Source organism: Erpetoichthys calabaricus, chromosome 12 (assembly GCF_900747795.2).
Source record: "Erpetoichthys calabaricus chromosome 12, fErpCal1.3, whole genome shotgun sequence".
In the NCBI taxonomy this organism is placed as follows: domain Eukaryota; kingdom Metazoa; phylum Chordata; class Cladistia; order Polypteriformes; family Polypteridae; genus Erpetoichthys; species Erpetoichthys calabaricus.
Window position 1 is genome coordinate 22,175,598 of NC_041405.2, and position 72,089 is coordinate 22,247,686.

Below are 72,089 nucleotides of genomic sequence, written 5' to 3' on the forward strand. Positions count from 1 at the left end.
TAAAAAGGACCAGAAAGTTTAGCAGATTTAGAACATGATTTGGTTGCCAGAATCCTTTTGGCTACTTTTACCATTATTAAATGTTTCTGTCATTTCACATGTCAGATTTCTTCATTCTCTTCTTCTCTAATTATTTCCTGCCAAAATACCCAAATCATTTAACTCACAGAATAAAAAACAAGACACATAAGGTGAACACATATTTGTGGATATTTTTCAGACACAGATGCGAACACTCGCTCGACTCCCTCCCACTTACAACACTAAGGACATCCCAAGCTTTACATGATGACTGACAAGTTCCTACTCACACGTTCATTTTTGGGCGCAGAGGTGTTACTGGCCCTTTAAGAAGCGTGATGATGTCATGGAACTACACCCATGCGATGGCAGCTTGTAGAAACTTCTAGAAAACAACACCCACTTGCTCAAGTGTCACTTGGTATGTTACTGATTCAGTAAAACAACTGTTTAGATTTGGTCACTAACCATTTAAATATATCCACTGACACCGAATCATCGACTTTTACCCCCTGTTTTATTTTTAAGCGCGTTAAATTTCCATACTTTCAATAAAAGCTGACACATAACGTTTTCAAACCGGATCAAACCGGTTTTTCCAGACAATTTAGGTGCCTAAAAACACGCCTGTTCGATTCGCCTTTAACCTAAATCACCGATAAAGACCTTATTGCCTGACGAAACGAATGTCTCTCCTAGTGAATAATCACGCCTAAAAAACGTGTCTTTTGTTGACATATGTAGATGTTATGATGCCGCACACTCTGTGTTGACATGTTTGAAATCTAGCGGGAATCTCCCGAAGCCACGGGATGCGCCACCTTCCAGTGGGCACAGAACAGGAGCAGCGCCATCTTGAGTGTGGCAGGCTTGGCGTCACTCAGACCACGCCCACCAGTGCGAGTGCGGGCAGTGGGGCGGCAGGCTCTCCGGCGGGGACTGTCCGTCATCTGTAAAGGCTCCGATAGCACGTTCCTAAAAATTATTTAGCAAAAAAGAGGTATAGCTTAAAGTTTAGCAATGTATACTACTATAGTTACTTACAGCGTTATGGTTTATAATAAAATAAACATTTATAAAATACGACCCGTTTGTCAAATGTAAAATTAAGCGTAATAATTCAAATGAGTACAATGGGATTAGCGCTACTAGAGCGGCAAGGTGGCGCAGTGGCTAAACCCAACGTCTAAATGGATTTTATTAGGTTTTCTTACAATATCCCCAAGGATGTACACATTAGGTTATCTGATGATTCCAGCTTAGCCCATATGTGTGCCCTGTGATGGACTGGTACTCTGCATAGTGCTACTGGGATAGACCCCTACAGAAACCCCACACTGGATTAAGTAGGTTTTGGAATTGTACGATTAGAACAATTTTTATGACTCTCAGCTCCAGAGTCCTTACATTTGAATTCTTATCCAGCCACTGTGCCTTAGAAATCAGTCAAAGATCATTTATGAAAGTTATCCTGAGACAGTATATTCTGTGACAAATCTGACCTTGCTCTTTTTCTTTTTGTAACTGTTTTGCATATCTTCTGTTCTGTTTTTAATAAAGTGAATGTGTGGAAGCCACTAGTCTACCCATCTGTCTGTATGTTGGTGTTATTACCTTATTTAGTAAATATCATTATCCAAGGACACTTCCAAATCATACCATAATGTTTATAATGAATGATAAGAAAGTACACAGTAACAGAGAATGAAATTCAGATTCACAAGAATTGTAATACAGGCAGTGTGGTGTAGCAATTAAGTCTTTGGACTTCAAACCCTGCGATTGTGGGTTCAAATCCAAGTTCACTTGACCTGCCTGCACTCCAATTGGAAAAAGAAAAAGAAATGGAACCAATTGTATCATAAACGTTGTAAATTGCCTTGGATAAAGGTGTCAGCCAAAAAAGTATACCAGCTTCAGGAACCGATTCTAAACTACAACACAAGGAAAATCACAGATGCTTCATGATTGATGAGGTTGGTACAGAGAGTCTAAGCGATGCTCGACATAGGCTGGGGATTTTAGGTATGGCACCTCATTGTAATGTATTTTATGATAGTCCAGTTGATTGATAATAGATACAATTATAATTTTTGTACTTTCTAATACATCCATCCATCCATTATCCAACCCGCTATATCCTAACTACAGGGTCACGGGGGTCTGCTGGAGCTAATCCCAGCCAACACAGGGCGCAAGGCAGGAAACAAACCCCGGGTAGGGCACCAGCCACCACAGGGCACACATACACTAGGCCAATTTATGATCGCCAATGCACCTAACCTGCATGTCTTTGGACTGTGGGAGGAAACCGGAGCACCCGGAGGAAACCCACGCAGACACAGGGAGAACATGCAAACTCCACACAGGGAGGATCCGGGAAGCGAACCCAAGTCTCCTAACTGCAAGGCAGCAGCGCTACCCATCGTGCCGACCCTTTCTAATAAAGTGCATGAAAAATTGTCAATGACTATTATTGACCTTAATTTGCTATGCATTGTGACACAGTGTTTAAGGCTTTGGATATGGGTTCATATCCTGCTACTGACACTGTGTGACCGCGGGCAAATCACTTTGCCTGTCTGTGTGCCAACTGGAAAAACAAAAGAATTGCAACAAATTGTATCTCAATTGTTGCAAATCGCCTTGGATAAAATTCTCAGTCAAATAATAAATATTTGGCAGGTGATTTTAGATAGATAGATAGATAGATAGATAGATAGATAGATAGATAGATAGATAGATAGATAGATAGATAGATAGATAGATAGATAGATAGATACTTTATTAATCCCAATGGGAAATTCACATTCTTCAGCAGCAGCATAATGATACAATAAATAATATTAAATTAAAGAATGATAATAATGCAGGTGAAAAACAGACAATAACTATGTATAATGTTGAATGTTAACGTTTACCCCCCCGGGTGGAATTAAAGAGTCACATAGTTTGGGGGAGAAACGATCTCCTCAATCTGTCAGTGGAGCAGGACAGTGACAGCAGTCTGTTGCTGAAGCTGCTCTTCTGTCTGGAGATGATACTATTAAGTGGATGCAGTGGATTCTCCATAATTGATAGGAGCCTGCTGAGCGCCCTTCGCTCTGCCACAGATGTTAAACTGTCTAGCTCCATGCCAACAATAGAGCTTGCCTTCCTCACCAGTTTGTCCAGACGTGAGGCGTCTTTCTTCTTAATGCTGCCTCCCCAGCACACCACCGGGTAGAAGAGGGCGCTCGCCACAACTGTCTGATAGAACATCTGCAGCATCTTATTGCAGATGTTGAAGGTCGCCAGCCTTCTAAGGTAGTATAACCGGCTCTGTCCTTTCTTGCACAGCACATCAGTATTGGCAGTCCAGTCTAATTTATCATCCAGCTGCACTCCCAGATATTTATAGGTCTGCACCATCTGCACACAGTCACCTTTGATGATCACTGGGTCTATGAGGGGTCTGGGCCTCCTAAAATCCACCACCAGCTCTTTGGTTTTGCTGGTGTTCAGGTGTAGGTGGTTTGAGTCGCACCATTTAACATTTTACTCAAGATAATTTATCGAATCAGGAAGCACACAACATGTTATGTATTTTCAGTGCATACCCGTGTTTAATTGCTGCGTATATATTAATATTGATAGCTATAATTATGATTATTAACATTAACAAAAAGCTGAAATAGAAAATGAAGTCTGGATTTGGAGTCTAATAACAAAATGATAGGAATGAAAAACAGAAGATCATAACACTTCTTAAGATCAGAGCTCAGATGCCTTTAAATCTTTACTTTACACTGTATCTAATGTTGACACTTTCTTTAAGTTATTTTATTATTACATCTTGCCTGAAGAAGGGGCCTGAGTTGCCTCGAAAGCTTGCATATTGTAATCTTTTTAGTTAGCCAATAAAAGGTGTCATTTTGCTTGGCTTTTCACTACAAAGTAATTTAAATTCAAATATCAAGTAAACAATGTTTTGAACTAGAAATTGCACGGTACATCTGGAAGTGCCCTGAAAGCAAATTAAGTACTGATGAACTAAACAGACATATATAACACCTTTTATGAATTTTTGTAAGTCAGCCTCTTAGCACAATTATGTGTTGCCAATGCCAGCCTGAAGAAATACCCTGATCTGGTTATGACAGCAGTCCATTATGGGGCACACAAACACACATATTCATTCATGCCAAAGTGATATAAACTTGCCAGTTAACCTGCTGTTCACGTCTTTTGAAAGGAAAACGTATTATCAGGAGAAAATCTACCCAAGAACAGAGAGAACAAGCACACTCCACTCAGCCAGTGAAGATGTCAGCTGTTTAATTCAAGACCCTGAAGCTGTGAGGCAGCAGCATTTGCTAAATACTGTATGTCTGAAGTTTTCATTTTGAATTTGTATCTCAAGGCTTGTATTTCCTGATACTGAGAAATGTTATTCATTCCGACCAGGATCATAAACAGAGGGACATTCTGACTTTTATCTTCTTTGTTAATCTCTCTCTCTGTGTATATATATACTGTATATACAAACACTAGGGGGCTTCGCTCGCCAACCCCCTGGCCTGCACTACGCACCAGCCATTTCACGTCACTACCGCTCATGTATGTGGATATCACTTTCACCAAACAGCAAATCTTTTAATTCTCACGGATACGCCTCTCCGTTTTGAAGAAACACTACTTTTCCCTGATGGCAACATGAATTAGTACTTTCATTATCTCTAACCTGCTCTGAATGTGTATGGCGCCAACGTTTTTGAATTCTTTACGATGTTCTACTTTGTCATCTACTCTTTGTCTTTTATTTCCGCCCCATTGTGTGGTTTAAATTTCTTGGCACAAAGTCTCATCTCACATGACGTGAAAGTATCACTCTGAATAAGTCATGTCTCGTCTCAGGCTCGTCTCGTCCCAGGATTTTTTTATCATAATATATATATATATATATATATATATATATATATATATATATACTGTATATATTGTATACTAGCTGTGTGAACCCGTGGTGTGAAAAGCCCAGGGTCCTAGAAACTATTGAAATCATCAGAAAAAAAATGAAATGTGGAGATGTCAGACAATTGAAAAGAAACTACTCTGGGCATCTCTCTCCTAGGAGGATTTGATTTGCCGAAGCGCTGGCATCGCTTGTGTATCCTCGGAGGTGGAGCCATTACCCCGACTCCACCTCTCACTTCCTGGGCAGGCAGACAGACAGACAGACAGACACACTTCCATGTGTAGACGTTTATATATAAGACTAGGGGGCTTTTCCCCCTGCTCACTTTACTCAGCCACTTTCCATCTCTGCCACTCGCGTTGTGAAGAGGGGGGCTGAACGCACGCTAAGGAGATGTGGTCGCTCCTCTGAAACCCCCTCTTAAATGGTGATACAATGAAAACAAATACATTTTTTTTTACCTCCTCTTTACTCGATCAACTGCTGGCTTGCTGCTGCTGCTGCCGTGCTGCATGATCTGCAAGTCACATCTCGTCTCCTTCCAAGATTTGTTTTTATTTTTTATATATATATATAAGTGATAAGAAGTTGGAGTGTCCATGCTCTTGACCGGGCTTAATGTTGACAGTGTCCAAAAGATGGCAGCAATGTCCGATCAACAAAGGCAGTGGCAGAGGTGAGATATTAAACTGTGCCGTGCACAACTGCGTGTCATGTCGTCCGTTGTCTGCAACAGGGCTGGAAGGTTCGACAAAGAAAGGCAACATGAAGCAGACACAAAGATAGAGGAATGTAAGGCATATCTGGTGAACAGAGGTTTGTAAACTCACTATGTCATCAAAACAGACAGACTTACCATTATACCTTTAATCCCGTTTTAATAATTGGGTGTTTCGCTGTTCTAGTCCTAGACTGTCACCAAAGAGTCTGTTCCTTTTAGTTATTTGCCATTTTGTCTGACCTGATCTGCTTGTTAAGATTTTCTTATATTGATGTTAAGCTTCAGCCTAAATTCATGGAGAATGTTACGTTTTTCAGTTTTAAGATATGACTCCCTGTCTACAGTTGTTTCCCATTTTGTGTCCAGAGTGCCTAGAACAGGCATTTTTTTCCCCAGGTACTCCAGTTTTCCTGCTGTATCCTAAATAAACCTGCAGATTTGACTATCACTGATCAACTGGCCCTTTGTCAATGGTGCTAGTCTCTGTGATTAAGCAAAGGTACTGTGTATAAAGTTGGGGAAACCTGCAGTCAATTGAGACTGAGGAAGAGGCTTGGATAAGTCTCGAAATATTTCTCCCACTTAAAAAACTTTGTCCAGATGAACAGAATCAAATTTCTAGGATTTCCTTACCTGGATTATTGAGCATGCATCGAGACATGCAGATTTGACTGATTGCAGACTCTAAATTGGCCCAGTATGGGTGACTGGGTGGCACGTGTGGCCCTGAGCTTTAAAAGTGGGTTAATAATGCATGGATTTATAAAAAAAAGAAACACAGAAATTCCATTTTGCTTCTAATCCATCACATTCTTTCAAATTAAGGGTGAATCACGTACTTGAGAACACCAGTGGAAAGAAGGGGAAGCCAGGAGGCACTTCTTTATGCAATGAGTTGTGGGAGTCTGGAACAAACATCTGAGACATGGAATTGAAGAGCAACCTTTAACAAGAATCTGGATGAGAAATTGGGACAACTTAGCTATTAACTAAACAAATGTATATATGTATATATAAAACTGCAAGTGTTATTTAGAGGGCTCAGTTGACCTTCAGTTAGTCCACCCGTTATACGGCGACATCACGAAATCGCGACACATGTACCGTAGTGACCAGACCAGCATTCCAGTTTAAAATTTAGGAGACGTATGTCTGACTGATGGGCGAATCTCACCCAAACTTCCTCGCAACAAAAACAGTAAACAAGTTAAATTGAATACGCTAAATAATTTCAAGAAATGACACGCTTAAAATATGAGTAGAGGAATCGAGTAAAGTTACTGGTTTGCTCTTAAATCACCGCTCCTAACTTTAGCGCTTCTGCCTCATCCAAGATGGCCGCTGGCTAGCTACTAACAAGACCCGCCCCAAATAGGACCGGAATTTAGCTGTCTATGATAAATGCCTATCAAGTCTTCGGAGTGCCAAGCTAAGGGGGTCCTCGAATTCGCCATATTACTGTGGGATAGTGAAAGCTGTTTCACATATACCGTGTTGCACAGAAGGGGGTGTTTGGTTTAACCCGGCAAAGGTACAGCGCTGAAGTCAAAGGAAAAAAAAGAAAAGAAAAGAAAGCTAACCACAAGCGCGCACACATACATACATACAGGCAGCACAGCAGCGAGCTAAACGTCTCACTTTTCTGTCCGCGGATTGTTATTTTTTTTATTAATTTGGGAGCTGCTTTGAAGTTGGAGGTAAGCTTGAAAGGATGTGTGACTGGGATGCGTATTTCATTGTAACAGCTTTTAAAGATGTCAGAAGTAGGATTAGTTAAAATGTTTCTTGGGTTTTAGTACTTGAAACTATTTTTTCATCCCAATTAATTTAGATTCAGTGTCATTTTTAAAGGAAATGGATTGCCAGTAAGTTACCCGTAGGGCGTTCCAGTTGATTTCAGCGAAGCGTGTCGCTCTTTATTTTAAGAAAGGGCCACGGGGAGGGGAGGGTGCTAGGGGGTGTACCTGTATTTTAAGGTGCGCGTGACTTTGTGCCTGCTGTCCTACATTGAACCCCGTGCATCTCGGTAGCTTACTTCAAAACGCAGAACTTTTTCCGTTCATATTTCATGTGTCCGTTTTGCATTGGGATTGTGCAGTGAGGAGCTTACAACAGATAAAAATATTGATTTCATATACCGGCATCATAATGAAACACAAGTAGACACGTGTGTTACCTGTTGTCTATTTTATAATACAACTTTGCATCGTTCTTACCATTTTGCGGACAACAGATCAGATCTTCATAAAACAAATCGCTTTATGCGGAGACCGATTTTATACTTGGGAAATGAACGAACGAATGATGGAGTCTGTGGATCAGGGTTGTGCATCAGTGACATAGTATGTGTGAGCACGGAAAATAATTTATGTTATTACTTTTTGAACTGAGTAGTGCGCCTTTAGCGTGACACTTACTAATTTAGCTTATCGTATTCCTGTAGGGGCTGCCGTATTCTACTTAGCCGTCCTTCCATTAATTTATTGGCATAGTGGACTCCTACTGACAAACAAGGGGAGGCGTTCCTGGGATTTGCTGGACTGTACCCTGGGAGCAGAAAATTAAAAATAGGAACCAACAGTGGTCGGGACGTTAACCCATCATTAGACACACCCTGCGCCCTGGGACAGTTTAGAGTCACAATTTAAACTAACATGCCTGATTTGAGAGAGTGGGAGGGAAATCGGTGCAAACACTAGAACAAAATCTGTGGATGTGCTAGTCAGGTTGTAAAATGGTAGGGGGGGGGGGGCCCACAGAACTGTAAGGCAGCCATTCCAAATGCTGTTAAGTACTTGTGATACTACATAAGAGTAAATTAAATGTTCTAAAACCTCGCATAAATTTTAAAAAATTGGACAACACTCTTCTAGCAACATTTAATACTGTGATACATGACAGTTTTCAAATAACCGTGTCTGTTGTTTATTATGTGATCAATACTGTTTAAGAAACCAAGGCAAAGATTTTCAGTCAGTGGATTATTAAAATGTATGAAGTCTAGGAAGAATCTGCTAGTCTCCTGATAAATAAATCTGTAATCAGTGTCTTAAAAGAGCTGTCCAACAATTTCCTTTTGGATTTACAGAAGCTTTCAGTTTTGTAAATATCTATCTATCTATCTATCTATCTATCTATCTATCTATCTATCTATCTATCTATCTATGTGTTTGTGTGTGTATATGTATATGTATATATATATATATATATATATATATATATATATATATATATATATATATATATATATAGGGTTGAAATAGTTTACTGTCAAATAATGCAAAGAGTACGCGACACATGTTCGCCCTAATTCTGGGCTCATCAGGCATACACACTCGCTGCACTCTCTTTCTTGTGAACAAAGGTTCAAGGCAAACAGCAGGCAGCAGATGTAGAATAAAAAGCAATTTCTTTATTCTTGGTGGCAGAGAGACCTACTGCAGCCTCTGTCAGTTAGTGTCACTGACATTCAACCGCAATAGCCCCCTTTTTGCGGGGGGTGCGCTTGATTTTTATAATAGAGCACAGAGACAGCTTGTCATGGGATAGGGTTACACAATTCTTTGGGGGTATTTAGTAATATTACAACACATTTGTTCAAAACAACTTAAATAGAAGTGAAACCTTATTACTGTTGATTAATCAAAAATCACAGACGTTTGAACTTTAAAGAGGATTAGCAGTTTTCCTGAGTACAGACGATAAGTCAGTAGTTTGACAAAATTGTTGCAAGTTTGTTCCTTTGCACACACACTTATTAATTTAAGTAAGTCATATTAATAATCAATTAATCCATAGCCTATTAATACAATCTAGTAATATACTTATAGATAAAATGATTATACAGGTAATGGTTTCCCTCTTTTACCAATCTTAATGCATTCATATGGTCAACACAGAACTCTTATACTTGCATAATAATATAATTTCCATCCACCCAGATGCACACAGATGGTAATCATCAAGGCATTTTAGATGTGTTTATCTAAGTACAAAAATAGGTCAAAAGGTCCTCAGTCCAAGATTCTTTGCTCAGTTATTTTTATTATTCCACAATATACTGTATATAGCCTTTTTTTGCAAAATCACTGAGCTAAAAAGACTTTTACATTGGCATTCTGTGTTCTCTGGCACTGTGCATGTCCCTGGAGAGTGATGTTACAACTCCCATGTTGGACTTAAATGTCCTATAATTTCAAAAATGTGGGTAATTTGTTTTACATAGCATGCATAGGCAATTTACAAAGCAGAAAAAAATAGAATAATCTGTATAAATGTATATAGGTAATACTAGCCTGAAATAGCCTAAAAATTTGCAGTTCTATACGGAAGTAAAAATCTATAATAATGATGATGGAGTTTTTGTAATTGACACGTCTTGCAAGGAGATCTACTGTAAATCTTTTTTAGCTTAGGAAACTATCACCTCTGTTTTAAAATGACCTTCAAAAGTGGGCATTCGGCAGTCAGCCTGGAATCGGGAACAGGTATTGCTACATTTATATAACAACATTCCTTTGTGAAACATTCCTTTATTGTTCTGTATTATAAACTGTACTTGACATCTGTATATTTGTACATATTTCCATTATGTTGTTATTGTGTAAGGCAGAGACCAAGATGCTAGCTATCTGCACCCTGGCATCTAGACAGTATATTGCAGTGATTGTTGTACTCCGAGAATAAGCGGAACACAGCACAGTCCTGCAGTGCTAACAGTTAAACTGGCAGAGAGCAGCAGTGGTTAGTGATGCTGTTTCATGGCTTTTATGGTTTAATGGGGTTTGTGCTCTGCTGCTATCTGTGTGGAGTCTGCATTGTATCCCTGTGCATATGTGGATTATCTGCTTTTTTTTTCCTACATTGTGCATGTTAGGTTAAATGATAGGAATTATCTTCTTTCATCCATTATCAGGGTTTTGAAAATGAATAAATGAATGGATGAGCAACAAATCTTTTGTTACAGTGCCAAACTGGATATTTTCCACAATACCTACGGTCTCCTCTCAAAAAGTTGATTCCTGTGTTGTGCTTAGTCCTGCCAGGATAGACTTGAGGCAAGTTTGTAATACATAATGCATTTTAAAAAGTACACGGATGGAGTATTAAAGTAGTAGTTTTTACAAACTGTCAGAATAGAAGTGGAAAAGAGAAAATGTTGCATGTTATGTTTTGTATTAACCAGTATGAGCCTACTAACTTTAGCTCAGTGTGTGTTCCAAGTTGACATTTTGCTTTGCTGTGTAGTATAATAATGAACAGAAAATCTTGTTTTTATTTCTTAGGAACCTTTTTATGTGTTTGTTTTATTTTTTCTCTCTTGTAGGTTAATATTTTGTTCATTTAATCAAAAAGAGCTGCCATTAAATTAGACTATTTGTAATGGAATTAAGGGAGCTTTCACAGACCATTGAAAGCGTTTCACCCATTGTCACAATACAGTATAACTCTTGTCTCAACTTTTAACTTTGAATTATACTTATAAACCAAAATGAATCTGCTTGCATTATATTGCACAGAGCAAAGAATTTCACTTGGAAGCTGCATTGAGATATTTAAAATGAACACTCAAATTTAGATGAAACATCTTAGTTCTCACTTCTTAGCAGTGCAGTATGTGCCACAACAAAGCGGAGTGCACAATGTTGAGTTTACAAACTGAATGAACTTGATCTGCCTGATTTATGTTGTCACATTTTGGGGAATGGCTTAAGTAAAGTTTGCTGATTTATAGATCTTGGCCAAGGGGTATGTAAAGACAGTGGCCGAATGAATGCTACCTGGATCAGTGGTATTCCATCTTATCTGGATTGGTTTAGATTTACTCAGATGTATTCCTTTTTCAATTTATTCATACATTTTTGAACCTGCTTTATACATTTCAAGGTCCTAGGAAGCCTGTGTAGGTCCAGAAAGGCAGGTTAGATTGATTATTCCCTGCATGTTTATCCACAAGAGGGTTTCTTCTGTTTTTTCTTTTAATCGGTATATCTGATTTAAATGGGTTGGTCACCCAGTTTGACTACTGAAACCCAGTTAGGATACAGCCATACTCAACCAATTTTGCGATATTAACTGTCATAAATCAACAATTATAAATACTGGAAAGGGTAGCACATTGCTTGCGAAACAGAACTTATAAACATTGCATATTATTTCATTTTTTTTTTTGTTACAAGGGGGCTTTGCCCCCGCTCGCTTTGCCTGCCAACCCCTGGGTCTGTGCAGTGCGCTAGCCTCTTTGTGGTTCTGCCGCTTGCGTATGGGGATGCGGATGTACAATTTAAGCAGATTGTTATTTTCATGGGAATTGTTACATATGCATAATAGAACTATTTCTCATTACAGCGAGTAATTAACCATAGTAAAAAATAGTAAAACGTAATAATTTGAAAGTAAATTATGTTTCGTGTTGTGTTAAGAGTTATTCGTTATGTTATATGATTTCATTCTGTTTGGCTTTGAAATTAACACGTAAATACTTTTTAAACTTTTACTGTAAAACTTCAGTAAAAACAATTTTTTTTAAATTAAATTTTCATCAATATCGCATTGAATTTTGATTTTGTGTTTGGACTTTCATTGTGACAACGCAACATATAACTGCCTGTGACTGAATTTTGTTTCTTTTATTCTATTAAATAAAATGACTTTTTCGATGTCTGGCTCTGAGATTTGTTAATTGTCTTTGCAAAAGCTGTTCTAATGGGAAACTGTAAATGTTTTACTACGAATGGCATATCAAGATCTCCTTTGTTGTCTAATGTTATCCCCTGAAGATGTACTACGTTACCTTTCTTGGATACATCCTTCTTTCTACAGTAATTCGTGTGGTGGAAGACCAGACATTGTTAATGGTAGTAGATATTCTTCGGGATATTGTAAGTTGATGTTTTCATCTTCTGCACGATCACCACCAACTGTTTCAGCATAGTCTATTGATATGCATTTAACCAATTGGCTGTGTATGTACCCGATCAACATTTTTTGGCATTAATTCATTTGATTTCTTCGTTTCTCAGTGCTAGGATTGCCTGTGTACTCAATTTTACTGTTGATGACCCTTCATGATGAAATTTTTCAATTGGATTTGAACATATGTCTTCTATAATTGGGAAATTAAAGTGAGGAAAACCTTAAAATTTATAAGAGCTGAGAGAGCAGGAACTGTGTCTATCAAAAGAACTTGCATGAATGAGAGGTGAGAGGACCGTGTGCGTGGTTGAATTTGGTTGAGAGGAGGGCGTGACTTGAAAAAATCTCATGGCCAAAGGAAGGAAGGGTGGCATTTTCCCTGATATAGAAGCTTATTCTAAAATGTTATTGATTAGATCCTGCCATGTTTTTTTTTTGTTTAAAAAGGCTTTGAACAGATCCTCTACTGTGAGAATTAGATTTTTTTTCAATTTCAAATACTATAGGAAATCAGTTACCCACTGACGTTTAAAAGTGGCGCGATGGGATTCTTCCAGTTGAACAACATACATCTACGTTCTAGTAGTGAGATAAAGGAAATTAAAGTTTGTTTGTCGTCTTCTGCTTTAAACCCTTCTGGGAGTCCACCAAACACAGCTGTTAATGGGTTCCGAGGGATTGTCACACCAAAGCTGTCAGATAGACATTAAAGATTTTGATCCAGAGTGATGTTAACCCATTTATGCCTCGTGTTCCATTACTGGAACGACAGTCACGTTGGAGTAACATGTTATGTATAATGTAAGAAGTGGATTTGCCTAGCGTTCCAATTTTGGAACGCCACATAACTCAACAATGGAATGTAATACATTTTTTTTCTCTTCAAATTCTTGTTCCTTATATTTTTCTATGCAACATATGTGAATTTCATGCACAAACAAAAATTTCAACCTTCGGCATAAATGGGTTAATTTGGTGCAGGCCCAATGAGGCTGTAGCTTGATTGTAACATTCACAGGTTGGATCTTTCCCTGGAAACATTTTGGACAATTTTAAACGAGAGATGCACTCAATGTAACATTTTAATTTGAATAATTGCATTCTTTGTGCATATGGAGCATGAGTGAACTCTGTGCATGGCTGCCTTCCACTCCTTTTCTGAGACGTTGAGTTAGAGATCCTTTTCCCCCTGTACTCTGGGAAAATTTAAGATTAATAATGCCTTTGTGTATTCTCTGCATGCATATTTTGGTGTAGAACAATGCAGTCAAACTCAAGGCCTGACACCAAAGCCTTCTGATAGGCATTTAGAGATTCTGGTCCAGAATGATGTTAATTTGGTTCACTTTGGAAAAAACATGGTCCAGTGAGGCTGGAGCTCGATTGCAACGTTCACATGTTGAATCTTGGCCTGGAAACATTTTGGACAATTCTAAATGAGATAAACATGCTCGATAGAACATTTTAAGTTGAATGATTGAGTGCTTTGCACATATGGAGCTCGAGCCTTCTGCTTCTTTTCTGAAATATTATAACTGTTAATCCTCCTTCTTCTTAAGAATGCAAGTGTAATGGGTGTGTTTGTATTCGTTATAAACACACATTAGTTTGTGTTTTAAAAGTATGATAAATCTTGGGGTTTCTTGGAGGATATAGAACAGATAATAATATTAAAAGGCAGTAAAGGAGATGCAGAGAAAGAGTGGGAGGAATCACACATGGAGACGCATAATGAAGGGGTATTTTGTGCATATGTATGTCAGTAAGGGACAAACATGAAATTTTACAGTATCTGATTTTACTCATCTTTTAAGGGTAGTAAGGACAGGGTTAAGTAATAGTAAGATGGTAAGGTTAAACGAGGATATATCAAGGAGCGTGTCAAACGTACACTGGTAGTTGGAGAAACATCTGTTCAAGTGTATGGGGTAATTTGGGCTTTCCATGAGGAAGAAACGCTCTGTGTGCCTGCAATGGAATTAATTATCGGTGAGCCTCAGGATGAGGGTGGTCATGGTCAGTTGCAGATGCTCTAGGAAGGGGTTTACAGAATGTCAAAAAAGCATTGGGCAGGCTCTGTAAATGGCAACGCGTGATCAGCGCATGCTCCCAACCCTCTACCCTCTCTGTAAATGAATAGTGAGATCGGTCATGTGTTGAACAAGAGTAGGCTAGGCAGAAGTAGACACAAGTGCCAGGCCCTTGGAGTGCATCTGTTAAGGTTTTGGGGTGAGGTGGTATTCAGGCCAGCAGATGAACTGTTAATGGAACCTTAAAGCACTACTTGATGTGCCATTGGCCGGAAGTAACTGTGGAGTGGGATTTAAGAAACAATTCCCTGCCTGTAGCTAACCGAGTCAGGAGACAAAGTTAGGACAGAGAGAGAGAGCTGGCAGAAAGAAAATGAAAACCAAACTCAAGTGGCAGAATGGTGTGATTTGAATATGAAATAGTGGGGAAGCTGCCTCAGCTGACAGAAAGGGAAAGTTTGTACTGGAAGGCCTGAGGTGATATTTATTTGAGTTTGTTTTATATTTAGGTGGTTTAGTGTATCATTTTTTAATGTATTTTTAACTTATTTTTGCTAAAGTAGAGTTATATGCACGTGGCTTTACTTTGATACAGTTTTAAGCTATATTTTAGTCTCTCTGTTAACATTTGCTTCCAGATGGAAAAGTAGACATTGACAGTGAAACATCAGATAATAGTAGAATCCTTTTGTTTTACACAACCCGATTCAAAGGTAAATGCTGCTGCACGTTGCTTTAGAAAAACACAGATAGCTGTGTCACTTAGGAAAGAAGAATAATCAGAGTATGTTTCTTAAAATAAGAGGTAGTGAATCAAGTTATGTTTTAAATATTAGATGCCATCATGACAGCCAGTGCCTTTGATGTTTGCATTTCCTAGTTCAATCATCGTTTTTACCATTTCTTGGTGGCAAGTTGATTTCATAGCTTGGCTCTCTCTGCAGGTGGCGTTCATGCATAACCATGTCTGGCATTGCTTTAAGTAGACTTGCGCAGGAGAGGAAAGCTTGGAGGAAAGACCATCCTTTTGTAAGTGTAACTAAATTACTTGGCTCATTTACAGTTCCTTTACATATGAATATTAGAGCATTGATGTGTTTCCATAGTAACATCTGGCACATCTGTGCCCCAATGCAGGCAAACATCCATTAATCTTCGGTGCCAGATCATAGCACTCAGATCTGACAGAGCAAAGCCCAGAAATACTGTAAAAAGCACAAGGGAGAAAGAAGCTCAGCCTCGAACTGACACCTCAACCAACACAGTACAACTCCACTCAAGCATATTGTAGCAATCTTGAGTCAACGGCTAAACAGATCTGTGTTTTCTGAGAGAAAGCAGAAGTTCCCAGTGGAAGCGCATGGAAAATCGGGGCAATCCATAGTCGAGTGTTAAAGCTTGGGCTCCATAACTGCCACTCATTTCCTGCTTTCTCCAGTGTACTGATCAGTGTTCATGTATTGGCCACTTAAAGATCTATGCTTTTTTTTTTAGAAAAGATGTAAAGGTGACTTTGCATAATCTTGAGTATCATTGGTTCAAGCGTTTTCTGTTTTGATTTATTTATTTTTAAGTTTCTAACTGGTGGTCAATAATAACCTTTTTAAGAGATCCAAGTGCAAAATCATATTTATATATTGACCCTCTGTACATTTGGCAATATTGACCCTATGAGTCTGTAAGCATGTCTTCTCTTGGGAGCATTTTAAGCATTGGGTGGATCTTTGTTTGAATGATTCACTTAAAAGTATCTGTCTTTTCTTTTTACTTAGGGTTTTGTTGCTGTTCCAACAAAAAACCCAGATGGTACCTTGAATCTGATGAACTGGGAATGTGCCATTCCAGGGAAGAAAGGGGTAAGTAAGCGAGAACAAGAGAGGCAAATTTTCATGTGGGACATATGTTTATACACCAGTTTGAATATAGGGAGGCTAATTTTAACTTAATTAGGTGAATGAAGTTTGCTTTCCATCCACTGGATAGCGGTGATAACATTCACAAAACAAAAGGTATCATTTTACTGAATAACTATTAAGGCTTAAACAATACAGAAACTACACAAGTATATTGTTCAACTGCCTCATTTTATGTATGTATGTATTTATTTTATAATTTGCAGACACCATGGGAAGGAGGTCTGTACAAGCTGAGGATGCTGTTTAAAGATGATTATCCATCATCCCCACCTAAAAGTGAGTTAGTGTGAAAAGAACTTTTTAAATATTTATGGAAATTGTGATTTTTATTTATTTTTATTTTTTTTAAACATCTTGATTCTAATATACTCCATAAGTCTGAAATGTTTATTTTTGCTGGGCCAGGTAAATTTGAGCCACCCATATTTCATCCAAATGTGTATCCATCAGGCACTGTATGCCTGTCCATACTCGAAGAAGACAAAGACTGGAGACCAGCTATCACGATTAAACAGGTTTGTTGGTTGATTTTTTTATAATCTGAGGAAGTGGACTGTCAGGTATTTTTAATTTAGTTCTGTTTGACCATAAAAATGAAATCTCTGCATACACAGTAAATTATTAAAAAGCAGTTATGAACAAATAATTTGGATTGCTAATTATGCATCCTTTTGTCTTTCACGTCTAATTTGAAACAGTTTAAGAAGTACTCCATTGGGAAATAATTGTTTTTTTTTTTTTATCTGTTACTTACCTTGCGTTGTGTAGTGAGACCAAGAAAAATGTTAAATGTCGTGTTTTTTTAAGATCGGTGTTAACAAAATTCCCAGTACAATAGGCACGTAGAGTATTCAACATTAGTAATTTTAAATTTTTTCATGGATGTTTTAATATTGTTTGCTGCTGGTCAGCATCGGTCATTGTTAACAAAATTTCTGACACAATTTATTCTACACCAGTAACGGTGCTGCAGTGAATACACATGACTTGAGTATTCCTAGTTTTCCTCCTCTTTCTCTGTATGTTTATCATTTGTTTGCTCAGAGGTTCATGCGCTTGCTGTTTCGTGAGCAGCTCTTCTTTTCTCCACCCTAGCAGCCCGCTTCTTCTCTTCTTCTCTCGGAATCTTTTTGCGTTAAAACTGATTAAGTCAGTATTTGTGTTGCAATTACTTAGTACATTTTTCTTAATTTTTCACTGAAGCTGGCACTTAAGTCTTCAATCTGCCTCAAGAATTATTTAAGATATGAAGAGGTAGGGGAAGTGATGGTGAAGGTGGTAGGGAATGAGAACAGCACCAGTACATATGATTCTGCAATAAAATAAAAATAAAAAGAGGAATAACCTTGGAGGTCAATCATCACCACAAAAGTGGATAGTAGACGTCAGGTAGTATATGTGTACCAAAGTTCAGGTCAATAGGTCAAACGGGTTCCGAGCTACAGATGATTTAAAATCCTGGACAGACAAACGAACAGCCACGGTACTGTAATATATATAGAAAGATACGTTCATGAGGTTAACAAATTCCTTTGGCCATTACTTACCCAGTGTTGTTTGTAGTAACAGATATGGGAATATTCCACCCAAAAATGATATAAATATATTTTTAAATATTACCTCATATCCTTTGTAGTGGTGGCTGAGAAAATTTTGAATTTCATGTTTTGAATGGCGGGAAAGAAGTTTTATCACATAACAGAACTCAATGTTCATCAGTTCTTTACAACAGCAAACAATGAGAAAAGCATCATTTGAAAAAGGAAGAGAAGAAAAATCTTGTGGTACTCGTGTTAGATATTCTACTTCTTTTATTCAGTTGCTAGCTCAAAACATTTATTTAGCTACAATATTGTTAAATATTTACTTCCTGAATTATAAGCTCTTACATAAATAGGAACATAAGGACTCGTGGGATAGACTTTAATTGAAACAGGACTCTTGAACAAAGAATGGTGGGGAAAAATGGGTCTTCAAGTCAATAAGGCAATCCCATAAGCATTTGAGTTTACTGTTTATGTATTTCATGTTGAAACAGTACAATCTGAGAAGCAATAGAGGTTTGTAAATAGTGCTGTATTGTTTTATAATTTACTCTTGCCTTATATCTATAAATGTATGGAAATACATTGTGTCTTATGACAATAGTCTGCATAAAAACACTTTTTTGAATACAGTATATACTTCTATACTAGCAAACTACCGTATACAAGTACAGAGCATATTATACATTGCAAAGATTGGTAGGTAGAGATTTACATGTCTTATGTGAATTTCTCCACAAAGTAGTACAGTAAAACCTTGATAATCTGTCACTCCGTTAACTAAAATAAACATTGTGCACGCCAGTGACTGCTTATTACTGTACTACTACTGTCGTGTGTTACGCTGTAAGCTGTGCAGCACATTAAAACAACTCTCCCCTGTGCCAGCCCGTAGTGTTCTTCCCCAGCACCATGAGTCATACCGCATTTTGAAGTCACAGTGTCGGTTACATACCTTCAGTTTTAGTAGCGTTTTTTAGCTTTTCTCTTTTGCCATAATTAATTTACTATATACATTGTTATGGCCGATAAACATATGTGTGTGGTGTTGAAATTGTCTCAAAAAATTGGTATTATTAAATCTTTACAAAAAGGCGAAAGTGATTCAAGTATTGGTTCAATTTATGGTGTAGGAAAAACAGCAGTGAACGATATAAAGTGTGATGCCAACAAAATTGAAAAATGTGTCAAAAATGGAAGCCACTGTTACTCTGTATTAATGTTAATATTCTTCTGTATTTTTCTTTTAAAATTCTGTTATGTTTTGTTAATATATTGTGACATGTAGCGAGCTTGTGATGCGCTCCTGTGGGAGCAGAAAGGATAGAATGAATGGTGTAATCAGGGGTGTCGAACTCCGGGCCTGGAGGGCCGCAGTGGCTACAGGTTTTCATTCTAGCCCTTTTCCTAATCACTGACCAGTTTTCACTGCTAATTAACTTGATTTCCCTTCATTTTAATAGCCCTGTTTTTAAGGATTCAGTCCTCTGAATTGATTTGTTTCTTCATTAAATGGCAGCCAAACAGAAATGAGACATGAAACGAGCCAACAGATGACCAGCTAAACTGGGATTTCAAACTCCAACCAATTTCACTCCAAACAGTCTCTTAATATGAAGCTGATTCTTGCTGTTAATTAAGCCCATTATTTAATTCAATGGCTTGTTGCTGCTCTCATTTCCAAATTTGTTGATTTTTCTGTTTTTTCTAAGAACACTGTCAAAATGTTTTGGTGACCTGAGAGATCAACCTTACTGAGACCTTCACCTTTCTTTATTTTCAGATATTGAGTGATGAGCACAGGTGAGCTGGCCATATGGTGGCTTGTTTGATGTCTCATTATTGTTTGGCTACTAATTAAGGAAAAAGACAATTAAGGGCCCTGAGTCAAATTAATTAAAACTAAAGCAAAAGAAGTTAATTAGCAGTAAAAACGGCTCACTAATGACGAAGATGGTTAGAATGAAAACATGCAGCCACTGTGGCCCTCAAGGACCGGAGTCCGACACCTGTGGTGTAAGTGATAGGACTGGGGGAGGGGCTTCTGTTCTGTAAGGGGTGGACACGCCTCTTAGGTGATGAGTGACAGGAGAAGTCAGGAGAAAAAGGAAGGTTAGCCAGAAGGAAGTTTTGAGTAGGGAGTAGGGCAACGATAAGCAGGAGTGTTTGAGGTATAGATAAAGAGAGAATGTGAGTGGCATGAGATAAACTGATTGGTAGAGAAAGCATTCTTTTATTGTTTTGGGGGTGTGCTCTGTAACCCTGATAACGGAGTAAAAGACAGAGCACCTTTTGTTCTGGAATGAAGACCCCCAGGTAAAACGTAGAAAACTCCAGTACCTGTGAATTGTGTTTGCTTATTATGGTGGTTGTTACAGTATTTTCAATTAATTTTGTTAATACTATATCATATTTTGTTAACTCTTTCAGGGCGGATGTCGACATTTGTAAACAGGGGTTGAGGGTGGTAATCAACTGTAAATGGTGACAAAACTCGCAGTTACAATTTAGTTTGACTCTCTTTGCTAGAAGGAAAGATAGCTTTCTTGATCTGACTGAGATGCCCTGAGCTCGTGTGAGTAGTTAAGAGCGAGCAATGGCAAAAATGGCATCAACATCTGGCAACAGAGTTTAGCAAATGCACAAAGCAAAATACTCTTTGGATGACGTTCTGCATAATATCGCTGAACTGGACTCTAACTTTTCAGAGTGATCTGGAAATCGAGGTTGAAAATGAAAGTGAGATACCAGCATCAGCTGATTGATTGGCCCCAGCTGATCGATCCCTAGCTGATTGTGTTCCTGAACACGTTTTTGTGGCTGACGTGCCAACGGCAATGTTCACCTGGGAGGACTGCCACTTACATTGACAAGTGGCACAAAGTAGATTGCATTGCACTGTGAGTGCGAAGACAGCCTGGCAGCCAGTCTGCTGCCTGGGAGCGGCTCGAGCCACAAGAGACAGCAAACTGGCAGCCACAGCATGCAGCAACAGATGTTTTATGTTGATTTATGTGTGAAACCATTGCTTTGTGTGCCTTTCAGAAAACTGCTTTTTTTTTTGAAAAAGTATTTAGCCCTCAAAGAGTTAATATAGTTGTGTAAGTAAGCACAACTATTTACTAAACTACTCTACTGTATATCATTTTTAAAGTAGCTATTCTGTTATCCATCTTTTCTCTTATCCGTCATGGCCTCAGTCCCTGATGGATAATTGAACTTTTACGTACTTTCAAATATTAGAGAGAAACGCACTTTTAATCAAATTTCAAATGTCCATTTAGATTATCACCAGTTACATTGTGAATAGCAAATCCCTTTGAACATACCAGGTTGATGGTATGCTCATCTTCTTCTATAATTTGCTACCATGGCTGTTCGTTTGTCTGTCCAGGATTTTAAATCGCCTGTAGCTCGCAAACGATTTGACCCATTGACCTGAAATTTGGTACACATATATTACGTGACCTCTACTGTCCGCTTTCAGGGTAATGATTTTTATCACTCTTTTTATTTTTATTTTATTTTATTGTAGAATCAACTTTCAGCAGCGCGCAGCAGGGCGGCTATGCGGCGCATGTGTACGGGCGCCGTTTTCATGACCTCCCACCTTCGCCGTCACTTCACCTACATCTCCAATATCTTAAAGCATTCTTGAGGCAAATCGAAGACTTAAGTGCCAGCTTAAGTGAAAAATTAAGGAAAACGTACTAAGTAATTGCAACACAAACATTGACCTAATCAGTTTTAACGCAAAAAGATGCAGAGGAAAGAAGAGAAGAAGCGGGCCGCTAGGGTAGAGAAAAGAGCAGCTCAGGAAGCAGCGAGCGCATCAACCTCTGAGCAAACGAATGGTAAACGTACAGAGAAAGAGGATGAAAACTAGGAATGATCAAGTCAAGTGTATTCACTCACGTTATTGTGCAGTACGCCGTTACTGGTGATTACATAAAAGGGCTCAGGAAGGTTAGTAGACCTAACAGATTGGTTGAAAAAGGGAAAAAAAGGCATTTAATTTAGGAGCGAATTAACTGTTCATCATACATGTATTGTGTGTTAGGTTAATTGGTAATTTACAATTTAGATTGCTTTCCAAACAGTGAAAAGATTAGGTGAGCCAGTAATCCACTGAACATTTAAATTTGAAAAAGCTGAAAATGTGAATTCAGAAGAATGAAGTATGCAGAATGTTATTGTACACTATACGTGCACACAAAGTATTGTTAACTTAATGATTCATGTCATGTCATCACACATTAGGAAAGTGGGCATTTCTGTGCCCAGAAACCCTAACAAGTCTCCGAGAGTGTCACATTTACTTTAAATGCAGCTGAACACTGTATAAGAAGTTCAGTAAGTCGATACGGAGTTTAAAAGAGGCAGGTGTCTGACAGTGGGCCAGCTCTTTAGGGGTTTTCTTTGCTGTTGATGCTTTGCGTGAAAGTCCCTTATTTTTTTTTCCCCCCATTTCTTAGATACTGTTAGGAATTCAAGAACTACTTAATGAACCAAATATTCAGGACCCAGCACAGGCTGAAGCATACACCATTTACTGGTGAGTGTTTTGTTCATTTGCGACTTTTTCATTTCTTCTCCTGTCTCCTTTATGAAGCTTTTGTTTTTAGCCTGGAAGCCTATTATACAGTAGTTCATCTCTTTTTGTGCCATCATGGTTTATTATTTTTCGTTATTTTCTTAGAAAAGAGCAATTACTTTTGTTAAGACTGTATAAACTAACATCACATTAATCTGGGAGGCCGAGAACTAGCGACCTGCATCTCCACAGGACTTCTCTTTTTGCTACAGTATGCAGTTTTTTAGTGCTGTGGACAGGAGCTGATTGTCGAGGAATAAAGAGGCAAGACTAAAATACTTCGAGTTTCTAAAAGTATTTTCTTTTTTCCCCAGTGGCTGCATAAATGTAAATCATTGTTTTAAAAGTACGCCTCACAGTTTTAAACATTGTGTGCCAGCACAGCTGCAAGTGAGAGGAGGCAGGCTCCTGTCACAACAGATAGTCTGTGTAGATTAATGTGGAATGATTTGTTGGCTGAGACGCCTAAAAAGAGTGCTGCTGGCCTTAAAAATATTTGAAGCATATATCTGAGCTTTGTTATTATTTTAATTTAGTACTTTATTTCTGTTGTCAGTGGTAAGAAAGGAAACCATCTAAATGAGGGCTTAAATTATTGCATTTAAATTAGTCAGTCACCTTTAAGAGAGCAGGAGCTGTTACATTGGGTTTGTTGAGTGCAGCTTTAGGGTCTTCTCACACTAGCGCTCAAGCACGGAACAAATTACGTTTGTCCACATGAAACCTTCCCGACCCCCCGAAGTCTAGTTCGTTTGACTAGTGTGATCGCTCCATGCCGGGCCAACTGTACCATGACCTTGCCTACTTGGAAGAGGTGCGCCTGGGCATGGTTCAGTAGGGTATGATCACTACATGTGCCACAGCACAGATCACAGACATGACCTTGATGATGCAATGTCATTTCATTCGATACCATTTGAGTTAACAAACAGGTTTTTTATTGTCACCTTACAAATGAATGTGAATTGTAGTTGGCAAGAAAAGCCACAAATACCTCCGTCAACATCATTCAGCTAGTCCAGAACTGTGCTGCTCCCATCATTACTCGAACCCCGTCATATTACTCCAGTCTTGCAGCAGCTTCATTGGCTCCCGATTAAGTTTCGAATTAATTTTAAAATTCTGCTGTTAACATTTTAAGGCCATTCATAACATCGCCCCTCCATATCTGTCAGACCTTCTTCATTTTGACATTCCCTCCCGTAACCTTAGATCCTCTTCCTCCATCCACCTGACCGTCCCTCTCGCCCGTCTAACCACCACTGGGAGCTGAGCATTCAGCCATTCTGCTCCCAAGCTCTGGAACTCACTACCTACTGAGCTTAGAAATATCAAATCAATTGCACTCGGGCACAGTACAGAACAAACGGGCCTAGTGCGAGTACACACTTAGAAGACTCCTGCAGATCAAGATCAGCGGCAAGATTAGCTGCACTTGGGTTTAAGAGGGAGTTGACATTTAGTCGCAGCTCTGTAATCAGTTCATTGAATTTGAACCAGTTATGTTTGATAACATGTTAAAAACACAAGCCTGCTGGGACAGGGACTGCTTTGTTCAGTACTTCCCAGAGAATCATCTCGGCTCTAAGCTCAGTTAATGGCTGAAAGATGTGCAGAACAAAACTGGAGTTGAGCCGAATCTGTGCTTAGTGCAGTCCAAGAACACTTTACACCATTTAAAATGTCTTTTAGTGGGGAAAAAGATTAAGGGTGGAGCCCCTCATGAAAAATGATGTTTAAATAGAGTGACCAGCCATCTCATATTTTGCATTTACATTAACATTTACTTCTTTGGCTTTTTGACTTTATCCAAGGCGGCTTCACACTTGAGACACAATTGGTGACATTTGTTTTTCCAGCACAGGCAGGTCATGTGACTTGCTCCGGGTCACACGGTTTCAGTAGCGGGATTTGAACCCACAACCACTAACCACTACACCTGCATATTGGTTCTAATTTAGGTGTCTCAACTTATTCTCGGACGTTTTGCCCTGTGGTTTTATCTGTGTGACTAATTTCACATTCAAGTTCAGTTATTTGGACATGGAACAGTTCACCTATTTTAGCACACAGATCCTTGCTTGCTATACTTTGAAGCAGTGTGTTTTTTTGTTTTTTTTACTTTTATTGATTTTATTGAAATCACACAACATTCCATGCAAATATATCAATTTTACAAGAATAGGACTGAAAACAAGTCAACCCCCACCCCTGAGAAAGAGAGCATGAGCAGCGGAATACAACTTAAACCTAGTAAAAATAAGTAAATAAATAAATTAATAAGTGAATATAGATAAATGAAAAAGGAAAAAAAAGAGAATAGGGAGAGAATCTGCTTCCTCAGTGTTTTAAAAGCTTATTCTAAAATGTTATTGATCAGATCCTGCCAGGTTTTGAAAAATTTCTGCACAGATCCTTTAAGTGAGAATTTTATTTTTTCCAATTTCAAATAATATAAAACATCAATTACCCACTGACTTAAAAGGGGAGAGTTAGGATTCTTCCAGTTTAGCCAGATAAGTTTGCGTGCCAATAGTGAAGTAAAGGCAATCACAGTTTGTTTGTCCTTCTCCACTTTAAGTCCATCTGGAAGAACACCAAACACAGCTGTTAGTGGATTAGGAGGGATTGTGACACCAAGGCTGTCTGAAATGCATTAAAAATTTTGGTCCAAAATGATATTAATTTGGTGCAGTACCAAAACATGTGACCCAGTGAGGCTGGACCTTGATTGCAGTGTTCGCAGGTTGGATCTTGCCCTGGAAACATTTTGGACAACTTTAAGCAAGACAGATGTGCTCGATATATAATTTTTAGTTGAATAATTGTATGCTTTGCGCATATGGAGCTCGAGTGAATTCTCTGCATTGCTACCTTCCACTCCTTTTCTGATATGTTGACGGAGAGATCCTTTTCCCATTGTCCTCTTGGATCTTTGAAAGGGAGGGATTGTAAAATGGTTCTATATATTGCAGAGATTCTGTCTAACTCCTTGAAACTGATGAATATATTTCCCAGCATAGAGGGAGGTGGGAGGTGAGTAAAACTGAAAGTTAGGTAGAGCCATGCCACCTTCTGCCTTTGGCCTTTGTAGAGTCGCTCTTTGAATACGTGGATGTTTTGAATTCCAAATAAATGTGGTTATGGTTGAATCAAATTTCTTAGGAAAGAATGATTTATTGATGTATATCGGAATATTTTGAAATAAAAAGAGAAGCTTACGGAGGATATTCATCTTAACAATGTTAATTCTTCCAGCTAAAGTGAGGTGAAGGGTTGACCAACTATGCAAGTCTTGCTTGATTTTTTTCCATACAGACAGCGAAATTTTGTTGATAAAGAGCTTTATGTTTACTTGTGATGTTTACCCCTGGATATTTGAACTGATCTGCGATGATAAAAGGGAAGGTGTCCAATCTAATATTGTGTGCTTGAGAATTCACTGGAAAGAGCACACTTTTAGTGAAGTTAATTCTGAGACCAGAAATCTCCTGAAATTCTGTTAGTGCTATTAGGACTGCAGGCACAGTATTTTGTGGGTCTGATATATACAGTACCATATCATCTGCATATAGAGAAATTTTCTGTTCAAGTCCTTCTCTGATAATCCCCTTTATCTCATAAGCATTTCGACAGTGAACTGCCAGTGGCTCGGTGGCGATTGCAAAAAGTAGTGGTGACAAGGGGCATCCTTGTCTGGTACCACGTTCTAGTTTAAAGTAGTCTGAGTTAATGTTGTTAATACAAACTGAAGCTTCTGGATTGGTATACAGTAGTTTGATCCATGCACAAATGTTCGGGCCAAAACCAAATTTCTCCAAAGTAGTGAAAAGGTAGTTCCATTCAATCATATCAAATGCTTTTTCTGCATCCAAAGATAATAAAATCTCTGGGATGTTTGACTTTGCGGGTGAGTATATTACATTAAACAGGCATCGAAGATTGGATGCTAAATGTCGGCCTTTAATAAATCCAGTTTGATCTTGTGATATTACTGAAGGCAGCACTTTCTCCATCCTTCTAGCTAGGACTTTGGAGAGTGTATTAACATCATTATTCAGAAGTGAAATTGGTCTGTATGATGCACATTTTAATACGTCCTTACTTTGTTTAGGAAAGACGGTGATTAATGCTTGACGAAAAGTTTGAGGTAGAATTTTATTGTCTCTAGCTGAGCGGAGAACTTCTTATAAAATTCGGCAGGGTAGCCATCGGGGCCTGCTGCTTTCCCACTCTGAAGTGACTTTATAGCATCTAATAATTCTGATAGTGCCAACGGTTTATCCAATTCCTCTGCACTAAGAGTATCTATTTGTGGTATCTCTAATGCATCCAGAAATGCATTAGATCATGTCTTCTTTAAACTCAGTAGAATATAAGGATTTATAGTAGTCTCTAAATGTGTGCATTATATTTTTATGGTCAATGATTTTGTCTCCGTTTGTGTTGGTAATTGCTGGGATTGCATTGCGAACTTCTTGCTTGTGTATTTGTTAAGCAAAAAGCTTATTAGATTTCCCTCCATGTTCATAGTAATGATGTCTTAATTTAAAAATGAGTTCAGTTTCTTTCGTTGTTAAGAGGTTGAGTTCTTAATGTAGAGCCTGCATTTTCCTATGAAGAGCCTCACTTGGACACCTGGCATGTTCTTGATCTATTCTAGTAATTTCATTGGTTAGCTTTGGTACCTGCTTGGTTTCCAATTTATTTCTGTGGGAAAGATATGAGATAATCTGTCCTTTTAAGAAGGCCTTCAGGGTTTCCTAGAGTATTCCTGCAGAGACCTCTGATTAATATATTTGTCTCTAGAAAAAAACTGATTTGTTTTGATATAAATTCTGTAAAGTTCTCGTCTGCTAATAAAAGTGGGTTAAGATGCCATCTGTGAGATGAGAATGTGAGGCATAATGATTTTAGCTCCAAGATCACAGGGGCATGGTCAGAAATAACAATAGCGTCATACTTGCAGGATTTATTCGTAGGCAAGAAATGGTTATCTACAAAAAAATAATCAATTCTTGAGTAGCAATGATGCACTGGTGAGTAGAAGGAATATGTTCTTGAATTTGGGTTTGGAAATCTCCAGGGGTCTGATAAGTTGTTGTCAGTTACAAACTGTATAATTGTCTTTGCAGTGTTAGATGTCATCTCCCCTGTGACAGGAGACCTATCTAGGTCTGGATTTAAAACACAATTAAAATCCCCAGCCATTACAATTTTATGAGTGTTCACATTGGGAATGGATGCAAATACATTTTGGATGAAGTCCCTATCATCCACATTGGGTGCATAAACATTTATCAAAATCACTTTACAATTAAATAAATTACCCATAACAATCATGTGTCTCCCTTCAGGATCAGATACAACATCTGATACTACAAATGAGACTGTTCTATGGATAAGAATTCCTGCACCTCTAGTTTGAAGCAGGGTGTTTTATTCGCTAGTCCAAACATCTCTGTTCAGTACTGACATGACAGGTAGACATTCAGTGTTTGCAAAGTACATGCATGCACCAAACGTGTACGTTAACAAGTGTTGTTATTTTAATGGCACCCTGAAGGAAATGAAAAATAAAGACATTAGACAGAAATACCAGACTTCAAATTTGACTCTCAGACAGAGAATGTGACATGACCAGGCGTGGGTAAGAGCAGGATTATAATGTCAGTCCTGTGCAGCCTTCCAACAGAAAGAAGATTGGGCACCAGAAAATTGAAATTGTAATTTTTTTTTTAATAACTGGTGTGTCAGACTTCCAGTTTCCATAAGAAAATTCTTCCAAGGGAAAAACGGAAGTCCTGATTTGTGAAGTGTGAAGGAAAAAGGTGCTTGAAGTTTCTCAGGTTTTATTGTTGCTTTATATAAATCTGCATGTTTTTAATACTTAAATAATTCTTCCTCCTTTAAAACTATTTCCAGTCAGAACAGAGTGGAATATGAGAAGAGAGTCCGAGCACAGGCCAAGAGATTTGCGCCAACATAAAACATAGCCAAGGACTACCAGACAACATAATGGCTTGGGTGCAGCACTTCAGAAGAACAAAGTGAAAGAACGAGTGAGAGAAGAGAGAGATAAAGAAAGAAAAGACTGAACGGAACAAGGAGCAAGTGGGGAGCAGTGAAAGTGTGTACATATACATGTATATAAATAGAGAGATATAAAGTTGTATGTCTTTTTTTTTAATTTAGAATGTTTGTCTTTCAGTCTGAGATGACATTTGTTTGCAGTTGGATGTATAAATACAAACAAAAAGTATAAAGATATATTTAATAAAAACTAAAACTGTGTTTCGCATGTACTGGTTTATGCAGGAGCACGTTTTCTGCAACAATTCCTTGAATGCTTCATTGGGCCGACTGGTACCTCCAAACTAGACGTTTATCCATGTAAGTGCTTGCCCGTACCTTTTTATTACAGTAGGAATTCGAGGGGAGCCCACAATTATTATGGAAACAATCTGTGATCCACCATAGAAGCGTAATTAGACTACAGCTGGCTTAGTGTTGAAGTCAGAGGCCCAAAGTATACCAAATATAAGACCCCTGAAACGGTCCACAATACCTATATGCACAATTGATGCTGGTTAACCCTGTGAGCCAAATGGGTTCTAAAGAAATTTATTATTTTTTAACTACACAACATGGTTCAAATAATGGCACACATGTATGGTGTTGACCTCCTGTAAATGGCTGCCAGAGTACAACTGTTACGAATCTTTGGGCCTCCATATTCAGATCTAGGCTATTACTGCCAGGCCCATTATGGCTGATTATACTTAATAATAATAATAATTATTTGCATTTATATAGCGCTTTTCACACTACTCAAAGCGCTTAGCAATTGCAGGTTATGGGCTTTGCGCATATTTGGCTTATCCTTTCATCAGCAGTCACTTGAGAAGCTTTGCCAGTGTGGGCTTCAGCTCCCACCACCTTTGAAGTCAGATTGAACTCATTAAAGAAACCGCTGACTTGCTCTGTCTTATGCAACTTTGGCAGAGTTGGAACTTGTGATGTTTCAACTTCAGACATCTTTTTATTCATGTAGGTTTCCATTTGGTGGGTAATGAACGCCACCTACAAAGGGTCACCTGCTACACTTTGCCAACCTAATTAAGGTTTGGTTAAAGTCCAATAAGAAGGCCCGCCCCCTCAACATATTTGGTACAAGGCTTCCCTTAGTAATGGTCAACATGAAAACTGATTACATTTTGAATAGGTATAATGAAAAATGAATAATATTAAGACAATGCCCGTTCTACGAATTACACAAATCTACACCCGTACACATTAATATGAATCCTGTTTGACAATTTGCATATAATCATCAGGTTAAAACCGTCTAAGGCAAAACCAAAGTCCTCTTTAAAAATTCAAAATAGTGTAAGTAAAATGTGTAAGGGCTGGTGAGACAGCAACTGGCACAATGTGCGGCATAGAAAACTGATTCAGTCTCATCGGGTCTGTTGTTGCGGAGCTCCCGCGGCGCACTACACACTCCCTTAGAGTTTATTTTCCATGCTGTTCGTTCTTAATATTACTGAAGTACATCTTAGGGTCTTTTGCTCTCTTATTCTTCTTCATTATGGCAAACTGGAACATACATAATGATCCGTTAATGCCAACTACTGGATCGCTCTCTTCATGCTGCTCTCAAAGCTTTTTAATGGGCTTCCGGTGGCGCCAAAACTGGAGTCCATAGCAACCTCTAACATGCGCCACGGGAACAAATCACGCGGAAGGGCCTTCGCTAGGCTCCGCCCCATTGTCAGGACGACGAATCAAAACGACAGCACAGGTAACTGAAGACATGAATGCACAAGGTGGCAGGGCCTCAGTTGTTTTGGGAGAAACGCGGAGTCGCTGTTAGTCCGTACAAAGCTGTAATTGAAAACATCTCTCTTTCGTTAAAGGAAAAATAAAATAAAAACGCTTCAAGTGCGTGTTGCATCGCTTCCGATACAATTTGATCTCGTACCCGCTGATTCTTGCTGACCTGCTATTTACTTTTTGGTTAGCTTTGAATCCTGTTATTGTTTGGATATTGGTTAAAAAGATAATAAGAAAAATAAAAACACTGCGAATTCTGTATCTTAATAAATACGTCAGTACAAATTAATACAGATAGAGTAATGGATTACTAATAGTAGAAGTGGCTATAATAAAATAGCTGCATCCGCTGTTACCCCAGATAGGAGGCTGAAACCCACGCCTTAGTCATTAATCTTATTATCTTGCCACGGCTTCATTCAATTTGATATAAAATGTCAACTGTTATTCTATTGGGAAAGGAAATTGTTTTTCAAAACTGGAAGGAAACTGGCCCCGTCACGAGCACACTTGCATTTATGCCGAGTTAAATAAAGGTGGCGTCAGTCAGCCAGTCATACAGCACAAGTCAGGAACAAACCCTGGACGGGGCGCCAGTCCATCGCGTGAGCTGAGGCCAATTTAGGATCGCCAGTTCACCAAACTCGTATGTCTTTGGACTGTGGGAGGAAACTCCCGCAGACAAGTGGAGAACATGCAACCCCCATGCAGGGAGGACCTGGGACGTGAACCCTGGACTCCTTACTGCAAGGCAGCAGCGCTACCACTGTGTAAATTTTTATGATAAAAGAATATTTTAAGAGAGAAAGACAGGTGTGAAGAAATGTCTATTTATGTATCTGTTTATTTATTTATGTACTTATTTATGGCATATAACTGAAAAAATATTTAATAAATTTCATTCCTAACACACTACTTACTACTATTAAAATATATATACTTTTGCCTATTGACATATAACCAATTAAGTATATCTTTCATTATAATTAACCATCTTAATCTCAATAATAAAGAACCAGACGTAAGTTACGTTAAAGACAGGACAAGTTAACAAACAACAATGACGTGAAAGTTATAAAACACTATAAATTATGCAGGGTTAAAGGAACCGTATTCCCTCATTAAATTCACCTTTCAGTAGTTCTTTTCTTCATATACTTTAATGAAGAAAAATAGTTCTTCAATAAATTTTGAAAAATTTAGGTCAAATCCAATTAAAATGTCATATAATTATTATACAGACAGTCCAATGTGTCTTGAAATGCTTAGCTGCAAAACTCCGGGACTGTGTATTAAGTAGAAAAAAAAACCACTATAAAATAATTAGGCACAACTTTATCAATATCATTAGCAACAGTACGCATTACATTAAAATTATAAAAATATGTAATTAATAAATCCATTTTCCAACCCGCTGAATCCGAACACAGGGTCACGGGGGTCTGCTGGAGCCAATCCCAGCCAACACAGGGCACAAGGCAGGGAACCAATCCCGGGCAGGGTGCCAACCCACCACAGGACACCCACAAACACCAAGCACACGCCAATTTAGAATCACCAATCCACCTAACCTGCATGTCTTTGGACTGTGGGACGAAACCGGAGCGCCCGGAGGAAACCCACGCAGAGAACATGCAAACTCCACGCAGGGTGGACCCGGGAAGCGAACCCGGGTCTCCTAACTGCGAGGCAGCAGCGCTGCCACCGTGCCGCCCCTAATTAATAAATACATAAATAATAACTTCTAGACACTGTTCTTATTTAAAATGAGTAATTTTAAGATCCTTACATTTATTAATAAAAAATGTTCCTAAAATAATGAGAACATTAACTAAAAAAAAGGGTCATCTTTTTTATTCTGTAACATAAAACTAAAAACAGTAGAGAACCTGTCAAGGTTGAATATTTTTGGTGTGACCATTTATGCGCATCATATCAGAACGTGGAATAAGTACAAATGAAAACTAAATGGTCAGTTGATTTAATATCATTGCAGAATTGACAGGTGTTACAATCAAAACCAAATCACTGCCTTAAAAGTTCAGTCGAAGGGTAAATATCGTTTAGATTTTAAAGATAAACTTCTTTAAATTTTATAGGAACAGGAGACTTGAATTATTAAGCTCTTAAATGACGCACAATGTTCTCTGGCTAACACTGTGAAATGAAATTCTTATTTGAACAAGTTGGATTTGAAGGGTTGTTAAAAGAACGACGTTAAAAAAAACACTATTGTTAAAATCAAGTTCTTACAATGAAGGAAAAAGAGGAATTACTGCAACCATACTTGAAAAAGTACGATTCTTTGAACTATAGATGGCATAGCCTTAACAAGCAAATTATATTCTTTTTCACTAAGGTTTAATCATATTTAGAACAGAAAATCTTTTTTAAAAAGCATAAGTTTTACGCTTTAAGTCACTACAGATAGAATTCCCTGTTACATCCATATGCTCTTATACAGCGATTTGCTTCGGAATAAAACGTATCTATTATTCCAAACTGGAGTATTGCGTGGTTTAAAATTGTGAACATTCAAATTTATTAAAAACAATTAAAACACGCGCGGCTATAGTGGGGCGGTTCAGAAAAAGCCGACGAGTAATGAGGAGCGTCCATCAGTGTTTATCTGGGAAACCAATCAACAGCGAGGTGTGTTATCAAATAACCAATCAGCTGCGGGTATTAACCTGTCAATCTTTTTTTGTTGATACAATCAGCGTCTACAGTTTTGGGTTATTTTAAGGTCGTTTGCTCTTTGCCGCTTGCTTCCGCTTTAGAAGGTGAGAGTTAATTTAAGGTGGCACCCTCCCTATGCTACAAAACATTTTATAAAATTTGTCGTTCTTTGAATTAATGCGTTTTCAAAAATAAACGCACCGGATGTTTTATCATCCATGGAAACGCTTTAGTTCATGTTTATGGTAAATCCTTCTCTGCGACTTGTAGTCCGTAACCCTCATTGAATTAGCCTCATTTTAATATTTCCATGACAACAGGACGCTTTCGTGCAGTGCGTTTCAGGGAGCTTCTGCATTAAGCGCCCCGTGGTGGTAAGATAATTGTTTATTTCCTTTTACTGTTTTATTTTAAACTATAGTAATGCTTGCTTAATAAAACTACATCACTCGGCTGTCATTTATTTTTGCCTCATCTATATAAATTTTAAACTTTCATTATTTCAGCTTCGTTATAATGTAGCGGGGAGTCTCAGTGTATCTTTGCAGAAGAGCAGATGTATGGCAGGCACATTAATGAGCACAACTCCTGTCACTTTAATGAAGCCATTTAATCTGACATGAGCATGTTTGAGATGTGATAGAAAACTAATGAAAAAAAAGGGATCCAGTCCGTCACAGAACAAACTGTTAATAACCTGCATGAAGCTGGAATGTGATTAGACAGAGTACCAGAAAATAAAGCACACTGGCACACTGGGAGAACGTGCAAACTCTGCACAGGCAGCCCTTTGACTCCAGAGCTGTCCTTCAGCCTCTCTGAGCAATGACCAGGAATGTTAAAAACAAATTTCTAGATGACTTTATGAAGGGGAGAGCTCAGAGACTCTTGATGATGTTAATCTATCTATTTAAGAAGACGGATAATGTTCAAGACAAAGCAGGAAATTAAAACCAAAGGGTGCAATTTTTGGTACGTATGAGCACCCTAATTAGACTTCTCATGTTGACAATGCCTATTACCCTGTGGATCTTAGGCAGTGCAGGATTTACGTATAAGCTACACAAGCTATAGCTTAGGGCCCCCGCCTTCTTGGGGGCCCCCAAAACAAATTGTCCGAGTGAGCAATTGTCATATATACTTAAATATACTACAGTATTATTTGTCCCAATCAGGCCTGGCCTTAGGCATAGGCGAAGTAGGCGACCGCCTAGGGCCCCGGCGTCCGGGGGGCCCCGGATCGACTCCTTGGTCTAATTTTCACGCATTTCACAGCGTTTCCAGGGGGGCTCCGCCCCCCTCAGGGGGCCCCTGGACCCCCCTTTCGCCTAGGGCCCCATAATACCTAAGACCGGGCCTGGTCTTAGGACATTATCCGTCTTGGAAGTGTGGCACATGCATGGCAGAAACCAACAAGCACAATGCTGGGATTATAATTCAGTAGGTCAGGGGTTTTCATAATTTTTAATTCATTTTTACCAAGTTGAAATCAGGGCACTGCCTTGGCGGTGTCTGCATGTTCTCCTGTGTCTGTAGCCCATCCCTTGTTCCTAAGATATTTTTGCCTCCTGTTTTTAGCGGATCACCGTCATGCATCATGTGCTGATATGTCAAAGAAACTTACAACTGTTTTGAAGGAATTGTCTATTACATTCTTCTCATTTCTAGGAAACAGATCTCATCTCATGTTCAATTTACTGGGAAATGAAAATGAATGAAGCAGAGGTGAACGATGGTAGAGGGGCATCAAGCAGGAGTCACAGGTCCCATGAAACACCTGCGGGTACCCCTGTTTCAAGGCAAAGCAGCCAAGATTTAAATCCTAAGATGCCAAGTCACAATGAGCAGTGTCCCGGGACCACCATTACTGACCTCATTCCTGCCAACATCTTGCACAAGTTCGGGACTGCAAATGTGAAGAAGCTGGTGACAGAAGTAGAAGTAAATTGTCTACTCGATTGATGTGTGTGTATTGTGTGTACAGTATGTGTGCCACCCCCGTGCATTATAAAAGGTGCAGTTGGTAGCGCTGTTTTTGTTAAAAAAAAAAAGACTGATCCAAAATCCCAGGGTTTCTTTCTGCAACGCTCACTCAGCAGCCATAAGCTTCTCAGATACACAGTGGATATGGAAAGTCTACAAGCCCCTGACAAAATGGCAGGTTTGGGATGATAAGAAAATGAAACCAAGGCACCTCTTTTTGTTTTGCTTGTTACACTGGCGTAGTCGGCAGGATACACAGGTTATCAATATACTTATAAGGAGGAGAAAGAACTGATCAAAGCCAACCACTCTTTTGTACCATGTGTGCCTTTTACCTAATGGAGAGGAATAGGACAAGGAAAGCTGTCTTCTGTTTCAAGATAGTTATTCAGGGTAACTGAAGCTTTTAAGATGATAAATTTCTATCTATCTATCTATCTATCTATCTATCTATCTATCTATCTATCTATCTATCTATCTATCTATCTATCTATCTATCTATCTGTCTGTCTGTCTGTCTGTCTGTCTGTCTGTCTGTCTGTCTGTCTGTCTGTCTGTCTGTCTGTCTGTCTGTCTGTCTAACAAAAGAGCTTGAAAGGAGGAGGTACAATCATTATTGTTGCTTGATTGCAAAGTTCCTGAGACAACAAAGACATAACCACACCATCTCAGATAGAACAAGGTGAAGCACACTTTTAAATGAGAGCCTGCAGTGAATCTGCCAAAGGCCTGCTGGTGGTGTGTTTCTTTCTCTACAAAGGTGGCTGCTGACCCGGTCGAGTGTGAGTGGGGACATGAAGAACCAATCATTAGTGGTGAAAGGTAAGGAAGACAGCAGGTTCCAGTTAAGGTAGTTTTTCTCACTATTCATGGTGCCAGAGAGTGACAATGTGTTGCATGTCAATGAGCACATGCAAGTATGAATTTCATTGTACTCTGTACATGTGACAATAATGACCGAAGAGTCTCTTCCAAAGAGAACTACTCATCATCATCATCACCAGTTAAGCATTGTGTTTTCTTCTGGCCACTTGGTGCTTGTCCCCTGCTATTTTTTCCAATGGCTATTCCTTGTCATCTGATTGCCTCCCTGGGCTTAATCCCCAGGTTGTAGGAATGTCTTTTAAGGGCATTTGGAAGAAACTCATATGGATGTTGAGTTTAGAGTGAGCACCTCATTGCCTTGGCCTTCATCGTCTACAACATGGATGTAACTTGCTTTGTTAACCTGACTGATGTTTGTTGTTATTGCAGCTGAAGGCCTTCATGGAGTCTTTGGCTCAGCGCAGTCTCAAGCCCAGTCAAGCAGGCCCAGCAGCAGATGTTTCTTGTGACTTGAGCTCACCATACCAAGCACTGGGTCACTCCCTGAGAGCCAACACTTTCCCAGGTGATGCAATATGGAAAGTTTTGTTTTCATGCACATAAGGTACGAGGGGGAGTCAAGCTAAAGGTAGAACATGGGATTTATCAGAAAATGGAACGAATATTAACAAAACTGATCATGTCATTTCTCAATGTCGTCTCCACCCTTCTCAATGCACTTGTGCCACACCTGCCTGGAAGTGCCCGGATTCCAGCAGAATAAAAGGTTTTGTCTTGTCCTCATAACCACTCGTGCATCGCTTTCTTCACGTCGCCATCTGTCTTGAATTAACGACCACCCAGATGTTTTTTTAGCAGTCGATAAAGGTGGAAATCCCACAGTGCTAAATCTGGCAAATAAGGAGGATGTGGCAATACCTCAAACTTCAATTTCTCCAGACAAGCCTTGGTGTTCTTACCAGTGTGTGTCATTGTCTTACAGTAAAAGGACCCCTTGAGACAGCAGTCCCCACAGCTTGGATTGAATAGCAGGCTTCACTTTGGTCTCCAGCAAGTCACAGTAACTTGCAGCAGTGACTGTAATACCCATCGGCTTGTAGTGTTTGACAATAACTCGGGTGCACGAGTGGCTAGTGAGGACAAGACCAAACCTTTTATTCTGCTGGCACTTCTAGGCAGGGTGGCACAAGTGAATTGAGAAGGGTGGAGACTCCACTGAGAAATGACATGCAAAGCAACTCAGCAAGTCACAACATACATAGATTAGCATGGGGCCTCCGGGCAACTGCCCAGCATGCCCTTGTGTTAAGATGGCCCTGTTAAGGTGCGTTCCATTTCCTAATAAATCCCATTTTCTAACTTTAGCTTGACTCCCCGTCATACTAAAGACATTTGCTGCTGTCAGCTCTTCTAACTTGTGTTATTTTAAACTAACATATCACTCTTTAAACTGCTCAGCCCCCAATAGAACTGACTTGACAGCTTTCGATCCTCCTTACACAAGAGATAACATGATGGCTGAACGGATCTTGTTTTACTTAAAACTCTTTCCTTTTTTTGCTCACTGTCCATTTGGGTGGGTTCCTCCTAATTTCGCGGTTCTTGTTCTGAGAACTCTTAGACACCTTTGGGTGGACCCCAGTATGTAGGCAGTGTCTTTTTCAGATTTCGATCTTTCAAAATGTTTCTCATCTAAGAACGACTTTGAATTTTCTGAAAAAAGGGAAGTATTGAAAAGACCCCTTTAATTTCAAGAAGTTCCTAAATGCTAGAAGCTGTCTTACTAATGAAACACTTGATTTTTGTGAAACTAAAGTTTTTTTTTTCAATTTAGGGGCCCCTCAGCCCGGCCAGTCTCTGTTCAATGACTCCTTCACACCTGATGTGCCTGCCAAGTCTCGCAGGAACCCACAGGTCTGGTTCGGAAGAAGGACAGATGACCTAGGTATGGGAATTCACTTGTGGTCTGTTCTCAGTTTATTTTTTATTTTTTTTATTTTATGTTGCCATTTTCAGAACATGAACGTGTTAGGAAGGATGCAGTTTTTAAAGAGATCAGAAAAGATGTGCCTGTGATAAGTCACTGCAGGTTTTTCAAAACACAGAGTCGTTAAAATGTGCGTAAAGAAGAACCAAAACTGGAACAAAGTCTGAAATAAAACATATAGAAATTGATCTGTCTGAAGGGAATAGGCGGCAGCAGCAGCAGCAGGAGCTAAACAAAGCAAAATCATTGTCACAATTTTCAGACAAAACGTCAAAAGCTGTTAAGTTTCAGTTACTTATGACCTAAACCCAATGTGTAATCCAAAGTCACATTTAAGAGATGTGCTGAAGTCGAAGCCTTGCATCACCATAAACACCAATGCAACCACCACAAAAAGGGAAGTGGGCGAGCCTGACCTTTATACCCCCTCTACAGCGACATCACAAGTCGTGACTTTCAGTTACCCTGCATTGCAACGTGACTAGTAACGGCATGCAAACTACACCCTTCTTTGGGGTTCCAGTAGTTCTGCACACAAAGCAGATGTCGATCTTTGTCATCTTCCCTTTTACGCCGCCACACTCTCCATGAACCCATTTCTCACATTCTGTGCACTTGATAAGAGTCTGAACTTATGCCTCTACCACGTATGCTGTATGGCCACCTTCCGGATTCTTCTACAGTTCCCTGTTTGGCACCTATCATCACAACTTTAGTTTTGTCCAGATTTGTTTTTAATCCCATCTCACCCAATCTGTGTTTCCATTTCAGGGTCTTTTCTCTTAATTCTTCCTCACTATTGGTAGCTAAAACTAAATCATCTGGATATACTGTAGAAGTTCCATTGGTAGTTCTTGTCGTATTTCTGAGGTTACTGCTTCCATTACTTTGGCAATGTTGAGGTACTCTTAAATTCATGCTAAAGCTCCCACTGTCTCCATACACCATAAAGACTTGGCACCAATACACATGGACTCGTCCACTTTTATGAGCCATTCCTCCACTTCCATGTACTGCATCGGCCATTGTGTGACTTTGCTTGGAATGCAGTGAAATGCTTTTCTAAATCTACAAAAGTGAAAAATACTCATTTCAAGTCAAGTCAAGTGGTTGTTTTGTCATATCGTCCATACACCATATTGCAGCATACAGTGGTATGAAATAACAGGACGTATACATAAACAAGGGACAAGTGCAACACAGGTAAAGAACTATTCTGTACTATAACAGATACATAAATAATTACAAATAAATACAAGGTAAGTGAATAGATATTAATAAATACATAATTAGTAAATAATCTATATCTTTATCTATATATATATATATCTATAATAATAAAAGGCAAAGCCCTCACTGACTGACTGACTGACTGACTCACTCACTCACTGACTGACTGACTCACTCATCACTAATTCTCCAACTTCCCGTGTAGGTGGAAGGCTGAAATTTGGCAGGCTCATTCCTTACAGCTTACTTACAAAAGTTAGGCAGGTTTCATTTCGAAATTCAAAGCGTAATGGTCATAACTGGAACATATTTTTTGTCCATACACTGTAATGGAGGAGGCGGAGTCACGTATCGCGTCATCACGCCTCCTACGTAATCACGTGAACTAAAAACAAGGAAGAGATTTACAGCACGAGTCGCACGCGGGAACGAAGGTAAATGACGTTAATTTTTGACTGTCTTTTAATACTGTGTAAGCATACATATTAACACATGTGCAATTAAACGTGTGCATTTACGGGGTGATTTCTCAGGCTTAAAAGCTCACCTTTTATCAAACGCGGGAACAAAGGTAACTGACGTTGTTCACTGTCTTTTAATACTGTGTAACCATACATATTAACACATGTCCAATTAAACGTCTGCATTTACGGGGTGATTTCTCAGGCTTAAAAGCTCGCCTTTTACTAAAAAGGTAAATGCAAAACTATTTTCAATCAGTTTATTGAAACGCTCCCGTTAAGGATTGCAATAACATATTCGCGAGATAAAAGAACGAAGTAGGGGGAAATGGAGGAAGACCCGCAAACAGCGAAGAGCAAAAAATTAATTAAACAATTGAGAACGGAGCAAGTTAAGCATACAAGCATGTTCATAAGGGAAACAAAGCACGGTGTAAAACGTAAGTTTAAATTAAGTTTATAGAAACGCTCCCGCTGCGGATTGCAATAACATATTCGCGAGATAAAAGTTTAATGAGAAGACACGAGGTATAAACGAACCACACGCCGTGGCGCAACGTTAGGGGCAACAGTTTCAACCATTCTATGATCTGCTTCTCGCAACTGAAAGACGGCACATGGCGGATGTTAGCCGACTTGCTGACCGCAACGTTAGGGGCTTCAACTATGGCGCTGATGCCACATCTCAGTGCCAACACTTTGCAGACTCTACTTAAAAGACACGCCCTCCTCACTGGACAGTTAAAAACACCAATCAAACTAACGATGACATCAAGTATTACCCAATCAAAAGTAGGAAAGGAGGCATCTTCATAAAATGCGTGTGGGATGATTTGCATGAGACGCTGCTTTAAACAAAAAATGATAAAAAAAATACGGGATAAATCCCGTCCAGTATTGATTCAAAACGGGACGCGCAATTTCATTCTCAAACGCGGCACGATTCCGTATTTTAAAGGACGGGTGGCAACCCTACAGTGCCAGGTAACCACCCATACAATCAGATTGTGATTCAGACTAGGAATGCAATGAATGTAATTACCCTGATCTACATACAAGGCGAAAGTCTTGCAACATTCAAAGATGATGGTTTGGGATAAGTACACCATACAACATCAAAGGGCTTATGAAGCCTTGAACCGAAAAAAGCAAGATCTCAGAGATCGTAAAAAAAAAAATAGGAGGTAATGTCGTTTTACTCGCTGTAGATTTTAGTCAAACATTACCAGTTATTCCACGAGGGAGACCAGCAGATGAACTCAACGCGTGTTTAAAATCCATGCTTCTCCCACGCTCGGTTATATGTCGCGTGTTCTCCGGTAGGTGCACCAAAAAATGTATACATTTAAGCATGTAATGGGCAAACAAAAAATGAGGTATACCCGAAGGCACTGCAGTAGTACTTAATGTAACTTTACTTCTTAAATGTTAATGTTTTACTGTTTAATAATTTATACGCTTCTTATATGTTGTTCAAATTCTTTTATCAAAATACCACTGACAGCGCAATGCACGATAACATGGAATGAATACACCATACGCATCCGCCCACGGCTGCCCTGCTGTGCGCAGATAGGAGTTGATTCTACAATAAAATAAAATAAAGATAAAAAGAGTAAAACAATCATCACCCATAAAGCGTGTGTGTGTGTATATATGTGTATATATATATGTTGATATGTGGATGTGTATATGTATATATATATATATATATATATATATATATATATATGTAGATATGTATATATATGTGTATATGTATATGTATATATATGTTTATATGTGTGTGTGTGTATTTTATATATATAAAACACAGCAACACTCATAACAATGACAACACAATTACATTGACAATCATGTTACGTTATTTTTAAAATGTTTCCTTTTTTTTTCATAACCTCTTTAACACACTACTTCTCCGCTGCGAAGCGCGGGTATTTTGCTAGTATATATATATATTGTGGTGGATTGCTGGCTTTCGATTCCGGTTCTCACCCCCAGGCCGCCAGGAGGAGCTCTCCCAACAGCGTGAACGTCCCCCGAGTTCCAGCAGGGCCTCATGGACTATGTAGTTTTTATATGCAGCCCTGCTGGATACCTTGGGGGCCACCAGAAGTCGCTGTAGGAGGACTCGGAGGCTCTTATGTGCCCTATAACCCGGGAGTACGTCATGGTCACGTGACAGGAAGATACGATGTGCTCCCGGGTTGAAGAAAAGGACTGTTTACCCTGACCCGGAAGGGATAAGGAACTGTGGACGGATTGGACAGGAACACCTCCGGGTCAGGGTGTATAAAAGGACGATGGGAAATCCCAGACGTTGAGCTGAGCTGGGTGGAAGGGTGGCAACGCGTCTGGGAGTGTGGAGGATTATTGTTTATTGTTATTATTATTATTGAGTATTGTGGAGAGGAGGGTGCTTTGTGCACAATTATTATTTATAATTATTATTAATAAACCATTATTTGGACTTTTACCTGGTGTCTGACTTCTAGTCTGAGGGTTCAAGGGGTCACGGAGACCTTAATCTATCACAATATATATATATCTATTATTAAAAAAATCCTGGGAGAGAAAGACAGGAGACGAGACACGATCTTCACGTGAAGATCACAGATGACACTTAAAAGACCTGCGAGACAAAAGAGAATGGCCATAGAGCGTCTTGCAGGGACCTTAAACATGAGACTTTGTGCCAAGGGATTGACCCAGGACCGTCTCGCGATGACATAGAACAGGGGTGCCCAACTCCAGTCCTGGAGGGCCGCAGTGGCTGCAGGTTTTCATTCTAACCCTTTTCTTAATTAGTGGCCTGTTTTTGCTGCTAATTAACTTCTTAATTGTAATCGACTTGCTCTTGAACACTCAGACTCCTTAATGGTTTCTTTTTCCTTAATTAACAGCCAAACAATAATGAGATACAAAATGAGCCAAAACATAGCAAGCAAACCATCATACAAAATCTGAAAATAAAGACAGGTGAAGGTCTCTGCTCTTAGAAAAGAGAAAATTCACAATTTCAGAAATGTCTGATATTGCACAATGAGAGCAGCAACAAGCCATGGAATTAAAGAACGGGTTTAATTAACGACAAGACTCTGCGCCTAATTAAGCAACTGCTTGGAATGAAATTGGTTGGAGTTTGAGGCCCTGACTTAGTTGGTCCTCTGTTGGCTCACTTACTTCACATTTCACTTCTGTTTGGATGCCATTTAAGTAAAGAAATGAAGCAATTCAGAGGTATGATGAAGAAATTCAGGGAAACATTTCTTAAAAACCAAGTCAAATAAAATTAATTCAAAAGAAGTTAATTAGCAGCAAAAACAGATCACTAATTAAGAAAAGGGTTAGAATGAAAACCTGCAGCCACAACGGCCCTCTAGGACTGGAGATGGGCACCCCTGACATAGAACATGAGATTCTTACAAGACACGTCCTGCTTACAATCAATATCAAATAAGACCACGGGCAGCAAAACACTCAGTCGTCTAAAGCGGTGGTCCCCAACCTTTTTGACAGCAAGGACCACTTTATTAGATGCAAATTTTTCCACAGACCGGTCGGTGGGGGGTGGAGTGGGCAGTTTTATACACAATTTACATAACATTTCTATTATTATTAAGCAGTTCACATACGTTTGCAACCCGAGATTTTTCTTCTTTTTTTGCATATAACAAAGACATATGCTTTGCATTTGCCATTCCAACAAACTGCACATCACAAACATTAACACTGTTATCGTTTTTTTCGTGTCTGCCGTTTCTATTGGAAGGTGACAATGAGTTAAATTCCAATGGATGTTTTTCAAATGTTGACAAGCAATAAGCAAAAGGTATCACTGAAAACCACAGAAAACAAAAACATCAAAAAAAAAAAAACAAAACAGTACGAGGAAAGTTCAAAGAAAGATTTTTTTTTTACAATGTTTCTGTTTGGGGATCGTTGTGTAGCCTAAATGTGTACAACTGAGCTGCGGCCACAGATCTAACTGCTCTGTGGATGATTCATTCAAGCATTTCAAGGTCACTTCGTTGTAATGAAAGCATCTGCTGAATGTACTTTGTAGTAATGCGATTTCTATAGTCTCGTGTCATATGGGGAACTGACGGGACCGTAACAATACTTTGTTGTAATAGTCTCTCACCTCGGTCTCTCTCCTCTCTCTGGGCCGCTGCAAAGCCCCGCCCACCAAGCATTCTGAAAAGTCTGAGTGAGTCTCCATTGCCGGCAGTTCTCTCGCGGCCCGGCTGTCAGACGGCTGCGGCCCGGTAGTAGGTCTATACTGTGGCGTCTCTCCAGCAAGTACTGTGCAGTTCCCCAGCCACGTATCTTAATCCGTGCTGGCTTGCAGCTGATTATTGTATGTGTGGTGTCTCCTCAGCAATGGATTTTATGTGCACGAAAATAAATCTACTTTTAATTGTCATCCTATTGTAATATTATGAAAATTCGTATATTTAGGAAAACCCCTCCAACGACTGACACTTTACACTTTACCGGGCCAGGCTTCTTAATCGCAAATCTGACATCCTCAGAGTGAACATTTGCACAACAACAAACACTAATCCCACCTCTTTGGGGAAGCTGGTCTCTGCGTCTCAGTCCCCGTTTGGATTTTTCGTGCCTTTTGTTTTAAGTCTTACCCCATTTACAGAAATCCGATTGGATCGGTCGCGCGATATTTTATGGGTCCCGTCCTCTCTGTCTTGTGTGACGCGTCAGGCGGCCTTTGAAGCATCTGCTCAAAGCATCGCACCATGCCCCGTGCATGCGCACTTCACCAGAAGACACACACACATGGACACTGGACGCACACAGGGGTTTTATTAAAGAGGATTATTATTATTATTATTATTATTGTTGTTGAATTAAACACCCATAAAATAAAACACACAAATTAAATATCACGAGTTATATTGAGCAAACTGTTGAGCTCAATTTCTTATCTGCATTACCTTCTTATTTCTGCTATTGCTATAACCAATATTGTGGCTCCCATGGGAAAAAAGCACAAAATGTCAACTTCAAAAACTGCAAAAATGAGCAATTAAAATTAACAACAAAACAATATACAATACAATGCAAAAATATTACAAGCAGTCCAAACAATTAAAGAATTATGGAAGCCGAGAGAGGACGTGCAATATCGTGCTTTTTTTAGAATTGTTTCCTCAAGATAACGGACTAATTTTATCGAGTTGTCGAGAAAACGAAAATTTGTTTTCTTAAGATAACAGAATAATTTTATTGCGCTCTCGAGAAAACGAAACTTAACCTTTGCTCCTGGCATCAGGCTCGCTTAGATTGCGACGCCTATAAAGCCGAAGCCTTGCTAACCGTCTTCTTAAATGACGGACTCTAACGTTATTGGTTTCTAAACTAACGCATAAACATATTTCAGCCTGCGTCAGCCCCTGATTGAACAAAAATGTGACGCGCTGATCAATACACTTCTGCTCTTCTGCCATTTCAAACAGGACGTGGCTTCAATAAGCTAAACATTAAACGTTAGATGCAATTATTTCATAATTTCGAGAAAACAAGATCTTTTGTTTTATCGAGATCTCGATAAAATGAGTCCGTTATCTCGAGGAAACAATTTAAAAAAATAACGATATTGCATGTCCTCTCTCGACTTTCATAAAGAATACACCATAAACAGGTGTCATGATACACAGACATGCATTTATTTCTATTCTTGTGTATGTTGTTGTATTGATTTATTTAATTTCATTCTATTTTACTTTTATTAAAATAAATTGACGTCACATGTGGCCATCAGTTGCATGGCTCCTAGTCAAAAATGCATACCAACTCCTACTTTCAAAGCTGTTTTCTTTAGTAAAATCATTAAGCTCGGTGTCTGAGGTGCTGTTTCCAGTGATTGTCCCGGGTTTTGCTCCACAGGTCGGTGGACAGAAAAAAACATCCTTCACAGCCGTCTGAAGAAAGCTCTGGGCGAGGTGCAGAAAAGCCCTGGAAAAACATAGAGCCTGCCGTTCCTGATCTTCTCATGGCTGGTGGATTTAAAGATGGCCGTACTGTTCTGACACACTCCCTTTACCTCTAAACTATTTGTACTTGAACTTTCATTGTTGTAATCATCTTTATCCACAGCTCCAGGTCAGTATACAACAGGCTGCACATCACCTTTGGACTTCTGAATATTTTTTCCTGCTCCACACAACAAGAAATTGTGAGTTTAGGTTTGACGTGACCTGATGCTCTTGATTCTTAAGGATCATAACATCACATTTCTCTCTACCTTCCCAATGCTGTCAAGATGGTAAAACAAATTTATGTTTGTGAATTAAATAACTCAGATGAGATTTGTTCTTATTATTATTTTAACATCAATTTGTCCAAATTTGTGTTTTTAGTTGGACTCTAACAGAATTCTAGGGTTAATCCTGAAATATTCATAAGTTACTTTTAGTTCCTACTGTTGTGAGCAGGTGTCACAAACATGGCAAAAAGGGTCTAAGGCTTCCAAAAAAAAAGATCCACAAAACAGGACAGATCCTTCAGTAGCGTACCCAGAGATGGCCTTATCCCAGGCAGCTAGCCCCCAAACACAACAGGTAGGCTTCGGCCTTCAAAGGCCTAAAATGGGCTTTGGTTAATTAAGTTCAAAATGCTACGAAAGTCCTAAAATATAGTTAAATATAAAAATATGTCCTACAAATTAGATGAAAACCATCAACATCTGACTTGATATTTATTTGAATTATGCAATATGAAAAAGAATCAATGAGGGTTTGCCTAAAAAGGCAAACAAGTCCCAGTACAAAATCCAAGAACTGAAATCTAAGAACAGAAGTAAGAAGTCCACAAAAGATCAATAGAACACAATACTCACAATTGTAAACTCCAAAGATACTCAATGGCACTCTGAAAGAATCAGTCTCCTCTGGCAGAGGTGACATCATGGTGGCCTAATATGTCTCCATCCCTTCCACCAAGTTAACTGAAGTAACCAAAACACCCGGCGTTACCAACTCTTCTTTTTTTCCACTTCAACCACTGGTTCACTTTATTCCACAAAGTTGTATCAAAACTGAAAAAGTGAGATGAAGAGCTGGGACCCCACGTTGATATCTGCAAAAAAAAAATGAATCCAAGAGGGTTGCGTATCCTCCCTCACGATACCCTTCTGTAGTACCCAAAATTAGCTTTGGGTTTCACATGGCCTGTATTCCTTAGAAGCAGGTCAATCAATGAACGCCGAGTTATTGCAGTTAGGTCATTTAAATAGTGGCCAGACCAGACCAGAAGAGGTGGGATTTCAGTAACTGGGCAGAAGTGACATCAGTGTTAGACAGGGAGGTCTTCCTACACTCTAAACGCAAAGCTTGAAATGACATTATTGACGGTGTCGCGTTAACTTCCTTTCCTTGATTTTTTTCATGATCATACCCCATAAAATGCTCGCTAGAATGGCGCTTTGACGCAGTGTACTTCTAATAGTAAAGTAACATGACCTTGTTGATTCAGGCGTTTACTTGTAGCGGTGCTACTAGAATTTGAAGCCTCAACTCCCAGCAGTCCCTGCAGTGGCTCTGACTGTGTTTTCTCTCCATGTACTCCGGTTTTATTCCACATCTCAGGGTTGATTGGGTAAAGCTGATTTGGCCTAGCGTATATACTGTATGTGCTTTTTGTGAGTGGGCTCTGCCATGGACTGGCACCCAGTTGTTTCTTGTCTTGCATCCACCACTACTGCTTCCTGAAGAGCCTGAAATTGGGTTACACATGTTTGAAAAAGAATATATGGAGGGATTCTACAGATATAACACCAAGTCATGTCACCTGCAGAACTTCTCAGAGTCAAGCCAACGCAGAGGAAGCCATACCTGTAATTGAGAGAATTCTACTGCCTGTAATTTCAGTTCTTTTTGTTGAAAGAATTAAGTAGGACAACCCCGGCTGGTGTCCCAAAATATCATCCTTTCACTGCAGTTCAACCACAATGTATCCCTGTATATGTTGTAAAATAAGAAACAGAAAAACAAAACGTTTTGGGGTCGCCATCCCGTATACTTGAAAATCAGATTGAGTTAATGCAACGGGCTTAACAGACATGAAGTGCAAAAAACAGAACTGAGGTAACATTTGAACATGAGGCGGTTATATAGTCAGGTGACAGGAAGAAGGGGGCTCAGGGACAGGAAGAGGAAGTGACGTCCTTGGAAAGCAGGTTGACGGGACCGGAAATGGAAGTGATGTTTCTGAGAGGTGAGGTCTTCTGTTGGTCTGCAGAAGAACAAAAGGAGAAAGATGTAGTGTGCAGCACCAACACCTGGTCTGGTGGAGAAACACCATTATTCGAGCCCTTAAACTGTCTCCCATACACACGTGTGTGACAATGTACAGTAACTCTCTATGGTCTGCGTGTGTGTGTCTGGTCCCTCAGAGCAATCTTTGAGCATAGAAGAGATGATCCTACTTGGACAAAGCCAGAAACCACATTTAGATGTTCTTTGACATTTCCAGTGCTTTTAACTCCATTCTGCCTCATCGACTGGGAAAAAAGCTCAAGACTTTGAATCTTGATGGCCCAATAGTCTCTTGGATCATGGACTACCTGACCAACAATCAGGAGTATGTGAGTCAGAAATGGTGGTGTGTAGTACTGGAGGACCACAGAGAACTGTCATGTCTCCCTTCCTGTTTGTCCCTCTACACAACAGACTTCCAATACAATACCAACGCTTGCCACCTACAGGAGTTTTCAGATGACTCCTCCATCATTGGCTGCATTAATAATGGAGATGAGTCAGAGTGCAGAAAGGCTGAGGAGGACTTTGTTTTGTGGTGCAGGGAGAACAAAATGCACCTCAAGATCAGCGAGACAAAAGAGCTGGTGGTGAACATCTGGCGTGCCAAGAAGCTTCTGAGACCAGTCACCATTCAGGGGGAGGATGTAGAAGTGGAGCAGAGCGGCAAGTACCTGGGGGTTCACATAAACAACAAACTGGACTGGTCTGTCAACACAGTGGCACTGGACGAGAAGTGTCAGAGCGGACTGGACTTGCTAAGGAGACTCTGGTCTTTTAGATGTGTGCAGAAAGCTGCTGGAAAAGTTCTACCAGTCCATGGTAGCCAATCTATACTGCTGTCTCCTGGGGAAGCAACTTGAGCACAAAATAATAATAATAATAATTCATTACATTTATATAGCACTTTTCTCAGTACTATACTCAGTGCTAAGCGCTATCCACACAGGGAGGAACCGGGAAGTGAACCCACAATAATCACAATGCTGTAACAAACCTTTCAGGGAAGCCTGATTCATCATAGGGCCGACCCTGTACACACTGGAAACTGTTGTGGGAAAAGAAGATGGTGGAAAAAGGGGAGGCCATCATGAAAAATCCCCTCAATCCCCTCAAGGAAGGGCTCTATTGGAGCACTTAGACCACAGGCTCATTCCAACATGGTGTGCTAAGAAGCGCCTTGGGAGGTCTTTCCTTCCCACTGCTATCAAGCAATTCAGTGCTTCCACCCAATGTACTTGTTAAGTTTTAACACTAGAATTACCAGAGCCTACGAAAAAACTCGTAGTTCCGGCCCACCTTAAATCGCTTCTTAAAACCGTTCTCACCTCTCCGCCAGCGTCTTTTGTCATCTAAATGTACTGATAAAGACAAGCGTCCAGCAGCCGGCTATTCCATCCCCCCACCGACTTAGAACGTAAACGAACTTCTCCCAGCTCTTGCCTTGATTGATTATCTGGGAGTGAAGTGGAGTTTTAGAGTAGAAATAATAGATTGTTATTTGGAACACACGCATTTCATATGTGTTGCATTTCTACAGTAATCTGTGTAAACACATTGTTAAAACAGAAACGTTTTATATACAGTATTCTAGTAGCAAATGACAAAATGTAGGCATAAACTATATAATGTATGAAGCCTGAAGTCCAAATATCAAAGAAACACTTTCACAAAAGGTACAAAAAAAAAGCCACCACCAAAAAAAAACGCCTTAGTGTGCGACATTGACACACAATATCTACCACTGCTTCTGTGGCGCAACAGTATCAGTCGCTGACTGGGAATCAGAAGGTCATGAGTTCAATTCTGTACAGCTCACTTTTGAGAAGTGTTCTTATTTTCACTATTTTAGAATAAAAAGATACATTTGATTTCAGTCTGTAACAGCCGGTGTAATTTATGATATTTGTAAAGGTTAGCTTTATTTTTTTTTTAAATTCACTTTTCATTGTCTCAGTCGCGTTCAGGATCCTTCCCTACCGCCCCCCACCTGACACTGCTGTTTTCACATAAAGACGCGCTATAGTTCTGCAATGTATCACGATACATACGACCGCGTGTTTTTTCCCCCCAGTCTTGCCAGTCCCCACGTGTTGCTGTATGCTGTTTCTTTTGTACTCCAGGACATGCAGAGGAAAGCATAGTAAAGAGCAGTAACTTCAGCGCTATATGCAATCATCAGACACTCCCCATTTGATGCTGTTTTCACATAAAGATGCGCTAAAGCTCTGCAGTGTACTTGTGACTGCATTGTCGTACCAATGCTTGCGAACTGAAGTGTCTGCATGCACTTTTCGTGGAATTATACGTGTATTTTTTGAGCATGCCCATGTAGCTCAAACACAGGAACATATGTTGATGTAAAAGTATAACAAAACAAGTGCACTTTTATTCAAGACTATAACCGAAGAAAAAAGAAAGCAAGTTACAGTAGAAGGTTGATATGACAGCTTGTGTGGTGGAATGCTAAGAACTGCTGATTTCCATTCCGTGCTATATAACTTTTAACATTTGAATCTGATGATTGCATATAGCGCTGTCTGATTTAGTGTGCGCAAGAACATGCAGGTGGCCAGTTGCTGCGTGCTACAACGCACATTTTAAAAAAAGAAAGAGACAAATATATGTGACGTTTTGAAGAAATCATTTTATGACGCGAATAGTACCAATCAGAAAACATCGTCGAAGTTATGCAATATTATTTGAAAACGAACAGTGTCAGGTTGGGTGTGAAGTTATACTGGCACTGTTTGAGTCAGATCAGAAGCTGAATAAGCTGAACAAGCTCCTGTTCTGACTCTAAGTAAAAAAGCATGAATTAATCAACAGAAATAACCGCGATTGACATTTTAAAGTTAACGATTTACAGTGCATACCAATTTATAAATTCAATGTCCGTTTGAGGAAAAAAAAAACACTTTCTTCAAAGCTGGGAATCGAACTCACGTCTCTGTAGCACAGTAGGGCAGCTGTGCTCCAAGTCAGCAAACCATAGCGTTAAGCCATGGAAGCTGTTGTATCATCCTTGAACCTTTTGTGAAAGTGTTTATTTGATCTTTCGACTTCAGGCTTCACAGATTCTATAGTTTATGCCTACATTTTGTAACATTTATTACTAAAATATGAAAAAGTTTCTGTTTTAGCAATGTGTTTACACAGATTACTGTAGAAACGGAACACACATGAAATGCATGTATTCCAAATAACGATCTATTATTTCCATTCTAAAACTCCAGCAGTTCAGTCACTCCCAGATAATCAAACAAGGCATGAGCTGGGAAAACTTAGTGAACGTTCTGCAACGGTGGGGGATGGAATAGCCGGCTACTTGCTGCTCCTCTTAATCAGCACATTTAGAAGACAAAAGAGAGGTGAGAACGGTTTTAAGGTAGGCCGGATCCACGAGTTTTTTCGTAGACTCTGGTAATTCTAGTGTTAATTAACTAATCAATCAATCAATTAATTGGCTGTATCATATGTCCTGTGATTTTATATCTTTGTCTTTTATGTTTCTGGTGTTGTATGCAACTGAAATTCCCCATGGGATTAATAAAGTTTATCTAATCAAATCTAACCTATTTAAATAAAATGCATAAATCTGATTTGTCAATTTGGCTTTTGTGTGATTGGTCAGTTTGGTTTTGATGATGTGATTGAAAGAGAAATAATAATAATTCATTACATTTATATAGTGCTTTTCTCAGTACTCAAAGCGCTATCCACAAAGGGAGGAACCGGGAAGCAAACTCACAATCTTCCACAGTCTCCTTACTGCAAAGCAGCATCACTACCACTGCGCCACAAGAGTGAGTATGAGACACACGACTCACACAACCTTAAAGAGGGGAAATATAAAAGTAGACAGGAGATGAGCAAGGTGTCCCAAAATGACAGGAGTTGGAGAAGCAGGCTTGATGGGAATGCGCTCGACAAAGAGAGTGCCGGGCACACAAGAATAACTGAGGAAAGGTACTGAAAATACACACAGAGCAAGACATATGAAATATCTTGAAATGAATTCTAACAGGTAATGTGACCAGTATATATATATATATATATATATATATATATATAGAGAGAGAGAGAGAGAGAGAGAGAGAGAGAGAGAGAGAGAGAGAGAGAGAGAGAGAGAAAAGGTTAAACATTATTTCCACATTTGAAAGGAAAGAAGGTAAACAACATGATGCTGTGAAGCCTTCATCAGGTGTGCAACTGGAAAAAGGTGACAAATATTGGAGGCGGAGCTAAGCCGAGGCCAAGGAAAAGAGAAAAGGTGAGAGTAGGTGAGAAAAAGCTGCCTTTACAGAAGAAGAAGAAGAAGGGAGAGATTAAAAGTTAGCCGGACATTAAGACCTGAAGAAATATGTGACCCCAGGCTGAGAATGAGTTTAGCATTCCTAGTGTTATTTGAAAAGTGTCTTCAGGGCCTTGTGAAAGAACACAAACCGAGATATCAGTGTGGCTATAAGCTTGTTTCTATTATTAGATGTTATTATCATTAAATAATTTATTATTAGCTATTTCAATTTATTATAATATATTATATATTCATGTACTTATTATTTATTAGCTTATTTATTAGTATAGTATTGTATAGTATTGTATAGTATAGCATAGCATAGCATAGTGTAGTATAGTATAGTATAGCAATAAATACACACAGAGAACATGTATAACATAAAAGATACTATACTATACTACACTATACTAGCATAGCATAGTGTAGTATAGTATAGTATAGTATAGCATAGTTTAGCATAGTATAGTATAGCATAGCATAGCATAGCATAGTATAGTATAACATAGCATAGTATAGTATAGCATAGCTTAGCATAGTGTAGTATAGTATAGCATAGCATAGCATAGTATAGTATAGTATAGCATAGTTTAGCATAGTATAGTATAGTATAGCATAGAATAGCATAGTATAGTATAATATAACATAGCATAGTATAATATAGTATAGTATAGCATAGTATAGTATAACATAGCATAGTATAGTATAGTACAGTATAGTGCAGTATAGTATGGTGTAGTAAAGCAGTATAGTATAGTATAGCATAGCATAGCATAGCATAGCATAGTATAGTATAGCATAGCATAGCATAGCATAGCATAGTATAGTATAGTATAGTATAGTATAGTATAGTATAGCATAGCATAGCATAGCATAGCATAGCATAGCATAGCATAGTATAGTATAGTATAGTATAGTATAGTATAGCATAGTATAGCATAGTATAGTATCTTTTATGTTATACATGTTCTCTGTGTGTATTTATTGCACTGCGGTCCTGTCATTTTGTGTCACTGTGTGCTGCAGTACTGTGTATGGATGGTATGACAATAAAGCCATTTGACTTGACTTGACTTGACAAGGTGGTTGAGACTGACTTATAGGAGTCAGGTGGAGAACTTTGAGAATTCTCTGTAACTCAGCATCAGAAAAGCCCAGGAGCTGACTATTGACCCTCACCGCACCAAAGAGCCTCCCCGCCCAGTCACAATTCTATACCTGCACCGTGCAGCACATGAAGGTCTACTTTGTGTTCACATTTCTCTCGTGGCTGTCGGCTGAACCTGTGCATTATGAACACTAGGGGGCAGCAGCAGACACTTCATTCCAGGTCTGGTCCATCCGCCTGTGTCAGTTCCTGATGCACAATTATGACAACATGATTGACGCAAAGGGCCTTACTGGCTGATAAGCCTCCTGGAAGACATAACTGATTCATATCTTAAATGCCACAGATTCTGGACACATTGCTTATTTCTGTTTGAGTCAGATTTCTCGGTAACAGAATGTTATTTTTAATTTATTTTTTGCAGGCCTTCATATAGTTATATGTAAAAGGATCTACAAAATAGCACTGTACAAATCTGGCTATTTTCTTCCTAAAATAAATATTCAGAGTATATACAGAGGATAATGTAAATGCTGTGAGGAGCTACAGTCTGCTCTAGGACGTCTGGGTCTATAACAGAGACTGTACTTCAAGTCAGGATCTGAGGTGGGAGTCTAAGCTTTCTGGTTTTCCCCCCAAATCCCAAAAACCTGCACTTTATGTTAATTAGTGCTTCTAAATTGGCTCTGTATGGATGAACACGCACACCTTTTGATTGGCTGGCCTCCCATCCAGTTTTGGTTCCTGCCTTTGCACCAGATGTTGCTATGAACTGGATCAGGCACTCTAGATGGAAGGATGGAAGCCATGGCTTGTGAAGGGTCACTCAATTTTAGGGGGCTTAAAGCTTGTGATAGGTGGCCAGTGCTGGTGATGGGGGGACTCTGAACTGAAAGTCATGGATTGTTGGAAACCGAATCAGAATTTGTGATGGTGTATTTTAGGGTTTTCTTATTTTTTGATAACCAAGGCTTGCAGTAAAGCGGTTAAGAGGTGGAGTACATTTAAGCGGGGTGACATCACAAGCGTTGCCCTTTTCAAAGCTCAGCCTTTGTCAACAACTGGTGTTGAGCTTATTCAACAAGGGTGTGTAAGACGGGGCTCTTGGCTGGGAGACAAAAAATGAGCAAAATATGTTTATCCTTCAAGCCTATACAGTTTATGGCATGGCATGCTTACATTTCAGTGCAGAATCTGCTAACATGTCTGCATTATTTCTTTAACAGCCACATCTGATTTGAGGAAAATAAAGAAATGACTTCAGAAAAGGAGGCAAAATCCTGGAATGGGATTACGTGGCTTCAATCTCCAGAATGAACTCTTTACTGGTTTTAATGCGCCAGCCCGCTGCACTAAGTCCTAAAGTGACTTGTTATTTACTCTTACAACATTTGCGATACAATTGATTCCATTTCATTTGTGTTTCCTGCTGGAGCAGAGGTTTGCTCTTGGACAAATGGTGTCAGTAGTGGGATTTGAACCCACAGCCTCAGGAATCTGAAGTCCAAAGCCTTAACCACTCTACCACAGGGAACTCAAAATGAACACACCATAAAGGCTTTATATAAAGTGAACGTATTTCTGATTAGAAGTAAATTCATCCTTTAAAATTAGTCTTTTCTAAAATGAACATTCTGTTTTTTCCTGGTTGACCTCTCCAAGATGAGTGGCTCAGAGGGCATAAAACCACTGACATTTCCTTGTACAGTTATAATGTAGTTGTATGCTCCTCCCAGTTCAATTCTCGTGATAGTCATCCTCATCTTACAGCACAATTAAAGCATACAAGGTGGTTCAAACTGACTTATAGGAGTCAGGTGGAGAACTTTGAGAACTCTCTGAAACTCAGCATCAGAAAAGCCCAGGAGCTGACTATTGACCCTCACCACACCAAAGAGCCTCCCCGCCCAGTCACAATTCTATACCTGCAAGGGGCCTAAAAACCTGTGCCCCCTTTGAAAATGAGACCATCCGTGTCGGTCACTATATGAGTACTTTTAGGGCCATGTGGACGCCCCTTCAGGTTTCATTGTTAACAGGTGACTAAAGTCCAACACAGTCTCCACCGGCAGTAGAATAGGTCGTACAGAAGAGCTCAGTGACTTTAAACGTGGCGCTGTCATCAGGCACCTCCTTTTGCCACAAGTCCGTATGTGAGACTTCTGCTCTGTTAGATCTTCCCAGGTGAGCTGTAGGCGGTATGACTGTGAAGTGGGGGGCAACAACAGCTCAGCCACAAAGTGGTAGACCACACAAACTCAGGGTGGGGCCACAAACATCGCTTATCCTCTGTGGTTCACTGCAGGGCTGTACAACAGAACTCTGGGGTCCTCATACATAAGCAGTCTATGTGGGTCCCCTGCTCCCGAAAACAAACTTTTCATTCCAAGCTTCGAGGGCCCCAACTACCTGAATGGGCCCTGGGTAATCATGACTCCCCCCCCACTACGACGTCTACGCTCACAGGCAGGTTCAGAGTCATGACTCCCCTCCGCCAGCGATTCACCAATCAAAAAACAGCATGGGCTAGGGCCCACCCGCTGAACATTTGATGGGCTTCCGGTAGAATGTCATGTTTTGGGCGCTGCCACTAAAATAAACCAATGAAGTAAATACTTAAAGAAACAAGCAGCAAAGGCATGTACTTCATGAAACGTTTAGTCATTAATGCTCACAAATCATTGTTTCTTTTTTTATTAATTCATTGTCACGTTTCACAATACGTTTAATTATGTGCACATTTATTCATCTACTCTCTGTATATAAAATCCTAAGCCTAAAAGTGCAACGATTTTATGTGACTTTTTTGTCACGCTTTAAATCGGGCTTATTTTAAAACCTACATATACAGTGCATCTGGAAAGTATTCACAGCGCATCACTTTTTCCACATTTTGTTATGTTACAGCCTTATTCCAAAATGGATTAAATTCATTTTTTTTACTCAGAATTCTACACACAACACCCCATAATGACAACGTGAAAAAAGTTTACTTGAGGTTTTTGCAAATTTATTAAAAATAAAAAAAACGGAGAAATCCCATGTACATAAGTATTCACAGCCTTTGCTCAATACTTTGTCAATGCACCTTTGGCAGCAATTACAGCCTCAAGTCTTGTTGAAGATGATGCCACAAGCTTGGCACACTTATCCTTGGTCAGTTTCGCCCATTCCTCTTTGCAGCACCTCTCAAGCTCCATCAGGTTGGATGGGAAGCGTTGGTGCACAGCCATTTTAAGATCTCTCCAGAGATGTTCAATGGGATTCAAATCTGGGCTCTGGCTGGGCCACTCAAGGACATTCACAGAGTTGTCCTGAAGCCACTCCTTTGATATCTTGGCTGTGTGCTTAGGGTCGTTGTCCTGCTGAAAGATGAACCGTCGCCCCAGTCTGAGGTCAAGAGCGCTCTGGAGCAGGTTTTCATCCAGGATGTCTCTGTACGTTGCTGCAGTCATCTTTCCCTTTATCCTGACTAGTCTCCCAGTCCCTGCCACTGAAAAATATCCCCACAGCATGATGCTGCCACCACCATGCTTCACTGTAGGGATGGTGCCAGGTTTCCTCCAAACGTGACGCCTGGCATTCACACCAAAGAGTTCAATCTTTGTCTCATCAGACCAGAGAATTTTCTTTCTCATGGTCTGAGAGTCCTTCAGGTGCCTTTTGGCAAATTCCAGGTGGGCTGCCATGTGCCTTTTACTAAGGAGTGGCTTCCGTCTGGCCACTCTACCATACAGACCTGATTGGTGGATTGCAGCAGAGATGGTTGTCCTTCTGGAAGGTTCTCCTCTCTCCACAGAGGACCTCTGGAGCTCTGACAGAGTGACCATCAGGTACCTGGTCACCTCCCTGACTAAGGCCCTTCTTCCCCGATCGCTCAGTTTAGATGGCCGGACAGCTCTAGGAAGAGTCCTGGTGGTTTTGAACTTCTTCCACTTACGGATGATGGAGGCCACTGTGCTCATTGGGACCTTCAAAGCAGCAGAAATTATTCTGTAACCTTCCCCAGATTTGTGCCTCGAGACAATCCTGTCTCGGAGGTCTACAGACAATTCCTTTGACTTCATGCTTGGTTTGTGCTCTGACATGAACTGTCAACTGTGGGACCTTATATAGACAGGTGTGTGCCTTTCCAAATCATGTCCAATCAACTGAATTTACCACAGGTGGACTCCAATGAAGCTGCAGAAACATCTCAAGGATGATCAGGGGAAACAGGATGCACCTGAGCTCAATTTTGAGCTTCATGGCAAAGGCTGTGAATACTTATGTACATGTGATTTCTCCCTTTTTTTATTTTTAATAAATTTGCAAAAACCTCAAGTAAACTTTTTTCACGTTGTCATTATGGGGTGTTGTGTGTAGAATTCTGAGGAAAAAAATGAATTTAATCCATTTTGGAATAAGGCTGTAACATAACAAAATGTGGAAAAAGTGATGCGCTGTGAATACTTTCCGGATGCACTGTATATATGCTTGGTATCATTCTTTTCAGAATTTATTGAACTTTAATGTGATGTTGTTAGATTTGAAGATTCTTATTCTGTTTTTAAATAATAAACTAACAAATATCAAGAACTCATGTCCCGCGAGACAACAGATTTAACCACGCCTGGGGCAGGAAATAAAAGACAAAGAGTAGGACAGCTGCTGTACAGGCTTTTAATCAAAGCGCCGCATGAGATGAAGATCATGGAACACAGCAGCAGCTGATCGAGCAAAGAGGAGGTAAAAAAACAAACTATATTTGTTTCCCATTGTGTCACCGTTTAAGAAGGGGTTTCAGAGGAGCGATTGCCCAAATCCACAGTTTTGATTTATTTCTTTCATTTCCTCTTAACGCATCAGGAGGTGTATTTCGAACAAAATATAATAAATCTAGGGGGTTTGCCCCCTGCTCACTTTGTTTGCCAACCCTGCCAGCCTGCGCTATGTGCCAACCACTTCACGTCTCCTTGGGGTGCGTTCAGCCCCCCTGTTCACAATGTGAGTGGCAGAGATGCGACGTGGCTGGCACATAGCTCAGGCTGGGGGGGGGGGGGGCGTTGGCAAGCAAAGTGAGCAGGAGGCGAACCCCCTAGTGTATTATATTTTGTTCAAAATGTATCTCCAGATGCATTAAGGGGAAATGAAAGAAATAAATCAAAACTGCGTAAAAGCACACAGCAACATGAACAGGTGCATGGCAACTATTTTTGGTAGGTAATAGTAGGTCAGTTTATGATTCATGCTTTATGAATTACTGATTGAAATGAATTAATTCATAAATAGGAGTATTCCTGTATGTAGAGCAGGGGTCTCCAACTCCAGTCCTGGAGAGCTACTGTGGCTGCAGGTTTTCATTCTAACTCTTTTCTTAATTAGTTACCAGTTTTTACTTCTAATTAACTATTTCCCTTTATTTTAATTGACTTTTCTTGACACTCTGACCTCTGAATTAATTCTTTTTTTCTTAATTGGCACCTAAACATAAATTTGATGTGAAGTGAGCCAACAGATGAGCAACTAAGTTGGGGTCTCAAACTCCAACCAACTTCACTTCATTCAGTTTCTTAATTTGAAGCCAATTCTCATTGCTAATTAAACCCGTTATTAAATTCCATGGCGCTCGCTCATTCTTCCATGGCAGACATTTCCATAACTGTTGATTTTCTTTTTTAAGTGTGCTGGCTGTCAAAATGTTTTGTGGACCTGAGCAGATCAACATTACTGAGGCCTTCGCCTTTCTTTATTTTCAGTTATTGCGTGATGGACGCAGGTTGTTGTTTATGTGTTAGTTCATTTTGTGTCTTAATATTGTTTGGTTGTGTGGAAGAAATACCACAAACAAAAAGGAATCTTCACAAGATAAAGGTTTGGGGACCGTCCCTGTATATTGTCCTGAGGACAAATGAAAGCAATAGATGCAAAGTGTTGATCAAAAGTACATGTATTGTAACAGATGACAATGTGGCATTGACAAAATGCCGTTTTTATAGAATGGTGTATGATGGGAACAGGAAATGGTTGGTAGGAAATGGTGTCATGGGGGAGGAACCGGAAGTGATGTCCAAGGTGAGAGCCAAACGTGATGCCATATGGAGTCGCCGGAAGTGATGTCACGGCGGCCATTTTGAAGGCCGGAAATAGCCGCAATTATTTTTCTTTGGTTCTCCTGTGAAGAGAAGAAGTTCAGGTAAGCACCACGTGACAATCCTTCCTCTCGCGATATTTCACTCACCTTTGAGCTTTTTGACTGCCTCCTAATCGCACGTGTGTGACAGTTGCTAATTTAGGAAAAAAGAAATAATTAAGGGGCCTGAGTCTTAAGTTGTGCATCAATTAAAATTAAGGCAAAGCATTAATTAGCAGCACAATCTGGTCACTTATTAAGAAAATGGTTAGAATGAAAACCTGCAGCCACAGTAGCTCTCCAGGACTGGAGTTGGATACCCCTGATGTAGACCAATGGGGATTGGTACAGAAGGATGATTCAGGATAATTCAGACTTGCCAGCTGAGCGGGATAATTCAGACTTGATGCCAAGTAGCTAGAAATTGAAGGTGTGAAGATTTCAAAAGTAGCTGGGGTGCCATCCAGGCCAATCTGTTTAATGCAATACACAAAGATAAAGAACAGTGTAAATACCACAGGGGATGGACGGACATCCCAACCAGAAAAGAGGATGGTTCCTTACCCAGACAGGAGTCTCCGAGCAGGCAGATAGACTTCCCGACCAGGAGAGGGGAAGGAGTCAGACCCGAAAGAGATGGCTGGAATGGATGGACAGACAACCCACAGGAAGATTATCCCCCAGAGCACAAGATGGCAGCAGCCCTCTGTATCAGCACCCATTTGGGAACCAGAAGGGAATGCTGGGAGTTGCAGTCCGGCAACACAGCTCTAGTGGGGTCCGTGGGTGCCGCAAGAGGGGAATGCAGGGAGATGCATTCACTAATAAATGAGACTTCTGTATCACCATCATGCAGCAGCCCTGGCAGCAGAAGTACTCCCGGGTCCTCAATTAAAGGGGCCACACTCCCTTATCCAGGCGAGTCAGAGCTGGGAGGACGTGGAGCTACACTTGACTGGAGGAGGGCAGTGTGGTGGTGAGAAGTGAGAGACAGAGACAGACAGAGAAGGAAAAACCTGTGTTTGTGTTTGTGCAGCTTTTGGAGGTATTATGGGGAAAAAAACTTCCATTATTTGAACCCGGGACTCTTTGTGTGTTTGTATTTTGGGTTTGGGGCTTGCTGATGGCCCGGTTTCGGCACAACAGAAATAAGCAGTCGGTGGCATGACAGAAAATTCACAATTCTGTAGCCTTTCTGAGCCAGTTTGGCATTTCTTGACAACAAACTCTCGAGTGAGGGTCAGCATCAGTGAGCTCCGTCATACGGTGGGTCAAATCCCAAATGAGACGCCTTCTTCCAGAGTTCTGGTCTTACAAGGTCCCTACCAGAAGAGGTGGGACTTCCTGGGACGATGTGGGAGGAGCTCAGCTACCCTCTTTGGATGTAAAAGAGACAATATGACACGGATAAACCATAAGGCACAGTCAGTCGCCTGCACGTTCTACCGCTAAGAAACTCGGCACACGTTACCTTTAATCCTGTCCGGTTATTTTCAGCGCAATCAGCCTCTTTGTGGGGAGCTCCGCAGCTCTGATGTCCTGCTGACAGATCTGCTAGAGTTCCCTTTCCAAACAACAACAACATTTATTTCTATAGCACATTTTCATACAAATAATGTCGCTCAAAGTGCTTTACATGATGAAGAAAGAGAAAAAAGACAAAATAAATAAGAATTAAAATAAGAGAACACTAATTAACATAGAATAGAAGTAAGGTCCGATGCCCGGGGAGGACAGAAAAAACAAAAAAAAACTCCAGATGGCTGGAGAAAAAAAAAATCTGCAGGGGTCCCAAGGCCATGAGACCACCCAGCCCCCTCTAGGCATTCTACCTAACATAAATGACCTCAATCAGTCCTCATGGTATTCAGGATTCTCATGGAAGATCTTGATGATGACGGTCATGTGGACGTCTGGCCTTTAAACCATCAATGTAAGGACATCACGGTGCTTTGATCAGGTGGTGGTGGCGTAGGTCGCCACCATTTAAAACCGTTAAAAGAACAGAAGAGAAAGTAGGGGTTAGTGGGGATTATGGAGCCACCAGGAATGATAATGATAATTAGTTTAATCCTGATGTTCTGTATATTCGATTAACATGAAGCTATGAGAAAGCCATGTTACAGTAATGTGTTTTCAGCAGTGTTTTAACTCTTTGAGGGCTGAATATTTTTTTCCAAAAAACTCAAGTTTTCTTTAAAGCACACAAACCAATGGTGTCACCCATAAATCAACATAAAGCGTCTACTGCTGTGTGCTGTGGCTGCTGTTGTCACCTGTTCTGCATCCCTGGCAACAGCGGGAGGGTGGTGGATGGCTCGATGGCCAGCAGAAATGTGTGGCGGGCCGGCTGCCTGGCTGTCTTTGTATGGCAGGTGGGCAGAGGTGGCAGTCGCAGTGTGACGCAATCTGATTTGTACCTCTTGTCACTGTAAGTGGTGGTCCTCCCAGACAAACGTTGCTGTGGGACATCAGCTAGTCATATGTGTTCAGCATCACGATCAGCTGATGCTGGTACCTCACTTTCGTTCTCGATTTCCATCTCCAGATCACTTGCATCAAAATTGGAGTCCAGCAAGTCAGAGTCTGATTCATCAATAACATGCGAAACGTCGTCCACAGAATATTTTGCTTTGCACGTTCACTTTGGTCACTCGCCAGATGTCGATGCCATTTTAAAGGTTCTTTGCTCTTTGCTATTCATGCTCATGGAATGAACTGAGGTCAAATCAACGAAGCTAACTTTCCTTCTAGCAAAGAGAGTCGAACTAAAATGAAATGGCGAGATTTGTCACAGATTACAGCTGATTACCGTCCTCTACCCCTGAATTTTGACAAAAGTCAACATCAGCCCTGAAAGAGTTAAAGCGCTCCGCCATATTAGCCTGGCGAATTCCTATCGGTAAACTATTCCAGATTTTAGGTGCATAACAGCAGAAGGCCGCCTCACCACTTCTTTTACGTTTAGCTCTTGAAATTCTAAGCAGACACACATTTGAAGAACTGAGGTTACAATTTGGAGTGTAAGGTGTAAGACATTCCGAAATATTACTTAGGGGAGCTGCAGTTTCATGTGTGACTAATTAGTTCAAACACCGTTTAGCTGCAGGTTGATAACAAAATAAGCCACAGATAAAATTAGTTCAGTCGATTCAGTCTTACGTATGCTCACATAAATGTTTTCCTCTTCCATTCATTTCCTGAGAAGTGTTTGTACATTTATGGTTGTCTTACCTCAAACAGCAGGAGAAGGGTGCTGCTGCATGAGCTTCTTGTGTGTGCGCTCCCTTTTCATTAGGCATCGTATTGGTGATCTGAGTGGCCGACAGACCAATCAAAGAGGAAAAAATAGAAAATATTCATTAGGGAACAGGAATGGAGTGTATTTGTGAAGCACTCTGTATTGTGCTCTTCAGCTTCTTACGGCTTTGGTGGTAGCTCTCATTATGACACAGTTTATACTAAATAACGCTGAACGGAAATTTCATGAAATGTTCTTTACTTGTCTCCCTCACCATTGGAGCCTCAGAAGTGGCCACGCTCTGGTGAGATAAGGCCAAAGTGCCTCGAGTCTAATCTTTAATATCTTGTCTTGAGGTTCTTTTTTTTTGTTCTTTCATTGACATAAGCTGACTAGAGATGACCTTTTCTCAGCGTGTTGCTGCTCAGGAAGCAAAACAGGAATCAGAGCCAAAATGAGAAAAAATAAAAAAATAAAATCTAAGGGGATCGCCCAGTATTGTTGAGCTGCTGCGGAAAACGCCTACAAGACACAATTTAAAAGTTAACAAAAAGTGATAAGAGCAACATTGTCAGAGCCAACACTGCCACCTCACAGCCAAAAATGTTGATTAATTTACTGTACTAAAAACCAATAAAAGGATAACGTTTCGTGCTCCGTTCTTTGCAAGCAAGAGAAAACAATTCAATGTCTCAAATGGTTCTCCGTTAAAAGAAAATATGGTGTGGCAGAAGCGCTTGGTTGGCACCGACCTGACACAGACTGACACTGGAGGCACGTGAAAATGAAAATAAAAGATTTATTTGTTCTTCAGCTGTGGGGCACGTCTTCCCCATGTCCCACAGGCCCTACACAGTCCCAAAACACACAACCAAAGGAAAACACCCAGAAAAATCTCTCTCTTCTTCCTCCACTCCTCCCAGGCAGCTTTGTCTTTGTCATCGTTGTTGTCGTCGTCGTCCTCGTCCTCCTCCTCCTCCTCCCGACTCTGGCTCCTCGAGTAGTGACTGCAGGCTCTTCTTATAGCCCATCCAGAAGTGCTTCAGGTGATAATTAACCTAATTCAGGCTGCACTTCCACACGGGCTCGTTAAGCCGTGCAGCTCCTCCTGGTGGTGGCTACGGAGTCCAACATGGCTGAGCCCTGAAGTCCTACACCTGTGGCCCCGATGTAACCCAGGAGGGCTGCCACCACGCGTTCCAGAAGACGTAGTGTGCATCCCATGGCTGCTCCCCCGGTCCCAGTGTCAAAGGGGCGTCCCGGCCGGGCCTGGGTTCCAGCCGTCCACCACAATGGCTATTGGTATCATCTTGTTATGAAGCTACAGAAGAAAGATGGGTTTGACCTCCAGGCTTGAAATAGCAGAGCTGTGAAGACGCAACAGCTGACTTTGTGAACAAAGGAAAGTGGGCTTAGGGGGCTATCTCACCCAGAGGTGTCTGGGACTGACAAATGGAGTAGGGAGATGGCACCCTCACCTTGTGCCCCATCTGCTTAGCGATCTCATAAGTCTTCTTGACCTACTTAAAGGCATTAATTGTGGCCTATGCAACCGAGTTTGGCACAGCTTGGTTACTGTGTCATTATTTATTTTCAGATAAATCCCATTGTAGCTATTGCTAAGATTCACACCAACCGTAGTCAATGATTTATTTATTTTATGGTGGGGACTCCAGTCAGCCAACTTTGACTCGGCTTGCACGCACTCTCTCACAGAGACACAGTGATTGGCCTGTTAAATTGATAAATAATAATGAAATAAATCAAATGAAGGATAAAAGACCATGCAATTTAACAAACAACCCAACTTAGTTCCCCAAATGAAAAGACAACACTGTAATGTTCTTTAGGTTGAAGTAGCGACACACCCAGAATAACGTTTCGAATGCTGTTTATTTTGAACCCTGTTTAACCAACTCTCCATATAGTGTCTCCATACAGGATGTCATACTTCCCAAAAGACGCAGATTATAGCAATCAATACCTGAACATAAAGTCATCACCAAAAGCATTATTGAACAATCATATACAACAAACACAATAAACAATAAACGATGTCCGAACCAGTCCAACGTAGCACAGGCAGTTGACGGTGGATGGGTGAGTGAAAAGTCTTATGAATGGTTATATGCACTATAAGGTTTCCTGATGTGGTATGGGATGAGGTGTTTGGGAGCGCTCCCTCTGACGAAGACTCACACGAACAGGCGGGCATAAGACGGACCGAACATCCAGAGAGGAACAGCAACCCAAGATAATCAACGGGTAATCCAAATGGGAGTGAACAGCATATAAATAGGCAGACGGACGATCGAGATCCCCTTGACGTCTTGCTGGGTCCCTTTTTAAAGGGCCCATCTGCTAGATCTTCTTCCCAGCAGCCCCTGCACCCCCTGAAGCTGTCCAATAGCGTTGTACTGCTGGGGTCACTGGGTACATTTTAAACTAGCACTGCTACACCATAATAACAATAAGGGGCCGCTTGATTAATCCCCTAGAACCTAAATCTCCTGCTCCACTGACAGACTGAGGAGATCGTTCCTCTCCCACACTATGCGACTCTTCAATTCCACCCGTGGGGGTAAACGTTAACATTATACAAAGTTATTGTCTGTTATACCTGCATTTTTTTATCAATCTTTAATTTAATATTATTTTTTTATCAGTTTGCTGTTGCTGGAGTAGGTGAATTTCCCCTTGGGATTAATAAAGTATCTATCTATCTATCTATCTATCTATCTATCTATCTATCTATCTATCTATCTATCTATCTATCTATCTATCTATCTATCTATCTATCTATCTATCTATCTATCTATCTATCTACAGTGGTGTGAAAAACTATTTGCCCCCTTCCTGATTTCTTATTCTTTTGCATGTTTGTCACACAAAATGTTTCTGATCATCAAACACATTTAACCATTAGTCAAATATAACACAAGTAAACACAAAATGCAGTTTGTAAATGGTGGTTTTTATTATTTAGGGGGAAAAAAATCCAAACCTACATGGCCCTGTGTGAAAAAGTAATTGCCCCCTGAACCTAATAATTGGTTGGGCCACCCTTAGCAGCAATAACTGCAATCAAGCGTTTGCGATAACTTGCAATGAGTCTTTTACAGCGCTCTGGAGGAATTTTGGCCCACTCATCTTTGCAAAATTGTTGTAATTCAGCTTTATTTGAGGGTTTTCTAGCATGAACCGCCTTTTTAAGGTCATGCCATAGCATCTCAATTGGATTCAGGTCAGGACTTTGACTAGGCCACTCCAAAGTCTTCATTTTGTTTTTCTTCAGCCATTCAGAGGTGGATTTGCTGGTGTGTTTTGGGTCATTGTCCTGTTGCAGCACCCAAGATCGCTTCAGCTTGAGTTGACGAACAGATGGCCGGACATTCTCCTTCAGGATTTTTTGGTAGACAGTAGAATTCATGGTTCCATCTATCACAGCAAGCCTTCCAGGTCCTGAAGCAGCAAAACAACCCCAGACCATCACACTACCACCACCATATTTTACTGTTGGTATGATGTTCTTTTTCTGAAATGCTGTGTTCCTTTTACGCCAGATGTAACGGGACATTTGCCTTCCAAAAAGTTCAACTTTTGACTCATCAGTCCACAAGGTATTTTCCCAAAAGTCTTGGCAATCATTGAGATGTTTCTTAGCAAAATTGAGACGAGCCCTAATGTTCTTTTTGCTTAACAGTGGTTTGCGTCTTGGAAATCTGCCATGCAGGCTGTTTTTGCCCAGTCTCTTTCTTATGGTGGAGTCGTGAACACTGACCTTAATTGAGGCAAGTGAGGCCTGCAGTTCTTTAGACGTTGTCCTGGGGTCTTTTGTGACCTCTCGGATGAGTCGTCTCTGCGCTCTTGGGGTAATTTTGGTCGGCCGGCCACTCCTGGGAAGGTTCACCACTGTTCCATGTTTTTGCCATTTGTGGATAATGGCTCTCACTGTGGTTCGCTGGAGTCCCAAAGCTTTAGAAATGGCTTTATAACCTTTACCAGACTGATAGATCTCAATTACTTCTGTTCTCATTTGTTCCTGAATTTCTTTGGATCTTGGCATGATGTCTAGCTTTTGAGGTGCTTTTGGTCTACTTCTCTGTGTCAGGCAGCTCCTATTTAAGTGATTTCTTGATTGAAACTGGTGTGGCAGTAATCAGGCCTGGGGGTGGCTACGGAAATTGAACTCAGGTGTGATACACCACAGTTAGGTTATTTTTTAACAAGGGGGCAATTACTTTTTCACACAGGGCCATGTAGGTTTGGATTTTTTTTCTCCCTAAATAATAAACACCATCATTTAAAAACTGCATTTTGTGTTTACTTGTGTTATATTTGACTAATGGTTAAATGTGTTTGATGATCAGAAACATTTTGTGTGACAAACATGCAAAAGAATAAGAAATCAGGAAGGGGGCAAATAGTTTTTCACACCACTCTATCTATCTATCTATCTATCTATCTATCTATCTATCTATCTATCTATCTATCTATCTATCTATCTATCTATCTATCTAAAAATAAGTGGCCGCTTGATTCATCCTCTAGAACGTAAAAACGTTAGAAATTTGACAAATGAGTGGAGACTGTTCATCCATCAAGCCTGTTTGCTTAACTAATAGCTACGTTGTCCTAACATCTCATCCAGATACGTTGTATAGTTTGTCTGTTAATGCTTCAACTCCTTATCTTGGTAGTTTCTTCCAGAGTCCCACAACACTTTGCGTAAAGAAGTGCTTCCTGGCTATTTTGAAGGCATTCCCTTCGGTGCCTTTGTGCTCTTCGGAGCTTATTTTTGATTAACAGTAACCTTTTGTTAAAATGAATTATTATATTTTTACCCATTTCTTGACAGTTTCTCCCCCTCTCATGGTCATTTAGAGTATTTTTGGGACTCTGTGTGGTTGGGAACTCTTTAGTTCATAACAAAATTAACTTGTAAGTAAGTAAAGCTATAGTTTATTTGAAAACCTCTCTCGGCTTTCAAGTCTATTGTGATGCCCTTGAAGAAGGTTTGTCTCTGAGTGTTCGCCATCTAAAAGACACTGTGGACAAGGTGAGTGAAGCCTCAGTTTTCCTGGCAAGGATTATGGATCCTTGGAGGAGGATGATGATATTTTTTCGGTTTAGAAGAAGATGTAAGAATCTATCAAGCTAACATGTAGCGGGGCTACATAATAATAAGTATTTGTTTTTTGTCTGTGCTGAGTGCGTTTTGTTTTCATTGTCCAGTTTGCTATGCTATTATGTGTGTATCAGTAAATGTTGTCCCCGTAAGTTAAAAGAGAAAGGATGATGAAGGGAGACCGCAACCCCAAGATGGAAATTACCTGTTGAATCCACCAGTTACTTCCGGGACATTCTGTATTTAAACAAGAGGAGCGAAAGGCAAAGGAGGAGAGGAGAGGCAAGAGAGAGAGAAGAAAAGAATTATTTATGCATCCATATTTCAACTCATTTCCGTTCATCATACAAATCCATTACTTTTTTCTTAAGGATTCGTATCATTATCATGACTGCCAGCACCGAGAAACCCCACGGTTTGGATACTTATCAACCATTGCTGAGGACACTTACGGTGAGGTCAGGAGGAAGCAAAATATCACATCAGTCAATATTCAACTACTAGACGACGCCAGTCGTAGCATACGGTGGTGTAAGAACAGGAATGGAAAACGGTGAGAAAGGAATTCAGAAATCAAGAAGAAATAAATACTTCTTGAAAGATGCAGTTGTGAATAGGTGTTTTGGTGGAGACGACAGATAATGAAGAGAGTGTTTCCAGAATTGTAAATGCACAGCGGGATGTTGGGGTCGTGTTTGAAGTAAATGACAATGGTAGCATGGAGAATCTCGGAAAGAGCTTGAATTTCAGCTTCACCACCAAAAACTCCAGATGTTGCCATGTATTGATAGTACTCCTGACTTGTTGTGATAACTCGACTTGTGTTGGAATGAACAACAGGAAGAACGTCTCCAAATCTGTCCCATTGTGATGCAACGAAATCTACTGCCCTATGTCGTAGTGAGAGTGCATTGCCTTCGTCAACCGTTTGTGTCAAGAAATAACCCACTGACAAGAACAGGCAGTTGCGGGATCCTGGAATAGAGATGACGTTGTACAAAAACCCGTCGACAGAGAAGATACTGTCATTCATTTTATAACAAAGACTTAGGAAACAACCGCCGCAGTATAACGAAAATATGAAGGAGCAAAACCAATAGCAAGGAGCGAAACCAATGCCAATGGTCGACAGAGTACCTTTCTGTAGCAGGCTACGGAAAAGACTTCCAGATGCACACATGGCTGAAATGAAAGGTCATGCGGTCAGGCTAGATATAGGGCGGTGACATGACACCAATGGGGTCATGAGAGAGGAGCGGGGAACGCGGTAGTTCGAAGGAGGAATAGGAATCGAGAAAAGTGGCGTGGGGGTGTATGGGAGGCCTCAGGCAGCGTGGAGAAGGGTTTGGAAGAGCAGGAATAGGAATCGAGAAATGCTGTGTCGGAAACAAACCCTGGGCAGGGCACCAGCCACCGCAGGGCGCACACACACACACATCAAGCACATACCAGGGACAATTTAGAATCACCAATGCACCTAACCTGCAAGTCTTTGGACTGTGGGAGGAAACCCATGCAGACACGAGGAGAGCATACAAACTCCACTCAGGGAAGACCCGGGAAGCGAACCTATTCTTGTCTAGTTGATGCTTATAAATAATTATATGTGAAAACTTATTGATGTTTCTATATATATGAATAAATGTATCTTAATTTTTCTCTATATGTCAATTTTAATTTTCTGTTTAAATAGGTTAAGAAATTCAGATATGTTGGAGGACGGCAAATTGAAGCACCGCCAGGCCCCGAGCGGCACGAACTCGAGCTATGCCACTGAGTCCTGATCAATCAATCATCTCCATCCACGGTTCCGGGATTTCAAATTTAGACCTTTGCCACTCTGTTTTTTAATTGGTGATACAGTATTTTCATAAGGTAAAATATGCCTACTTATTACAAATCAACTCTGACTCCTAAAGAAAGTATTCAAACAGTTGATTGTAAATATTATTTTAAAATGTTTTGCATTTTTAGGATCAGGACATTGGAAAGGCTGTGTGTTTGCTGACTGGCACCCCAGATTTGTAAAAGAAGCACTGATTTTTTCCTGGTCTCACAGCTATATTTGAGTATTGATCTATCCATTCATTTTCTAATCTGATTGGCATTGGTATGCCATGCTTATTGTACAGCACCGAGCATGAGGTGGAAATCAACTTTAAAAGGGGCAACAGTCCACCTCTTACAGGACCAATAGTGAGTCCCCAGTTATTCCAACTTGCAAGACTTTGGGATTAGAGAGGAAAGAACCAAAAATAAAATACACATACTGTAGACGCAGGGAGAAGTGTGAATTACAATGACTGCACTACAGTGCCAACTTTATATGAATATAAGCTGTGAAAGGATCTGAGCAAATTGGTTTACAGCATATGTTGAAGGATTTTGTTATTGGACTTCTGTGCTCGTCACGGATTGTCCATAACAAACACCATGTTCAAGCATAGGGGTGTTCATATGTTGAAGGACCTCCTCACAGGCTCAGTTGGGGTACGTAATAACCCGCCGAGGTGAGAAGGGGCACTGCCACTAATGCTGTCACCTCCTTTTCTCCCAACAGTGGCGAAAAGCCACCCGGTGAAGCCATTTAGCCCCTTCCCAGTCTGTTCCCACCATCATTAAAACACGGGTGGCCCAGAAGGAGCCATTACTTCTGGATGGTGTAGCCCATGAGATGGAACTCTGCTAAGAAATAATGAAGCCCCCATCTTTACTTGTTGAAGGGCCACGCGCCTACAAGTGCCATTCCTGTTCTCCTTGTTTTTTTTTGGCTTTCTCTTCTTCAAACGATTAATCAGGATGATCCAATTGGAGATCCAAAACTCTTTCTGCTATCCTGAACTAACATTCCTGCACCCGGCCACAATGTTTTGCCACCACAAAGAAAATAAAGACAAGGAGATGAAACGTTAGTATGATAGCAATCATGGGTCAAAACCACAAAGGCAACTGTCTCTCATCAAGCCAAAGGGGAAGAACTAAACTCGAAATCAATAAAGCCAAGAAACGGCTACTTGCAGTCGAGTCTTTTCTTATCTGCAAAGCTCTGCATGGATTTAAATACCATCGAGTTGAGAACATACGCCAACACCCTAACCTCGTGTCTTAGAAACAGATAGACAAATTGGTGATTTCCATTACCAAAATGGAGTCTTGACAAAATTTCAGAACAAGATGTTAACAAATTTAACTTTGTTGTTTTCGCTACTTACTCCAAAATGACCATTCTTTCAAGTATTGAAAAATCTATGAATTGAAAAATGGATATGATTACTGAATCACAGCAGCAGAAATTTGAGAGGGCAAGTAGTTCTTTTATGGAGCCGCAGAGTAATTCAACCAAGCAGGAAGGCTATGATAAAGCTCTCCTCAATTACTGTCGTGATCTGGGGAGTCCCAAAAGCACAGGTACCAAAAACACTTTCCAAAGTTGCCCACTAGAGGGGAAAAACACAGTCAAATACCCTTCAATGAATCACAAGGAACTATGGGAGGCCCTCCCTTAAACAGGGTGAATGGCCGTTTCCTGGTGATGATTGGCAGGTAACCCTGCCCCCTGAGGAGCCACCTATAAATCACGTGTTAAAATCTTGACCCCTTTCTCAACACGCACACAGTAAAATGTTACATAGTTTACTGTCAAATAATGCAAAAAGTACATGACACGTGTTTTGCCCTTATTTGGGCTCATCAGGCGTACACACTCCACTGCACCCCTCTTGGGGATCAAACCTCGGATGTCAGCGTCAGAAGCGAGGCCTCTTTACGTTGCACCACGGCGTGTGGTTCATTTATTTGACAGCCTGGAGATCAGAGTAATTACATTCATAGCATTCGTAGTCTGAAACACAATCTGATTGTATGGGTGGAAACCTACCAGGTAGCGCATGTGGTTGGTCTGCAAGTCTGCAAACATCCGCCACGGGGCCCACCCATATAATCAGATCGAGATTCAGACTATGAATGCTATGAACACAATAAAATGTACAAAAGCAACATTAATACAAATCTACAGTATGTATATATATAAAAGTCAACGTATGTGTGTGTGTGTGTGTATGTATGTTCCAGCATCACTTCCAAATGGCTGGAGTGATTTTCATGAAACTTGGTACACATGTTTCTCATTGGTCGACTAAAAATACTGTAGGGTGAAATCAACCCTAGCCCACCCACTTTCTGGGTAGGGTGGGGGGTGATCTTGCAGGCATGCGCACGACTGTCATGT

General features: G+C 40.2%; 2 protein-coding genes across 3 annotated transcripts; both read left to right on the plus strand.

The window, feature by feature from the left end:
* The first annotated feature begins 7,132 nt into the window (after nucleotides 1–7,132).
* Nucleotides 7,133–28,777, plus strand: LOC114661956 (SUMO-conjugating enzyme UBC9-like). Its single transcript, XM_028815220.2, has 7 exons — nucleotides 7,133–7,396; nucleotides 15,589–15,673; nucleotides 16,417–16,500; nucleotides 16,764–16,836; nucleotides 16,966–17,075; nucleotides 22,580–22,659; nucleotides 28,624–28,777. Exons 2-7 carry the CDS (start codon nucleotides 15,608–15,610, stop codon nucleotides 28,685–28,687), a joined length of 477 nt encoding a protein of 158 aa, XP_028671053.2. The 5' UTR covers nucleotides 7,133–7,396; nucleotides 15,589–15,607; the 3' UTR covers nucleotides 28,688–28,777.
* A 4,539-nt stretch (nucleotides 28,778–33,316) lies between these two features.
* On the plus strand, nucleotides 33,317–46,028 carry LOC114661955 (testis-expressed protein 33). 2 transcript variants are annotated; one of them, XM_051934806.1, is made up of 5 exons: nucleotides 33,317–33,587; nucleotides 34,882–34,938; nucleotides 36,451–36,586; nucleotides 37,856–37,966; nucleotides 45,607–46,028. In XM_051934806.1, exons 2-5 carry the CDS (start codon nucleotides 34,918–34,920, stop codon nucleotides 45,687–45,689), a joined length of 351 nt encoding a protein of 116 aa, XP_051790766.1. In that variant the 5' UTR covers nucleotides 33,317–33,587; nucleotides 34,882–34,917; the 3' UTR covers nucleotides 45,690–46,028. The 2 variants fall into 2 exon arrangements, with proteins under 2 accessions (XP_051790766.1, XP_028671052.1); XM_028815219.2 differs by having other exon boundaries at nucleotides 33,329–33,587; nucleotides 34,882–35,154.
* Nucleotides 46,029–72,089: the final 26,061 nt, after the last annotated feature.

What these genes read in the sequence shown, in the direction of transcription:
- LOC114661956 (XM_028815220.2), top strand. Translation starts at nt 15,608, where the DNA reads ATGTCTGGCATTGCTTTAAGTAGACTTGCGCAGGAGAGGAAAGCTTGG. An exon ending in TCCATCATCCCCACCTAAAA is followed by an intron (nt 16,837 to 16,965) that starts GTGAGTTAGTGT and finishes TTGCTGGGCCAG; the next exon opens with GTAAATTTGAGCCACCCATA. An exon ending in GAAGCATACACCATTTACTG is followed by an intron (nt 22,660 to 28,623) that starts GTGAGTGTTTTG and finishes AACTATTTCCAG; the next exon opens with TCAGAACAGAGTGGAATATG.
- LOC114661955 (XM_028815219.2), top strand. Translation starts at nt 34,918, where the DNA reads ATGAAAATGAATGAAGCAGAGGTGAACGATGGTAGAGGGGCATCAAGC. An exon ending in GAGAGCCAACACTTTCCCAG is followed by an intron (nt 36,587 to 37,855) that starts GTGATGCAATAT and finishes TTTTCAATTTAG; the next exon opens with GGGCCCCTCAGCCCGGCCAG. An exon ending in AAGAAGGACAGATGACCTAG is followed by an intron (nt 37,967 to 45,606) that starts GTATGGGAATTC and finishes TTTGCTCCACAG; the next exon opens with GTCGGTGGACAGAAAAAAAC.